Below are 72,089 nucleotides of genomic sequence, written 5' to 3'. Positions count from 1 at the left end.
TCATTTACCTTCCCACTGGAGCAGTACCTATTTATCTACTTGCACTTTGACGTGCTTTCAAACTGCTAGGTGGGCAGGAGCAGGGACCGAGCAACGGGAGCTCACCCCATCGCGAGGATTCAAACCGCCAACCTTCTGATCAGCAAGCCCTAGGGTGGCTCTGTGGTTTAGACATGTTAAAAGGATCTAGTAGACTAAAAACTTAACATGAGTCCACGGTGTGATGCAGCAACAAATACTAATGCTATTTGAGGCTGCATCAACTGAAGTCTAGTGTCCACATCAAGGGAAGTAATAGTGCCACTCTATTCTGCCTTGGTTCTGGGCACCGCAATTTAAGAAAGATGTGGACAAACTGGGTGGAACATGTGCAGAGGAGGGCAACCAAGATGATCAAGGGTCTGGAAACCAAGCCTTATGAGGAATGGTTGAGGGAGTTGGGTATGTTTAGCCTGGAAAAGAGGAGACTGAGAGGAGATATGATAGTGTTGTAAACAAAATCTGGCCCCTTTTCCCTTATGGGGTACAGAAGAGCCCTTGTAGAGTCCTCCATTGGTAGGAGAATATAACAGAGGCCAACCAGAGAAGATTGAGAAGCAATGTCTTTATTGAACTGTTGCAACAGGGTCCTTCCTCTCACACAGGAGAACAAAGAAGGAACCAAGAACAAAGGCGTGTCCGCTCTTATATAGACATTTGAAATTGCCCACGCTGGAGTTCAAGACCACCCCCAGAAGCATCATGCATAAGTCACAGAAAAGGGTGGTCTGCAACAGAAATCTGAGGACTTTGTTTATCCTCTACTTGCCAGCCTGCCAGGCTACCTGATAATGCCTTCTCTGATTGCCTTTCCTGGTATGTCTGGCCATTCCTTTGAAATGGTAATCATTTTAATTCCTGAGTCAATAGGAAGGTTTTCTCACCCCCTTCTTCCTTGCAGAGAAACAGTTTGGGAGTCAGAAATGGTTTCAGGGCTGTTTTCCTGTGCTGCTTCACACATTTGGCCTTGTTTGCTTGGCACACTTATGAACATTTATTATATATATGTAAAAGACCTTAATATTATTATTACAATAGCCATCTTCAAGTATCTAAAGGGCTGTCACATGGAAGATGGAGCAAGCTTGTTTTCTCCTGCTCCAAAGGGTAGGACCTGAACCTATGGCTTTCAGTTACAAGAAAGGAGATTCTGACTAAACACCAGGAGGCCCGGAGGCTGTATTTTTACTCATCTATGGGAGATGAGGTGGGCTCAGGAGCACACCCTGCTCTGGCGGAGCAGGGGGATTCGGAGGGGAAAGTGGGTTCAGTGGTGCCACCAAAGGAGAGCTGGCGCATCAAGAGGAAACTGGGAACTCAACCGCATAGGCAGAAAGCCTGTCTACAGTTCAGGAAATCCTGAAGGGGCAGGGATTCTTATGTGTACTGGGTATTCTCCACCTCTGATTAAACGTTTGGCATATAGGTGGGGAAACTTGTTGGAAGAACCTCACGGCTCCCATTCAGTCTTGGAACCCTTCTTACTAATCTCAGGTGCCTGAATGCTGGCCCTTGCTCCTGGGCTGGATTGTTTTATTGCTGTTCCCTTGCCATTTAATTGCTCCTAGACTAGATTCTTGTTTTTTCCTTGATGCCAAGTTTGTACTGTTACACTGCTATAATAAATGTTCACATTTTCCTTTCTTTATTTCAAGTAAGAGTAGGCCTACCTGTCATTGTTTTTTGGGCAGGAAATAGGACAATCAGTCCCACTAAAGCCATCCTAGTTCCATAACCAAGCCCAATACCTGACAGAAATGGGTCAAGGAAGGATGCATCATCTGTGTATGGCTTACCGGTAATTTGCCCTGCCACCACATGTTTGATTGATTTTCTTAGATTTTAAAAACAGGTTGGCTCCATCACCCTCATCTAAAGACAGTTTCTTCAGGAGCGGGCAGACAACCACCTCTTTTAACAGAGAACGGTCCCTCCCTCCCTCCCTACAGTGGAATGCTGACTGTTTCAGCCAGTAGGCTCCTAAGTTTCACTCAACTGGCCTTAACAAGCCAGAATGGGCAAGAATCTCACCGCATAATTGCCTTCCCAACCCCAAGCTCTCCGCTGACATCCTCAGGGCCACAATGCTGAAATGATCTAAGTCACTTCTAGTATTCATTGCACCAAGAAGGCCTCTAGATGACTGACACAACAATGCAGGAGGGAAAAAAGGAATAAACTGTCGCCCTCTTTCAGTTCCACATCTGTAAAAAAAAACCACCAGAGCAGGAGTGGCTGAGGGCTGATGTGCTGGCAAGCGTGATGAATGACACAACAGCATCCACATCTACTAAGCCAAAAGGATTTAACAAACTCCAGATGATGACAGACAAACAAAAGACCCAGCCAAGATTAGGCCAATGATTTTCTGAAAATGACATCAGGAACTTGTATCCTCAGCTCAGCATGCGAGACACACACATCTCCCATGATTCCTTTCAACCTAGGAGATGTTTCCTCAGGCCAGGCTGACACACTTCACAACACCACAGGGCTGAGCCGAGATATTTGCAACGGCAACAACAACAAAAGGCAAGCTAATCCTCGTGGCAATTTCTACATATCTGCTTCCACTTTAGGAAATGTAACTAAGGAATGGGTCCAATATATGCTGTCTTAGCAACAGGGTGACAGGAATTGCTGATTACTTACCCAAATTTGTTTCCAATGCAATTTTGGCTTTCTATACTATTGATGTTTAGGAGGGGAAAATGTAACCCATCCCTAAGCTGGGCTTTATGTATGTAGCACTGCATGTGACTGAACTGTACAAAAAAAAGGCAAGTGCTGAAACCTATATAAATGAGATATATTTGCATTTATACATTAAAGAAGCATAATAATGCATTTTAGTTCATGTAAAGGGGTAGCTGAGGGCACTTAAAGCATAGCTCTCTGAAGCTTGAAAATCCTTCTGAAGCATTCTGAGTTCAGAGGCATTATTACCAGGAAGTTATTACAGAATCATAAAATCATAGAATTGTAAATTTGGAAGATTTGGTCATCTAGTCCAACCCCTTGCAATGCAGAAAACATTTGCCCAACATGGGGCTTGAACCCATGACCCTGAGATTAAGAGTCTCATGCTCTGCCAACTAAGCTACTCCCTAGTCCTAAAGCCCATTTGCTTTTTCTTTTAAACAAGAAAATTCTGTGCTTGTGCAGAATAGCAGAGTAGCCCTAAGGTGTGTCCTGCACATACTAAGAGGCATCCAGGGACTCAGCTATACCGCTGCAAATAAAAGGTTTTAAATGTGTTGTAATGTGCAATATACAAGTGTGACACTAGATGGTAACAGTGAGCTATGCCAAATTCAATGTTTTTTTTTTAATTTAAACAGCATTTTCACAGCATTTTTTATATGTGTGTAGATTCTACCCATGTCTTATGCAGATTGCAAGGGAGTGAGGAGCTTCTACTTTGTCACCCACAGGAGGGTACTGTCAATATGACAAACCAAAGTTCCTTATTGGCTTTGCACTGTTTGGGAACCTAGAATCTAGAGGAAGGTATTTTGCCACCTAAAAACCAGACCTCCCTGGCAAAACATGCAGCATTACCGGTATATGGCAATAAAAGTTCCTTTTAATTGCTTAGCCTAAGAATGATCCCAACGTATGTCAACAGCTGCTGGGATTCAGGAGTGCCATAAATGGTTATTCATTAATGTAGGAAGTGTTGATACTTTCACACATCAGATACTGGCAAGAGCCAAACAGGTCTACCACCTCCTCATCCGAGATGAGTAAAAGTGACCTGTATGCCTTTGATTGTTGACTGGTGAAATTGGGAAAGTTGACCAGTGTTCATAAAGGCATGCTGTTCATCAGATTGCCAGGAGAACCAGTTAGTAGGAGGGAGGTTTCTCTCTGAAATATTAAATCCTTGCACTTTTAGGCTCTTCTTATTGGGCAAGGTTAATTTACTAGCCCTTCCAATCTGGGAGGACTGTCTCTGCATCCCTGCTAGCCTGAAATTCATTCAGAATCACCAGTACCTGAGATCTGTGATATATATGGAACTGTGCAAACTTTTGTTCTGCTTAGTGTGACTTTATCCCTGAAAGGGCCACGAGTGCAATGGGACTTGGAGGATGAGTCCAGCATATGCAACCCGGACAAGAAGCCCAATGAGCCTTAATGTTCTCCAGTCAGAACAACTCTTTCTGCATGGCAAGAGATGGATTTTTAGCTCTGCCTTCTTTATGATGTTCTTGTTTTCAGCAGGCTGCGGAGATTGGTGCCTTTGTTTATTTACACAGGAAGCATTCAAGCTGGTTCACTTCTCCAGCACAGAGGAGATCATAATGTCAGTGTTTATATAAAGGAGGCATGAGGAACCTTTGGCCCTCCTGATGTTGCTGAACTACAACTCCCAGCAGCCCCAGCAAGCAGGGCCAATGGCCAGAGATGATGGGAGCTGCAGTTCAGGAAGGCCAAAGGTTCCCCCCACCTTCTATAAAGGTGCTATGGGGTCCTATGCAAGTCCAGTCTCATTTTCCATGGCCTCAGCACCTTCTGAACTGCCCCATCTTTCCATCTCATCAGAGTCCCGTCCCGTCCCGTCCCCCGCTTCACATTTGTCCCTTCCCCTTTATATGCAGATTTAAAACCACTTTGCAACCAGACCTTACCAAAGTGGTGTACAATAAAGACTGGCCGTAGTCCAACCATGTAAGCTTTGTGCAAGCAGATCAGAACGTGTGCTCAATAAATAGATTATCGGGAGCAGCTCTTGGCACCATGGTACCGTAGTAAGAAAGCACATTTTTAATTTGTTTACCAATTTCCAATGCTCTCTGAAAACACAACCCTGCTTAGGCTTATTTGAGAATCTGCTCTCGATTTTCTGATTCCAAGAAAGTGCGTTGTGCTTAGGATTTGAGTGCCGATTCATTTCTTTTTGCATCTGTGCCTTACGGTCTGTATAATTAATCCTCAGAGGCAAGGCTTTCTTGGCTCCTTTTTGTTTTGACAGAGCAGCCTGGATTTTTTCCTCCCTAGGATGACCTGTCAAGTGGAACATAATAACAACTTGGGTTTCGTAACTGGGAGGTTCCGTACGAGAAACCTCAGGTCCCATTAGTTACCTCAGTTCCATTAAGAAGACCCAGGAGCCTCCCGCAGCCCTTTGCGGCTATACGGTTTCATGGGAGCTCTCAGCTTGCGAGGCTTGCGATGACGCTCGTGTTTCCCAAGAGACGTAAAAGGTCTAATGACCACCACAAAAGCCAGAGGCTATGACAGAAGGGGCACCACTTAGCCTCAAACACCACATCAAATTAAGGGAGAGTGAAACCCCAGCTCATCGATTCCCTCGCTGACATAACAAGCCAGGCCTTTTACTGAGGTAGCAACTCTGGCTTAAATGAGTTACATCAGAAGCAAACAAAGGCTGCGAATCTTGAAGTCCGTAACCTTCCAGGTCATAGGGAGCTGCCTGGTATCCAGTCAGAGAGGAATGTGTACTGTGATTCTGGGAGAGAAAGGTATACAGCACATGTGAAGTAGAATGAACCATATACTCCTCTTTGAGGAATATAACTATAGTCCCCAGTATAACTATACTTATATCATCCATAGATAGATAGATAGATAGATAGATACAGCGCTTTTATTCTGGGGGTACGCAGGGGTATGCATACCCCTAAACATTTTTGTAAATCTAAGTTTGGCCTCATTGAGGGACAGTAATTCAATATGAGTAGGAAAATGAGACTACACCTAAACATTTTTTTAAGGAAAAAAGCACTAGATAGACAGACAGACAGACAGACAGACAGACAATAATAATAATAATAATAATAATAATAATAATAATAATAATTTATTTGTACCCCGCCCATCTGGCTGGGTCTCCCCAGCCACTCTGGGGATAGATAGATAGCAGGCATGCCAAATGTCCCTATTTTCCAGGGACAGTCTCAGATACAGAAGCCAGCCCAGTTTCTGATTTGATCCTAGAATGTCCTGCTTTTCATTAGGATGTCCTTATTTTCATTGGAGAAATGTTGGAGGATATGAGATAATAGATGATAGATGGATAGCTAGATATAGAGGGCAGATCCACACAACACATTTAAAGGGCACCCAACACACATTTAAAGCTCACAACTCCCCCCCCCCCCGGAAACCTGGGAACTGTAGTTTCCCCCTCGCAGAGCTGCAATCCACAGCACCCTTAACAAACCACAGTTCCCAGGATTATTGGGGGGAAGCCATATACTGTACTTTAAATGTATGGTGCAGACCTGCCTGGAAGAAAGGAGGGGCAACTGTGGGCCTGCAGAGGTTGTTGGGACTCCAAACTACCGGGGATGGTGGCAGAGGTGTAGCTAGGAGGGGAGGGGGGAGTCAGGGCGCACTGGGCACCCGACTTACTAGCTAAGCCTCTGGATGGGAGGAGTTGTATTTCAACAACACCTGGAGAGCCAGAAGTTCCCCATCTCTCAGACAGGGGAGGGGAGAGAAAATGCAACGATGTTATGTTGCATTTGTTAGGTAAAACTGCAGTAGGTTGTAAAGGGGGAGGGGGCGTTGCTCAGTATTTGTGACCGGAAACAGAGAAATGGAGAAGTGAAATGAAGACAGTGCAACCTGCTTGTGTCTGGTTGGGGAGGAAGCATCCATGAGCACCATCACCTGGAAATCTGACATTTCTAATACTCTGGGCGGTGAAGATGGGCCGTGGGTGGTCTGGCCACAAGGGAAATCATTCTTCCATGGTCCTTCATGGTCTGTCTCCCTCCTGTGGCACAAAGGGAAAGGAAATCCAGCTTACATCAACTTTGTTATGTTGCAAAGAGAAAGGGACCTTCGCGTTTTCTGTTTTGTTTTCCTACTGAGCTGCTGGGGGAAGATTCTCCTCCGTCTGAGAGGGACTGCCGGGGAAGGAGAGTTGCTCACAAGCCAGCAGCTGCACAGGCTGCAGTTTCTGTTTCCTACAGCTGGAGCAGCTCTTGCCTCACGTGCCGCTGCCTGGAAAGCCACGAGCCGGCGCAGCTCCGCGCTTTCTTTCTCCCCCTCCCGTTTCCAAAGAGCGAAACTGCTGTACTCCTCCGCCTCGTGTCAGTTTCCAAACCCTCCTCAGCCCTTTCTGTCCCCTCTCCATCGTGTGTTTATCCCTCTCCTGGAGGGCCTACTCTGTGATTAGAGAAAGGTGTTGATTCAGCATCAAGGGAAACTGAATTACGAAAGCTGTAAGTCTCAAGTAAGCAACAACTTGCATATGTTTGCACATACTAAATCATTTACTTTGCTTTTGTCCATCCTGGGTGAAGTTAGCAGCATTGCAGTTTACTAGGAGGGATGGGCAAATCTTTATGTGCTGTTCCCCACCCACCCACACTCTGTTTCTTATTTTTCCAATCTTAAATTCCATTTGCCCCATCTCTTGACAGGATAGCTCAGTTGCTTAGAGTGTGGTGCTGATAATGCCAAAGTTTGATGCAAACAGTATGGGGCACCTGCATATTCCTGCATTGCAGGGGTTGGACTAGATGATACTCGAGGTCCCTTCCAACTCTATGATTTCTGCAAAAGTTTGCATTTTTAAAAAAGTCTCCTAGGACATGCATTTTTGCACACAAATTTGCCTAAGGCAATTTCTCCTACTATAACGCCTTTTGTACATGACTTTCGCAAATATACACATTTTTGCGCACACTTTCACCTGGTATGTACATTTTCCCTTGCATGTTTTAGCTGAAGAACTGCTTTGCAAAATTTGGGTGAAGTACGAATGTCATAGGATAACTATGTTTCAATTCACATCTTTGTCTGGGAAGTGCAGATTGGATAGGGTCGTGTGGAAATGCAAACGGAATGGTTTTCTCTTCCATCCTAGTTGCTGGAGCCCCCCACCCCACAACCACAGGAACCTCCTAGCCCATGTCCGCAACCTACCTGGAGATCTCATTCAATCAGTCCCTCTACATTCTTCTTCAGAAGTTTGGTGCGCAGGATCAAGTACCTCTTAATTTAAAGGAAGGCCTTTCTTTTTAGAACCTTACATCTCGGTGGCAGCAAAGGATTATCCTGCATAATTGCATCTCAGGCCTAAATCTCAAAGCCCCTTTAGTGCCATGTCAAGAAGGGAGGGTGGAGGGAAGAATAAGGGATATACCCCCCCCATCTGTTGCATTAAACCAACGAATGGCTCCTTCCTGCCCTCACCACCTCAGGTTATTCTTGTCTGTGTGTAGTCACCTGGCTGGACACTGGGCTGTGTTTAAATGCTGTCTTATTGCCAGATACTTTAAGACCTCAGAGGCTCTTCCTTGAGCTTCACAAAGTGTCCAAGGCAAAACCCAACAGAGAGGCGGATTACAGAGATACAGTTACATAAGGCTTATTTCTATTCCTTTCAGGGGAGTCGGCTTCAGCCAGCTGCTTATTAGCCCTGATCTCGGCTTTGTCCTCCTTTCTGTGCTGTTTTAAAGAGCCTCCTCCAGTCATAACACCACCTTCACAGTGTCTGTTGCTTGAAAAATATGCTTCCCATCACTTTCCCATCAACCTCAGCTCGCCAGGCAGCTAAGGTGATCATTTATGCATCAACCAAAAAGAGAAATACACTACCAAAATCCAGGAACAAAATAGTTGCTGATTTGAACCTGCTAATTTATGTGTATGGAATTTAGGAATGATTACTGACATTTAAATAGTGCTACATCTCATCATAGTGGTGAAGAGTGTGACTCGCTGACCTGTGTGCTGGCTCATTCTAATGTGCAGGTGTTGCCAACTGCTGGTGAACAAATTCAAGACCTCCATTCTCCCCTTTTGAGGTTCTTGATCCAGACTTGGGTCAAAGAGGCCTTCAAATGGAAGACAGAGCATTTGCTTCCTGGGAGCCCTTCAGAATAAAGATTGTCCTCTGTAAAGGAGGACACACAGTCACTCTACAAGAAACACAACAGCAAGGCTGTCACCGAACATGAAGCCAAAGGTGACAGCCTGGACCACCACTGTCCATTCAAGTCAAGTTAGAGAGAGAAGGACATCACTGTGGTTGTGGAGGCCTGCAGGAGCCTCATGAAGGACATAGAGACGGGGACCCTGAGTGGAGTTATCTGGAGAAAACAGGAACATAGCAAAGGATTGTCTACAGTGACTGGGCATCAGCTGTCCAGGGATTTTGATGGGAGTCTCTCCTAGCCCTTCCTAGAGATGCTGGAGCCTCAACATGGGACTTTCTGCATGCAAGGCAGCTGCTGTATCAGTGAACTGCAGCCCTTCCCCAGGGATGCTTCTTGAAGTAGTCCATAGAGGTGCACGTACGGTGACGGAAACAGCTTTGAAACCAGAACACCATAGAGCAGCTGGGCAGTGGTGGATCTTGGGTTCTCAAATGTCAGCAGCATCCTGTGCATTGCCAAAATTCACCCCCCCACTCACCCACACACCTCTCACCTTCCATTCTACATTATAGTTATTATTATTATCATTTATTAAATTTGTATGCCACCATAGTTACGGCATCCCCAAGGCTCTGTGCCCAGTGTGACTGAACCGGCCATGCTCCCCTAACTCCTCCTCTGGGCTGGGGCCCTCAGGATGCAGCTGAAGTTAGTTGACTTTAAAACATTTGATCCCTGAGCTGAATTCTTAGAATCAAATTGTAGGATTTTTCCTTGTATGTGAAATTTTAGCCATCACAGCACTAGGGGGCTGGGAGGCGACAGAGAGGTGGTCTTTAGAAGGGACAGGCACTCTCTCACTGTACTCCTTCAGAAAGCTTCACAATCCAGCTTTCATTCCCAATGACCTTGTAGGCTCTGAGATATTGCTCCCCTCACCAGGCCTTATCTTTATATCACATATAGCTGAGCACAGAGCAGTCGTAGGCGGTCAGGCTAGTACAACAGAACTCAATGCATCTTTTGTGATGGCAACATTTAAGCTCTTGCCATAAGACCTGACTCGTAAATAACTTGATTTTGAATGAGGTGACTGTGCAGCCCAGACATGCCCCCTCCATGTCTTTCTCCCCCCCCCCTGCCCTGTGGCCTTCCTGCCCTATTGGCTGCCTCCAGAGGGTGTCACATTAGGACAGGGCCATTGACAACAGCAGAGTATTCCAGATCATGACTTACGTTTATTTACAGGCAATTTCTTTAGAGTTTCCATAGGTGTGGTAAGGTACTGAGGTTACCTTATCAAATTGCCAAGGGGGGTATCTTTCTTCTTCTTCTTCCTCCTCTTCTTCTTTCTGTGAAACGTTTCTTTAGCACTCTGCAGCCTCCATGGCTGCCGATGCTTTCCGATCTGAAAAATCCCATGGGCCGAGTTAGCACTGGAGAGATGATTTGCAGAATAAAATAAAACAACCTGGACACCCTGAACATAAGGTAAAGGGAACAAAAACCCTGCATGCATCCATGAAAATTTCACCAAAATTGAAGGCAATTACTTTTCCTATTGGTTGATGGAGGGGAAAAACAGAAAAAAAAATTGGCATAGTACCAGCTTTCTCTTGCCATTACTGAGAATTAGTACGTCAAGATTGTGGAACAAAGATGCTGATGGCTGCATGAGGCAAAACAAGAACTACATTGGGGAAGAAAGAAGGCAAGGGAAAATGTCTTGCTAGGAAAGCAAGAACATTCAGAGACAAAAAGAGCCTGGTCTGCTCTTACACCTTTAGCTATTATCTGCCTCTGACCATTGTAGCCAGTTAAATGCACTGGCATGGGGCTGGCAGTGTCTGTATGAACTATAGGAATGAATATTTCTGTATTCTAAGGCCAAGCTAGAAAAGGCAGCAGAGACTCCCGGTCAGATCTCCTACCTATTTTCTTTTTTAAAAGCAGCCTGGGGTGGGTGGGTGGGTGGGTAGGATTGAATCAGGACTGCAGCCGCAGGAAAGGGAGGCCTCTGTCTTCTCCGTGTGCTGTTTTCCTGCGCATCAGCTCTGCATGCAACCCAAACAATGGGCCAGGACCAGATGCAGTCTCTCACGTTCCTGAGTTGGATTGCACTGCTAGCAAGGTGTGTCGAGGTGGACCAGGGAATTTTCAGCCTTCCGAGTAGGACTGTTGCTTCACTTCCCCCATAAAAGTTAAACATGCAAGCTATTTATTTATTTCCCTAGCATTTGATTTCACGTAGGCTGGAAAAACAGCAGAAAAATTGCAGCAAGAGGTTATGCAATGGGAGAGGAACATTTCCTCTTTCACTGGCAGGGAGTGTCCCAGCAGGAAGTGGGCAGACCATTCCCATCTCCCAAGCTACTGTAGGCACCTTCATGCCCCCTGGAACTCTCCAAATACAGACAGATGAACATGTACTAAAGGGTAGCACCAGTCACCTTAAATGAAGAGAGCAAAGATGGTCACAGTAATCTCCAGCGGGCCTTCTTTCCCTGGCCTCTTACTTTGCATCAGTTGTATCAGAGATAAGGCGCCTGGCCCTCTGCCATAGTCTCTGGCCCTCAGGGAAGGGTGTGCTGTGTTTGCAACCTTTCATCCAGAACTGTTGAATAACAGAACGAGGCAGCCAGTTACTTGTAGGCTCTGGGGAGGGTTGTGTTTTGTGTTCTGACATGCACTCTTTATAGCCACTAAAGGAGATAAATAGAGAAATAGCTAGATATTCTCCGGGCAAGGGCTACTAGATGCATTTTCTTCCACGCTCCTTAATAGTTAGTACGTGATTCCATGTCACTCTTTGGCACAGGCTTATGTTCTATAAAAAGAGCAGGTTCTGGGAAAACTCTACAGGCAGAAAGACTTCATCTAATGAAATATACTTAGGGCAGCGATATCCAACATGGCACTCGCCTGATGTTTGGGATTCAGCTCCCATCATCCCTGATCACTGGCTATGCTGGCTGGGCGTGATGGGAGTTATAGTCCACAGCTTATGGAGAATACTACACACTGACTACCCTGCCTTAGGGTTTCTGCTTCCTCCGCCACAGGCATCTCATTTCCTTGTGAGAGCCAGTGTGGTGTAGTGGTTAAGAGCGGTAGACTCGTAATCTGGGGAACCGGGTTCGCGTCTACACTCCTCCACATGCAGCTGCTGGGTGACCTTGGGCTAGTCCCACTTCTCTGAAGTCTCTCAGCCCCACTCACCTCACAGAGTGTTTGTTGTGGGAGAGGAAGGGGAAGGAGAATGTTAGCCGCTTTGAGACTCCTTCGGGTAGTGAAAAGCAGGATATCAAATCCAACTCTTCTTCTTCTTCTTCTTCTTCTTCTTCTTCTTCTTCTTCTTCTTCTTCTTCTTCTTCTGTTCAGCCATTCAGGCTTGTATTCTACAGAGTGCTAAGTCAGGGTCCCATAAGTGCAATGGGACTTCCACACCTCTCCTCCTACCTAAATCTGTTCCAGGGGTTCCCCCAACCTCCCAAAGCAGATTTGGGGAGCTCACAGGGCACACCTGGGGGAGGAGAGGGGGGAAAGATCCATAACGCTAGTGGTAATTTTTGCACTAATGGGATGAGTGAGTTGAATAGTGCCCTCAGTTACGTGCAAACGAAAAATTGTTACATAGCATAGGTAAAATAATTTGAGTGCATAAAATTATGTTATACAATGTATTGAATAGACAGCCAGAAAACAGAAACGAACAAATAAAACAACCCTTGAGCTCTGCTCCAAATTGCTTGGAAATAAATCTTCTTCCATTCAGCGGAGTTAAGCATGGCTAGGATCAAGCTGCCAACTTTTTTCTTTTTTTCAGTAACATGGTTACCACTCAAGCTTTTGGCTACTGGAGATGTGTTTGTGGGAAATTTCCTAGAAAAGAGAAGTAGGGGCAATAATCCAAAATTTAAAAATGAGCAGACAAGGTAAGAAAGGGGGAGAGAAAGATTGAAAGGAAGGACTGAAAGCAGCCGGAAGGGGGTGGCAGGTGCAACTGCATAGAAAGATATGATCACATCATTTCAGAGTCAGGTGTTCAAAATGCCCATAAAGGCTGATGCATCTAGAAACACTTGCCCTCCCCGCATTTCCCTCCCTTCTATCTGCATTCACTTCCAAGTGATCTTCTGAGAGCCAAGTGGGCAAGGCCAGAGGCAAAAGTAGGAGGAGCAATGTACGTTTTACCTTTGCACAGTGGGCTATTTTCTGCACCCTACTTAGGACACCCCTCAGAGTTCAAGGGCACATTCCAGCTGAGCACAAACACTCAGGGTGCGAATCAGAACCAGGGAGGAGCGTGGTGTGGGAAGAGCCATATGCAGATGAGTGGAGGGCCGCATTTGGCCCCCGTTGCCTATGGTTACCCACCCCTTTGTTAAGGTATTAGACTTGACTTTGCAATCTGCATCATTCCACTGTAGGTGGAGGTTACCACATCCCTCTCAAAAGCAGAAGTATGTTCCCTGCTCTGTTGCGTTGCCACTGGAATGCTTTGCCTCCATTGATTGGCTGCCGGTTTGTTTATTTTTCACGTGTGCTTCTAATCCTGGAGAGGATTCTGAGGCAGGAAGAAAACTTGGCAGGCTCTCCCTTGCCTGCAGCTCAGCTGCTTCAGATAGGACTGGTTCCTCCAAAAAGAGATTTTGCTGGTGCCTTCTCTTTCCCTTCTTGGCCAAATGCCACTCCTTCTGGCTCCCAGGCTGCTCTGTTGCTCTTCGCTGGGTCAGCAGAATAGTCGGCTACTTACTCTCCAGGCAGAGTAAAAAATAAAATAAAATGGCAGTGTTCCTCTGAGCAGGAGGAAAACACTGTGCTCAACCATCCACCAAGGTGGCATAGCTCTTCCCAGGCCCTACATACCGGTTGCCCACGCTAGTGACGCAGGCTGAGCTGAGCTACAATGCTGGGGTTTGTAAGACACATAATAGGGAGCAGAAACAGCCAAAGCCAAGAAGGCCTCCGTGGAACAAAGGGAATTGGACAGAGCCACTGAAGGAGATCAAGGGAGCAGCTGCTAGGAAGATTTTCTCTCCCTGTTTCCCCCTTGCTTGGCTTGCCACCCCCTACGCTATTTCATAGAATCATAGAATTGTCGAGTTGCACGGGATCCAAGGGTCACCTAGGCCAAGTCCCTGCAATGCAGGAACCTCTACTAAAGCAGCCATGACAGATATCTGGCCATCTGATGGTGGCAGCGGCAGTTGTGAACAGCAGCCAAACCTCCTGGTCTGCTTTGAGTTGTATTAAGCAAGACGCAGAACCGGTTCTCATTATAACTCCTGATAAGCGGGGGAGCAGGAACAAGGCTGAGAAGGGATGACTTGTGCAACCTTTGCCCTGATCATTTTGCCAGGGAGAAGGGGCAATGGGGTATGGTTGCAATCTATTATTAGGCACCACTTTCGTGTGAAGAACCCCGAAGGTGAAGCATGAATTGCAACATAATATGGTAATAAATACAGACCGTGAAAGCTGTTAGTGGTGTATTAACAGAACGCATGCCGTGACAATTGACCAGCACGGACACCCTGAGAATCAGAACCATCGATTTAATAGCTCTCGCTGCTCCCTCATACTTTTGCCGTGAGGTGTATTGCAAGGAGTCTGCGGGCAAGCAGCCTGTGATTTTGTGATCAAAGCCAAGCTGAGTTCATGGGAAAAAACATAATAACTTCCCAGGAATGTGTCTCATGCTTGGCCAGCTCCTGCAGGGCAACCTGTGGTGACTTACAGGGGCCTCCCTTCCTGTGCCAGTTTTCCTGAGAACCGACCCATTTACATGCATAAGTGAGCAAGTGAGAAGAAGGCAACACATCTGGCACATGGCAAAACAGGAGTGACAAGAGAGGCAGCTAAGCTGGCAAGCCAAGAGCCAGAGCGATGGTTCCTCACATCAGCAGCCAAGAGCAGAGAAAAGGCTGGCAAAGAAAACAACTGCTACAGGTTTCTTTCTTGTGGCCTACTGCATCCAAGGTAGATTATTCCTCAGAGATGACCATGTAATCCAGTTTGAGAAGAAGAGAAATGTTATTTATCAGCCACTGATCAGGTACGTTATTCCTCAGAAATGACCACGATCCAGTTTGAGAGCAAGAGAAAGGTTATTTATCAAGCACCAATCTTATGATACCAAGCTATTCTCATCTATACCTCTCATCACTTGTCTCCTGAAGAACTGTCCTCTCTTCCCCTCCATCCTCATCTCTCTCTGTTGTTGAAGGAAGAGAGCCAGTGTGGTGTAGTGGTTGAGAGCGGTAGACTCGTAATCTGGTGAACCGGGTTCACATCTCCACTCCTCCACATGCAGCTCCTGGGTGACCTTGAGCTAGTCACACTTCTCTGAAGTCTCTCAGCCCCACTCACCTCACAGAGTGTTTGTTGTGGGGGAGGAAGGGAAAGGAGAATGTTAGCCGCTTTGAGACTCCTTCGGGTAGTGATAAAGCGGGATATCAAATCCAAACTCCTCCTCCTCCTCCTCCTCCTCCTCCTCCTCTTCTTCTTCTTCTTCTTCTTCTTCTTCTCTCTCTTTCTCTCTCTCTCTCACACACACACTCACACACACACTATCATACTGGGACAGCTTTTATATTTGTAATGTTAAATGCCCTAAGCTCTGCACTTTGAGGCAACGGTGGGACATGCCTGGTGACAGCAGCCATGGCTTCTGTCCCTGTCCCTTTCTACCCGGCCCACAAGACCTCATCCTCCTCTTTGCTTCCTAGAGCAAGGCAGGAAAGGAGGAGGTAGAGGACACTATCTCTGGATTTATATCAAGGAATTAAGCTGTGCCTGTTTGTGTGAGACAGTTCACAGGCAGATAGTCTAGGCCATGCTCAGCAAGGAGTGTCACAAGACCTTAAATGATTCTGGTGTCCACCCTCCCTCCCCTGAGCACGAATGTTTCCTGTGTCTCGGCTACTAATTCAGCCAGTCTCTGAATGCTTCCAAAGCTGAGCTCATTACTGCCTTTGTTATGACTTCATTTGTTATGTCCCCTGACTGAAGAGGAGCCAGGGAATCTCTCTGCAGCCAAGGATTGTGATGCGGTCGCTGGTCTCCACTGTCCCTGTTCATGGAGTGTGCAATGGTGGCTAGTTAGGCGGCATGCACTTAAATCTACATTGTCTGGGTTATGTAAACCTGTCGGCTTTGACAGATCTATGCTTCCAGCCCATCTCCCAGCAATTACCACCTTACACTATGTTCCCCAGTATGCTGATCTCTGCAACTGAAGCAGGAACCTTTGTGCGCATGAAGTCTATCGTTACTTGTGCATGGAGACCACGTGATGTTCACTAGGGAGTGGGACAGGCCTTTGAGCCCTGCTCTTGACATCGCATCAGCTTCCTTCAACAATAGCGCATGGCCCACGGTTGTCTGGAAAGGTTTTCCAGCACCCAAACTCCTGTGTGGGTATAAGGGTTCTGTGCAAATAGAGCACCTCTTTATGCATTTATGTGTAGCTTGGCCTTAAATGAATGCAGAGCACCTCCTTATCTGAATATCTCATTTGATAGTATGTGTGTTATGTGTGTGTGAGAGACAGAAGATGAAAGGGGGGAGGGTTATGACATATTCTGCTTTTATACATTTCTCGTCTGCTATGAACTTTATTTGCTGCACACCACTTAAATGTTTTCTCTCTGTGTGTGTGTACACCCACACCCACACATCTGTATCTGTGTATCTGTATCTATATATCTAAGCACTGAAAAGGTTACTGATCAGGCCCAATGACTCACTGGAGTCAAAATATTATTCAAAAGAAGAAGTTTTATTATTATTATTTATTTGCTGCATTTATATCCCACCTTTTTCTCCACTGAGCTGAAGGTGGTGCTAATGTTTCTCCCCCCCCCTCCCCATTTAATCCCCACAACAACCCTGTGAGGTAGGTTAGGCTGAGAGGCACTGATTAGCCCAAAGTCACCCAGGGAGAGCTTCATAGCTGAGTGGGGATTCGAACCCCAGTCTCCCAAGTCCTAGTTTGATACCTTAACAGCTGCACCACACTGGCCCACTCGTTGTTCTTTATGCATGGCAAACAGTTCTGGGTGTCAGGCCACTCAAAAAACATGCATGCTCCATGGCAGCAGAAGTTGGCCCCATTAAAAAAAAATAACATTGTACGTTTCCCTCTCAACACTGCAGTTGTCACTGGAGAGGGTATATATCCTGCCGTGGTGAATGCAGTAGAGGGAATAGCAAAGCTAATAGGAATTTTCCATGCCTACTTCTTGAGTTTCTGCTGTTCTAACCCACGGCACGTTATGTGCTTTCATGTCACCAGAGGAGGCTAATTAAACCTTTTCACTGGGGGAAAAACCTTGATCCTTTTTTTATTATTAATTAAAGTGCCCTAATGCTCTTGAACCAGCTAGAGTCAGATGGTGTGCAGCCCGGCAGGATGTAAAGCTGATTGTGTGGGCTGCAAGCAGCACAAGGGCAGGCGAGGTTTGGGGGTAGCACGGTATCTTACCATCTGCAACAGCCTTTGCTAATCTCGAGGGATAAGGACCAGCCTGCATCTCCACATGTTCCCAACCAAAGCACAAGGTTCTTTGCTTGCACAGTGGCTCTTTCTTCAGAGCAATCTAGAAAGCCATGGAGGCAAGGGTGGATGCCAAGAAAGAGGGAACAAAAAGAAGGGGAAGTCACAGCTGACATCAAGGCTCCAAAAGCCATTCCTAAGGTATGCTCAGACAATCGCTTGCTCCCTAGGGGGGAGAATACCATTCACTCTTGAGTGTTTGAACAAGACAGATTAAAAAGCAAGAGCTAGACAGATTGGAGTACGACAAGGCTGTATATTGTCTCCCTGCTTATTTAACTTATATGCAGAATTCATCATGCGAAAGGCTGGACTGGATGAATCCCAAACCGGAATTAAGATTGCCGGGAAAAATATCAACAACCTCAGATATGCTGATGATACTACCTTGATGGCAGAAAGTGAGGAGGAATTAAAGAACCTTTTAATGAGGGTGAAAGAGGAGAGCGCAAAATATGGTCTGAAGCTCAACATCAAAAAAAACTAAGATCATGGCCACTGGTCCCATCACCTCCTGGCAAATAGAAGGGGAAGAAATGGAGGCAGTGAGAGATTTTACTTTCTTGGGTTCCATGATCACTGCAGATGGTGACAGCAGTCACGAAATTAGAAGACGCCTGCTTCTTGGGAGAAAAGCAATGACAAACCTAGACAACATCTTAAAAAGCAAAGACATCACCTTGCCGACAAAGGTCCGTATAGTTAAAGCTATGGTTTTCCCAGTAGTAATGTACGGAAGTGAGAGCTGGACCATAAAGAAGGCTGATCGCCGAAGAATTGATGCTTTTGAATTATGGTGCTGGAGGAGACTCTTGAGAGTCCCATGGACTGCAAGAAGATCAAACCTATCCATTCTCAAAGAAATCAGCCCTGAGTGCTCACTAGAAGGACAGATCCTGAAGTTGAGGCTCCAGTACTTTGGCCACCTCATGAGAAGAGAAGACTCCCAAGAAAAGACCCTGATGTTGGGAAAGATGGAGGGCACAAGGAGAAGGGGACGACAGAGGATGAGATGGTTGGACAGTGTTCTTGAAGCTACTAACATGAGTTTGGCCAAACTGCGAGAGGCAGTGAAGGATAGGCGTGCCTGGCGTGCTCTGGTCCATGGGGTCACGAAGAGTCGGACACGACTGAACGACTGAACAACAACAAGACAGATTTTCGATGCCCTGGACTGCAGCTGATCTCCTTTCCTTTCTGTCTCTATGTTGTGACTTTGCCCCCTGTTTCTTCTGTTAGAAGGAGAGGTTAGAACTATTTTTCTCCACATTGTCTTTAACTGAAGTTGTCGGGAATAGGACAACAATAAAACCACCAATGTCAGTGAAGTCAAAGAAACCAAACAGTGCAGGCCCAGTGCTCCCAGCAACTTTTCACTGTAGGTCTTGCCCCAATGAGGCAGCTGAGTGGACTGAAGATCCCCGCCTTCCCACGACTCTCTAAAGCTCCTCCCCTTGTTCCTTCCCCAGCAGTGGAAGGCTCTGTTGCCTTGTCTCTCATTGCTTCACCCTCTTCATTCCTCTTCATGTTCTGGGAGACCAGGGGGGAGGCAAGCTGGTTGCAGCAGGAGGGGGAGACTCCCTGGATTCTTCAACAGCTTGCCTCATCTCTGTTTTCTGTCCCCACTCCTCTCCAGCCTCTACTTCTGCCTCTCATTCTGGACTGCTCTTTGCCTCTTCCTGCTCACTAAACCCTGTTCCCACTTCAGCTTCCACCATCTCCTCTCCCAGTCTGCTTCCTCTTCTCCATCTGACCACTCATCATTGTCCCACTACCAATCCCCTGGCTCTGAGCCTTCTTCCCCTGGGGGTTCCCTTGGCAGTTCCCCAGCTAGTGCCTCTGCATCTAGCCAGTGCATGCCACATGCTAATGTTCAAACCACCATGTCATGGCAGCATATTGTTTTCCAGCTCAGAATCACAATCCTGAGAGCCAGTGTGGTGTAGTAGTTAAGAGCGGTAGGCTCGTAATCTGGTGAACTGGGTTTGCGTCTCCGCTCCTCCACATGCAGCTGCTGGGTGACCTGGCGCTAGTCACACTTCTTTGAAGTCTCTCAGCCCCACTCACCCCACAGAGTGTTTGTTATGGGGGAGGAAGGGAAAGGAGAATGTTAGCCGCTTTGAGACTCCTTCGGGTAGTGATTAAAGGGGGATATCAAATCCAAATTCCTCCTCCTCTTCTTCAAACTGTTGTTTCAACAACCCCACCCCTCACCCCTGTGTAGAAAAAGGGAAGGTAGAGCGAATCCTTCTCTTTTCTTGCATGGGCGACAAAGCAGATTGCAGAGGGGTATTCTAAGTAATAATAATAATAATAATAATAATAATAATAATAATAATAATAATAAGTTGATTTATGAAGTATTTATACCCCGCCCATCTGGCTGGGCTTCCCCTTCCACTCAAACAGAACCAGCAGGCAAAGCACCTCCACTTTACATGCTCTTCTCTTGCTTACTGCAGAGGCGGGCAACCTATGGCCCTCTAGATGTTGCTAGGCTGCAGGTGTTCATCATCCCTAACCATTGGTGGTGGTGACTGGGACTGATGGGAGCTCGAGTTCCATCATGTCTCTGGAGGGCTACAGATTCCTCATGCCTGCCTTAGGCATAGCCTGACCCAGGTTGCTTAGTTAGTGTTTAAAACAAAGGAGGAGAAAATAACAGAACCCTGTGCTCAAGGTGTAGTTTGAGCCTAACTGCTTCTAGCGATAAAGATGGAGGAGAAATTCGATTCAGTTCACACTTAAAGGCAAGTGTACCTGATTTGCACTTTCCAAAACAATGCCCAGCCATCCTTTGAAATTTGCACTTCTCTGAATTTTGCGATGCAGTTTTCCAAGCGAATAACACTTACAAGAATGCATATACTAGGCAGAGGAGTGTGCAGAAATGTGTATATTGCAGAAACTGACATGAAAATGCATTATATTAAGGGGTATGTTTGTCAAAACCGCATGCAAAATGTGTATATTGTGAGAAATAAGCACTAAAATGCTGACATTTCTTATCTCTGTGGTTTTGAAAACTCATGCAGATGTGGAGGAAGTAGGTTTGTCTGCCTCTTGCGTGGGGCAGGTTTCTTACACAGGAAATTGAACACACAGAGAGAACAGCCCACTGCCTGCCCCATATGCAAAAGGTGATTGGTTTCTCTAAGTGAGCCTCCTTCCCACTTAACTAGCTATTTTTAAAATGGCACATTATGTGTGTTTTCCGCTGTTCGGGGCACTTGCCACAATCACATTATTTCAGTGTGAAACACCCATGCAGCTATATGTTTCTTCACAGGAGTTTAAATTGATATTGGAGGCAGGTGGCTAAAGGCAAACATACAAGTCCTGTAAGCAATATGAGCCCAAGCAGCTTCACAGTACAGGGAACACCTGTACTCTGTGATGCTCCACCCAAAATTACACAAAGGGATACATTCATAGATCAAGTTACATAGAAAGCTGGCTTATTCTGAGCCAGACCTTTGGTCCTTCTAGATAAGTGCTATGTACACAGACCAGCAGTGGCTGTCCAGAATTTCAGAGTGGTGTCTCTGCCAGCTTTACCTGGAAATACTGGGGATTGAACCTGGGACCCTCTGCATGCCGAGCAGATGTTCTACCACCGGGCTGCAGCCTCTTTGTCCCTTTGCCCTTCCCTTAGGCCTTGGTATGGTCCACAACATGAAAGAGCCAGTGTGGTGTAGTGGTTAAGAGCGGTAGACTCGTTATCTGGGGAACCGGGTTCGCGTCTCCACTCCTCCACATGCAGCTGCTGGGTGACCTTGGGCTAGTCACACTTCTCTGAAGTCTCTCAGCCCCACTCACCTCACAGAGTGTTTGTTGTGGGGGAGGAAGGGAAAGGAGAATGTTAGCCGCTTTGAGACTCCTTCGGGTAGTGAAAAGCGGGATATCAAATCCAAACTCTTCTTCTTCTTCTTCTTCTTCTTCTTCTTCTTCTTCTTCTTCTTCTTCTTCTTCTTTGCTTGGCTGGCCCCCTTCTTCAGATTCCTCCGAGATCTCTTCTGCCATGCCTGACTAAATCCCTGGGTTTTGTTCTCACCACCTTGGCTTGCCACCAGCTGGCAAAACTTCACAAGAGAAAGCGTAATAAAAATAATTAACTGCTCTTCATGGTTCCAGCTCTTGAAGCACACGAGCCTCTGGGTCAGTTTGAGCAACATATCCTTTGGGCCAATAAGGCCTTCATGCTTTTACCATCTCTGCTCAGCACCTGTCATTCATGCCAGTCAGCCACACTCCCCATTCCTTATGGAATCTTGTCACCTGCCTTAAATCAGAACTAAGCCAAAACGGACTAGATGATTCTCGGGGTCCCTTTCAACTCTACAATTCTATTATTATTATTATTATTATTATTATTATTATTATTATTATTATAGGACAGAGGGTGAGAAATAGAAAGAAGGCCACTTTGTAGTATTTATTGGCCTTCTTATATTGCAGCGGGCCACATTTCCACCTCTACCCCCCATCCTGCAGTGCCCTGGAATGATTCTAGGTTCAGAGCATTGTGCATACCCACCAACTGCCCTGTTTTACCAGGACATCCCAGGTTCACAGAAACATTCCCAGCTTCCGTTTGGATCTGGGAACGTCCCGCTTTCCCCCTACAGAACCAGCACCACCAAGCTCCAGGAGGAGGAAGGGCCAGCCAAGACTCTCCATGGCCTCCTCACTTTGGCCTCCACACTTGTAGCAGGTGCTGGAGAGAGGGCAGAAGCGGAGAGGCTGCCGCTGCTGAAGCCCAGCCCCCAGTGACATGCTGGAACCAGCAGCTCCAGCCCATCTGCTTCAGAAGCTGCCGGTGTGGCTGGCACTATGAAGATGATCTTCCTGCAGGGGCTGTCCTTGCTTCATTTGTGTGCTGGAGCTCAGCAAAGGACAATGCTACCACCGCTCCTTCTCTCCTCCTCTCTGCTGCTTCTGCCCCTGGGTCAGGTCTGACCTGGGACTGGAGCTGTGGTCTGGTGACACACAGCTGTGGGCTGTTGCCGAGGAAGTGACCTCCACAGCTCCCTGGTGTGCCATAGACCAATGGAGGAGAGATGTGGCACTGCCGCTACCACTCCTCGTCACTTCCACCCTCAGCATTTTGGTGTCCCATAGGTAAGAATGTTGGATGGTGTGTATTGCATGAGATGTGAAATGGCGGCTAAGATGCCAATACAATGGCTGCTCTTGTTGCGTGCAACGGAAGCAAACAAATCTATGCTACTACTGCAGCTGCTAATTAATGCTGAATTTCTTCTCCCACTGAAGAAATTTGGCAAGATGGTGCTCTTAGTTTCTCTGCCCATAAATGGGGTGAAGGGTTTCAAGAGGGTCTTTGTGCATAGCTCTCCCTTAGCTCAGTGTTATGGGGCCACAGCTCCGTGGTAGGGCACATGCATTGCATGCAGAAGGCTGCACTTCAGTCTGTAGCCTTTATGTGTGCATATCAAGGGCCCTTCAGATCCCCACTCATAAGGAGTTGCTGGCTTATATTATGCTTCAAAAGCTTGGTGTTGTCTTTTGACAAGAAACAACAGGGCAGTGAAATAAACGAATACGAACGCACCATCGGAAGTGATGATTCTTTTAACCTCCCCCCCCCCCCCCGTGTTTAGCCACAGCTCTCGGTTCGGAGATAAGTCTCAACTACTTTCATTTCACCCCATGCTAACTGCAACATGCACAGGCCTCCAAGCATGTTTCAGTACGTCACTGTGCCTGTTCCTACATTTGCAGAAGCAAAACAATACCGTGTGTGATCTATTTTTAACTGTGGTCGGTGCATGCACATCCAAAGCTTTGTCTCATGTGTCACACTCCATATTTCCTTGAGTTTCAGGAGGTCCCGTTGAGAACATAGCAGCCTAATTCCCAATTACATTGCAGTTCTTAAATCTTAATTGTATGTGTGGAGGGGTGTGATGTTAATTAGAACTTCAGCATATGGGAAGGGGAGGTTGCCTCCACCCCCAAAGCAAGAGAAATCTGTTTCCTGTGCTTCCAGGGAGGAGAACTCCATTTGTTTGTGGCATTTCTGCAACACTAGCTCATTACATGTTATAAAGGTTGAGTCAATGGAAAGAAAGCATGCATGTGGACAGGTAGCCAGCAATGTTAGTTCCAAAGTAACATCCAAAGTGACATTGACTGAAGGGACAGCTCAGTCAGTAGAGCATGAGATTTTTCATCTCAGGGTTGTGGGTTTGAGCCCCACTTTGGGCAAAATATTTCTAGATGATCCTTGTGGTCCCTTCCAATTCTGTGATGGCTACTGCCACACAGGGCTGGTGCTAGGGTTTTTTGCGCCCTAGGCAAGACCACCTTCTGGCGCCCCCACCCCCACCCTCCGCCAAAGCCTGCTTTAGCGGGAGCCAGGGGGTGGTGTAGGGGCAAGCAGCACCTCTCCGCTACAGCGGAGAAGCTGCTGCTAGCCCATCCCGCCCCCCCATGCTTAGCCAGCGCCCCCTCCATTTTGGCGCCCTAGGCAACTGCCTAGTTTGCCTTAATGGACGCACCGGCCTAGTTTGCCTTAATGGACACATCATCATCTAACAGTGCCACTGCTTTTGTTATTCAGGAATGCTTTATTACAATTTTGTACTTATCCCGGAGTGGCTATTCATTGGGATTAGACCTTCTTCCAGCCTATTACAGTGCCGCCACCAGGTAAACCCACCTGCCTGATTACTCATTGTTTAGGGAAGGGGAAGCCAGGGGCTCAGGTGATGACAGGCAGCAGATGAGAAGGGTAGTGTTATATGGACAGTAAGACCACTTTGCCCAAGGCCCCCCAAAATCGGGAAATTGAACGCATGCTGGTGACATTTTGTTTTCTGTTTGGAAGGCTTATTGTGTTTTGTATGTGCAAGCCATCAGTTCCCTTAAGGTTCCCTTGGAGGAGCTGCTTGGACTTTCAAACAAACATGTTTTCTTCTTACAAAGGTAGGAGAAGGGCCTTGTGCCAGACAAACAGGTTAATATTTCACTCTTGCATGGAGTAATGAGAGAAGGCCTTTAATTCTAAAACAATACGGTCTACCAGTTCCTGCTGAATCCAGCAGTTTCCACAGGCCAAACATCAGAGGGCAAACACCAGACAGGCACCTGTAGCATTAGTTAGGTAACATTATCATCTCTTTGGGGCACAGAGTAAGTGACATGTAAGCCTCTGCACAGGGTTTTTCGGGGGGTTAGGGGTGGGTGGATTAAAGAGGTTTTGATTGCTGTCATGCCCAGAGGCCGAAGAAAATTAAAATAAACATGGGAAACTCCACAAGCCCTGTCGGTAACCTTGACAACTTGCCTTCAGCCACAGTAAAGGTTTTTAATGGCAAGCACTGTATAAAACCAAGTGATGTGACGCAGCACTCTGATGTGTCACAAGGAAGAGGAAATGGTGAGGCATAGCTTGCATTCGTAGGGAAGGTTAACCTATAAAAGAAATGAGGGATATTCAGCTACTGTGCAAAAGGCTCTGGCTAGAATCTGTTTCTCCATTAGAAAGATAGCACTTCCCCCTGGTTTGTTAACACTGTAAATACAGTGACCGGCGTTAGATGCTGCAGCAACAGAGAAATCCAGTTCAGTGGCGTCATCAGAAGAAAAACACTGAAAGGTCACTCCAATTCAACTTATGCACAAGTAGTGTGGGGGGGGGGATTCAATTCAGTTCTCATTTAGAGAGGAACCTACCAGGTTGTCATTTTTCAAAACAACAAGCAAGCCAAAACACAGCTACCTTTCAAAATTCAGACCTCTCCAAATTTGGCAATGCAGTTCTCAAGCCAAATAAATGTGTACAAAAGTGCATCTGGGTGATTTGCAGTACTTTACCAAGGACTTACAACTCCCAGCAACCTTCCCGCAAATTAAGCTGCAGAAATGAAAAAAGCTTCAGGAGAAATCAGGAATGGATATTTGTGTGAATGGACCAAGAAAGCCACCCTACAATAAAAAGCTGTTGGGTTGGGAGGTCTGGCCATGTAGCTCACGGCAATCCATGCGAGTTTCAGTGAGAATAAGGTCTTAACATGGAAGGACATTTGCACAAACACCTACAAAGCAGGTGGCCTTTGCATGCCTTGTTTACTGAGTACAGACTACACATGTGAAGAATCTCATTTTGCATCCTGAGCCAGAGAAGAACTCTTATGGGAATCAATGCTTGGTTCCTAATATAGCTGAGCATTAGGACAAATCTGAATTCCATACTGTGATATTTTGCAACATCACTATGGATAATATATGCAGATTGTCTTTCAATTGACACCCCTCTTTCCTCTGTATTGCCTGAACTGTATGCATATCCCCAGTGTTTTTCTATAAAAAAAATGCTTTGTGGGTGGCAAACACTTTGAACAATTCAGGGGCACATAAACAATAACTAATTCAGGAAAGTGTCACCATTTCTGGCATTTCAGAAGAAACCTGATGCCGTGTTTATAGTCTCTGGGCTGATTGATGGGAATCAGGGTTCCTACTTTAAAGGTCGCTGAGTCAATGGGTTATGTAGAGAGAGAGAGAGATTGTTAGGCAGAGACAATCAAGCAGGGGATATCTAATTGGTGAGTCAAGTTCACCTTATTTGGATATTAATGTGTTATTAACAAGGGGATAATTCCTTTGAAGGTAACATGAAATCACAGTATATTGTGGAACATAATTATTTCCAAAGTCTTTCCAAATGCACATCAGGCTGTTCCAGGAACCTCGTTTTAAGGGTTTTGTTAACATAATTACAGAATTACTGTGTTGGTGTGATGACTTACTCAGCAGTTTGTGACAGGGTAGCTGAAGCTGAGTTCAAAAGGAGGGCACAGAAAAGCTGGAAATCTTTTGGATATGCATTTGGGAACAAACTGTAAGGCACAGTTAAATATACAGAGATTTTGCAGTCAATATAGTTACAAATATTACCACAGCCTCATTAACATGGGACGAGCACCCTTTCTGTTTTTGCAGTTCAGTTTTACTCATTTATTTTATTTTGGAAGATTTACATGCCACTTAAGGGGGGAAATGGCTTATCTCCAGTGTTGGTCCTGCTTAGAGTAGATCCATTGAAAAGAATGGGCATGGCTAACTTAGCGGGAGATCCTTTAATTTCAGTGGGTCTGCTCTGGGTATAATTTTGTTGGATGCGACTCCATGAGTAGGATTCGGCTAATAAATCCCATCAGTCAAAGCCTTGCACAAGGACTTCTGCTTGAGCAATGTGGTTTCCCCCTGTATCCCCCTAAAATTGTCTCTGCAGGGTGTGTGTGCAGGGGGAGGAGGTAGGGCCAAGAGAGGGGGGACCATTCCATCTGGGAAGCTGAAATGCCTGTGTGTCAGTAATAGGCATGCATATTTGTAATATTGCACCTTTCAAAAACCCACAAGTCAGCTAAGTTCAAGACAAAATACTAAAACGACAATGAACAGCACAAACTAAAGATTGGCTAATCAAAACACCCATAAAGTGTAACACCTACAATTAGATAAAATCTAGATCAGAGCAATTATGCAGCCTCCCCAAACCCATTGGATCGATACAATACTGCCTTGTTGTTGTTGTTGTTCAGTCGTTCAGTCATGTCCGACTCTTCGTGACCTCATGGACCAGAGCACACCAGGCATGCCTATCCTTCACTGCCTCTCACAGTTTGGCCAAACTGCATTAGCCCATGGCTTAAAATGCAAGAAGATCTTAATATATTGGTTACAGGTAGGTAGCCTTGTTGGTCTGCCATAGTAAAAAAAAAAAAAAAATCCTTCCAGTAGCACCTTAGAGACCAACTAAGTTTGTTCTTGGTATGAGCTTTCATGAAGAAGTGTGCATGCACACGAAAGCTCATACCAAGAACAAACTTAGTTGGTCTCTAAGGTGCTACTGGAAGGATTTTTTTTTTTTTTGTCTTAATATACTGGTAGGTTTGCATGGGAGAGAGTAGGTCTTCACCAGTCCTTTAGGGCAGCCTTCTGCAAACTCACATCCTCACTTGTTTTGGACAACAGCCTCCCTGACCTCCAACCAGCATGGCCAGCAGTCAAGGGTGATGGGAGTTGTAGTCCAAATATGGGGAAGGCTAGTTTAGGGCTTTAAAGGCCCAGTGCCAGCACTCTGAATTGGGTCAGGAGACCAAGGGGGAAAGAGTCAACGTAGTAAAAACCAGCACACACTCCAAGTGGCCGACTCCAGCCAACAGCCCGGAAGCTACATTCAATACAGCAATAAACACATTCTGCTGGATTATAGGCAACCCAGTCCGGCTCCTGTTTCTGTCTGCTTCCTCTCTTCCAGCCATGTGCAGTGAAGGAGACATGGACTGGAAGGCATTCCCCATGGCAGTCAGCAAATCCTTCAGGCCTCTGGCATGACAGGGCTGCAGGCTGATTTCTGAAAGGAAGCCGATAGATTTAGATTGTCTGCTGCTGCTGTAGGCAGTTAATGCTGTTGCTGTTTTCAGCTCTCGCAGCAGGAGATACTTCCCAGCTCCAAGTCAGACTCTGAAAAGAATCATAGAATCATAGAGTTGGAAGAGACCACAAGGGCCATCCAGTCCAACCCCCTGCCAAGCAGGAAACACCATCAAAGCATTCCTGACAGATGGCTGTCAAGCCTCTGCTTAAAGACCTCCAAAGAAGGAGATTCCACCACACTCCTTGGTAGCAAATTCCACTGCCGAACATACTTCCAAAATTACCTTTATTGTTACTTTTGTCTGTGCGCTTTAGCTGGGCACTTTAGCTGGCTCTGTCAATTTTAGTTTCTGATTTTGCCAATTTAAAATTATTCCCCTCCCCCCCCCCATTAGTTTGAATATTTCTCTAAAAAATAAAAGTACTCATGAAAACCCACCAGCATTTTAGTGCAAATTTCTCCTAATAAATACATTTTTGTGTAAGCAATTTCCCCATCTTGGTGTCTTATTTTCACTATTTTTATGCATGCTTTACCCTAGTATCTGAATTTTGTCTGCATTAGTCGGCTGTGCAAAATTCAGAGAAGTGCAAATTTTAAGAAATCTTTCTGTTTCTGAAAGTGCAGACTAGGAAGGCTCTCCTTTCAATGGGAACTGATTTGAATTTCTCTCCCATTTCTAGCTGGAAACCCCCTCCCTTCACAGAAGGTTCCCAGTTATTAAATGACATAAATTCTTCCTGCCTGGAGAAAGCTCCCCGAGGCAATGCTCAAAACAGGGAAGAGGGAACCTAAGACCTCCAGGTGTTTCCTGCCTATTGACCACGCTGACTAGGCCTGATAGGAGTTGGAGTGCAACAACATCTGAAGTACCACAGATTCTCCATTGCTGGCTATCTGACACCAGGGCTTTAAAGGGGGAGTTTCCCTCATGCTGTCTCCTTTTGATTGTAGGAACCTGGTTGCTTCCATTTATGCCCCCCTCCCATCCACTCTGTAAATAAACAGTTGTGGGCAAGATGTTATTTATTTTGTACGTTGTTAAATCAGACACAACATTTGGTTTGTTAAGAATCTCAGCTTTCGGTTTTGAAAGTGAAGTTCTCGTCCCTTTGATTTTATTCAAAAAAAATCATGAGTGGTGTGGCTACTGAGGTTTGAGAATCCAGCCTGGGTGGGATCTGGGTCAGTGGCCCTTATTCCTCCGCCCTCCAGGCTGTGATCCCACTTCTTTTCTGTCCTTGCCACTCCGGACTTTGCTAAAACAATCCAGATTTTGCTGTTTGGAGGGGGGGGGAACCAACAAAAGTATCTTTCCAATTGGATAGGAACCTCTTCAGGGGGTTTTCTTGCCCTCAACTGTGGAGCTGAGAATTGTTCAAAGGGCAAACAACTGGCATTCCAGGAGTCTTCGGTTTAGGGGGAGTCCTCCTCTGCTTCATAAAATCTTATGGTGTTGCTTTCCCTGTCTTGTTCCACTTATAACCACCAGACAAATCCCCCTTTAAGCCCATCTGTCTTTTCCTTCGCATCTGCAGCCTTATTGGCTACATTTTTATTACTGTGACTCGTCAGAGTTCCAAACAGTTCGCAGCAACCGACAGTTAATTTTATCAATCACACTGTACGGTGGCATGACTGTTTTATACCTACTTGATCCGACATGTGGCTTGGTTTTTTTTTTTTTTTTTTTTTTGCAGATTAAGCCCAAGTACTTTTGTGTTTATGGCACTGTTTGTATTTGCTTCCACGCTCAAATTTGATAGCACGATAGTGAGAGACTTCCTCATAAGAGAACATTCTGTGACGAGAGTCTCAACCACAATTCCCACAGGCTATGCTGCTGTCTTTAAAAACAGAACAGAACAGAACACAAACTCTTCAAAATCTAGAGATCACAGTTCTGCTTTCAGGTGCCAATCAGACCTCTGCCTTACTCTCTTTTGCTCTATCTCTCATACACCACAGGCACTAACTCTATAGAGCTAAAGCATCTTCACACACACCCATCTGTTGGGACGAGGCTGAGCCCCCACAATCCTGAGGGGGCTAAGGAGGCCGAGCCCTTCCTTGCCCACCAGTCCTCTCCCTCCCCTCTCTCTTCTTCTACCTTTGTCCACTGTCCTCCACTGCCTTGGGAGATGCCGCATGGCCTAGCGCAGCCTGGCTGGAGGGCACCCTGGGTTGTGCGACTGATGTGGCCTGGTGGGAAGTCACAGATACTTAGGAAATCTGTGACAGTCGCACGATGTCACATGTTGTGCATGCAATGTCACACATGTGTGATGCCCCACCTTCCAATGTTGGGTGTAATTTGGCGCCTCTATCACACACACACACACACACACACACACACTGCATGTTTTCCAAATCTTGCCATTTGTTCATGTTAGCAAAGCTGCAGGTTCCAAATTCTACTGGCAAAAATCAAACAGCTCATGTTATATTGACCAACACAAACAAGACCTTCTTCCAGTTGCATGTCCTTTATCAAACTGACTTCTCTGAGGCTCAGCATGAGTAACTGAGTATAGGAGAGCATCCCCAAAAATTAAAGGTGGGAGGTATAGGTGCCCTGTCGGCAACAGCAGGAAACCAGCAACATAAAGCTCCACTATGAGGAGCCATCTGCTGCAGACATCAAGCTTGCAACCTTAGGTAGTACTGCCACAACCTTGTTTATGAGCCTCTAAACTAGTAGATTCCAGGGACATCCATGGCCTTCAGGCTCTCATTCTAGGAACTGGGAAATTGCAGTCTGGTTAATATGATGTGTTGCAGGTTCATTCTAAAGGAGACATATTCTAGGATGCAGAAGATCCCCATACCACTGCCAGACAAGTCTTTGACAGTATGTTTTGTTCAGAAAAGTGCTTAATTGAACTGGGGACTTCTGCAAAGCAAAACAGATCCTCTGCCACTGAGCTAGGGCCCTTCTGCAAGGACAGGCAGGGCATGGGCCAGCCATCGTGACATCACTTTGAAATCACTGGGGAAACAGGTGCTATCACAGAGTAAATGACTATAGCAGGCAGTGAAGAGATATCAACAATGCGTAACAAGAAAGGGAGTGCCATTCGGGAAGTGATCCTTACTACAAGAATGGGGATATTGGAAGCACACCCATATCTTCATCTACAGAATATTTGAGGGCATGAGATTTAGTTTTTGGCCCTAGCTGGTTTGCAAGGTGTGCCTTCAAAGAAAGAAAGAAATCTGCTTTTCTGTTGGAGGCAGTATGCTTTTGATTATCCATTGCTAGAAACTGTAGGTGTGGAGAATCCTGTTTCCTTCAGGTCCTGCTTGCAGGTTTCCCATAGGCATCTGGCTGGCTTCTGTGAGGACAGCACTCGATGGGCCCCTGGCCTGATCCACCAGGATTCTTCTTAGGAAACCAGAGCTTGTCGTGGTCATTCATGCCGTAGAATGGCAGGATATGAATGACTAAAAAGTTTTTAAAATGTGTGTGGTGGCAATAGCAGAAGTCTCAAGTTCATCTAGTTAAAAGACTTCAAGAGTCTGGAAACACCTCTGCCTGAGGCCTTGGAGAGATTTCATTAGGCACAGCAGCACTGGGCTGAATGATGTATAAAACAGCATCCTTATTTTTTATTTTTTATTTGGTCAGAATGCATAGAAAGCTCATAAAGTTTGGAGGCTTTGGACACAACAAACTAAAGCATTCTGGGAAATGATATATAATGAATTGAAAAAAATGTTTAAAATAACCCTTTAAAAAAAGTAGCTTTTTTATTAGGAATTGTATGTTTGATATCCCAAAGGAGCAGAAAAGACTTTTTAATGTATGTGACAACAGCCACACAGATGTTACTAGCCCACAGATGGAAAGAGGATAAAGCCCCAACCAGAGAGGAATGGCAAACCAAGCTGTTGGAATCTGCCAAAATGGCAAAATTGACTGGAAGGCTCAGGAACCAAGAAGACAAAAACTTCAATAAAGAATGGGAAAAAATTATAGTTTATTTAGGAGGCCACTATAAGCAGATGAAGATATTGGCAGGATTTTAACAACACTTGTAATGTAGCAAATATTATGGTTGATATGGAAATATATAAAATATGGATTATGAAATAATATGCAATTGAAAAGGTCAACAATAGGACCCATGGAGGGGATAGTGGGAAGTCCGGAGATTCAGAGAAATGTCTAAATATGGATATGTATTTTGTATTGTTGTATCTCTACACTTGTAAAATCAAATGAAAATTATTTCAAAGTGGATGCAAGAAACCTTCACAAGAGCCACCAGGCTGTACACGTGTAACTCTGTTATGGCTGTTGAATTCCAGGCAAAATCAGGTTTTTCTTTATTTTATTTTTTCCACTTTTCAGCTGTCCAAACTGGAATGAAGTGGCTACTTCCTTGGGACTCGCACAGCCACAAAGGATCGCACTGGGGAATTGCTGGGCTGCGATGTGTGGCTGTGCTTGCAGCTAGTCCTGACCTCTGTTAGCACTTTGGTCTGTCTCTCTGCTTCCTGTTCATGTTAGCTCTGCCTGAATTCTTCTCCCAGGGGGAATGTATGTTCCTTACCAAATGTCCTTCCTACAGCTGAGCCTGGACTGTTCAAATTAAATTATGACTCACCCGCAAAACCTCATCTGCAATACCAAGGGGAGAGGGGGAAGACTCCTTTGTGTGCAGATTCCCCTGCAGTATCTCTGACAGAATCCATGACGTTCGTGCATGTAGCAGCCACTCACCCATTGTAACATCTAAGCCCTGTTCAGGTGTGTGATACTCATGGGTACCAAATGTGTGAATCAGGTAGTGAGAACACCCGAAGTAGCCCTGCCCCTGGATGCTATAATGTGCATGCTAGCCAAGGGTCCTGGTGCCACATGTTCAGCCTAAGAACAGAAGATGAGCCTGCTGGAACAGGCCAGTGGTCCATCTAGCCCAGCATCCAGATGCCTGTGGGAAACCCGCAAGCAGGACTTGAGCACAAGAGCACATTTCCCTCCATCCTTCTGAAGGAAACCCATTTGAGTATGCATTGAATAGAATGAAAGTTTATGAGTCATGGCGGTGGGGAGACCATGTGTACAAATTCAACAGGGCTTTGTTTGTTTTGCTGCTATTTTGTTAATGTTGTTAAGATTGTTTTATAGATATGAATGCTATAGTGCTTTGTGACTCCTTATAATATGATTTTTGGTGTACCTGTGAGGTTTACCTTATTTTTTAAATTGTTTTGTTAATCGTGTTACATAGATGGCAATTGTTTTGTTTGTGATTTGTGATTGCTTTGCTGATGATTTGTTAAGTATTCTATACGATTTATGCTGTATTCTTGATGTTCCATTGTGTTATTTTCATCTTTTGTTTGTAAGCCAGTTCAGGATTTATTTGAATAAAAAGCGGCATAGAAATAGAATATATCAATCAATCAGATGTGGTTGGAGTCCAACTTCCATCAGCCCTAGCCAACAATGCCGATGGTCAGTAGTGACAGGAGCTGCAATCCAGCAACACCTGAAGGGAACCATGTTGGTCAGTCTGGGCCTAATTCGACAGCATGTTGGATTAGTTCAGTGGGCTACTGCTACTTCATGGTATTCTATGTAAACTGCTTAGAGCTATAGGGAGGAATTCCGAAGTTGTGCATCTCAGCCTATCAGATGGAACGATCCCTCCTCTCTTCTCCTGTGCCAATTTTGGAATGTGTGGGAGGAGCTACATTGCACAAGGCAGAAGTCCTTGTGTAAGAGTTCCACTGGCAGGATTTGTTCTGTGGTGGTTCCCCCATTTGTAGAATGGTCTCCCCAAGGAAGCTCGCCTGGTGCTATCATTATGTATCTTTAGATGCCAGGCAAAAGCTTTCCTCTATAACCATGCATTTGGCCTTTAACTATCTGTGAAGAGGTGGGTGGGATGTTTTTAATGTATTGTTTTCCCTCTTTGGTTTTAATGTATTGGGGGGGGGGGGGTTGTTTGTTTGTTTGTTTTAGTTGACCTGGGCAAGATAAAATAGCTAACAAATGTAATAAATAATACTAATAATATTATTTGTCTAATCTCATCCATGGGGTTGTAGCTAACTAAATTATACTTAGAGCAGACCCATTGAAATTAAAGGACAGAAGTGAGTCATGTCCATGCTTTTAAACAGATCTACTCTGAGCAGGACTTAAATTGGAGACAAGCCACACACCCTGCCTTAATTGGCATGTAAATCTTGCAAAATAAAATAAATAAAACTAAAACTGATCTGTGTTGAGCTCAAGAGTCCTTTCACTCCTGGTTAGCTTTCTTCATTCCAGCCGTCTAATTTAGGTGTGTGAGCAGGGAAGCTTTTTTACTCTTGCTATTGTTAAACAGTTGGGAGCATGCAACCCTTGCCGATCTATAACAAATCACCCAGAGATCTGCCTGTAGACCCTAATCTACCCTCTTGCCTAGTCCTGCTGCAAGGGACCATCTCAGCCTCCCTCTCTTTCCCTGGGAATCCAGCCATTTCTTATGGGAAACCATGGCCAGCTGAGACTAGACTTGCAGACGCTGGCTTTAGCAAGGTCAGGTGAGACAAAGCTGCACCAGAAAGGAAAGCTTGCCAGCTGTAAATGAGTGAGAAAAGGTGGATTGGGAGCCAAGAGGAACTTTCCACTCCTCCCCTCTGCTCAGAAGGTTAAATACCAAGAAGGGCTGGGAGACTGGGGCGCCTAGCCAGGCCTAGCCATTCCCAGGATCTTAGCACTAGCAGCAGTTGCCAAGCAGAAGCCCATATTAGCTCTCTCGGCATAGCAGCTTGCAGATAATTTATTAACATGCTTCCTCCCTCTGCTCAACCACACACTGTTTTAAGGGCCAGCTCTTGTCAGGGCAAGACCATGTACAAGCCCACATTTCGTCCTGGTCTGGACCAACCAAGTCAGGATTTTAAAGGAGCAATTTCAGTGGATGCAATAGAATACCCCAGCCATGGTCAGTTTGGGTGGACAACTCCCATCAGTCCAAGCTCGTAGAACCATGCCAACTGGGGACGGTGGCAGTGGTAGGCTGAAACCTCAGGAGGGCACCAGGTTGGTCAAGACAGAAATAGCCCCACACAAAAAATGAGTAAAAACTATTCCAAAGTTCTCTAAGTTTTGAGGCACAGAGTAGAGCGAGATGTCTAGTTTGGAGAAGGGAAGGCTAGGGTGGGGGACGTTGACAGGATAGTACTCTTCAAATACCTGAATATCTATGACACAGACTAGGGCAACGTTTTGTTCTCTGCTGCCCCAGAGGGCAGGACTAAATATATTGGGATTACGCTACAGGAGGGTGGATTTCAGTTGAACATTAGGAGAGACTGTATGATGGTGAAAGCAGTTTGACAATGTGCAACTATCCTATGGGAGGGGTGGGGGGGCTCTTATGCACTGGAGCTCCACAAGCAGCATTTGGGGGTGCTGTAGCCCTGGATTGTCTGCACTGAGCAAGAGGTTGGACTACGTTGCTTACAACACATACACACTCAGCTCTATGATTCATTTGGCAGTTGGTAATAAAGCTTTATTGACCCCACCCCCCGGATGACTCTTTGCTAACGAAAGGAACCAGGTCTTGGTTTCACAGACCAACTAGCCAACACAGGATTCAACATCCATGGGATTCTATTTAAAGTTTATCCACTTCTGCTTCCTTTTCACCTGTAAATGGGGCTTTGTATCAACAGGCCATTTGATATTATCCTGTTTCTTCTGATTTACATCATGCCTTTAACAGATCACTGCTCACCCTGCTGATGTGCACGTACTTGCCCTGATCCGAAGCCTGCTTATCTAGTCCCCAGTGTGACTCAGTGTGGATATTGGTCATGGTCTGGGCAGGGGGAACAGAGCGATCTCAGCTCAAATGCCTGCTCAAGCCATGAAACTTATTGGCTGGGCTTTGCTCTCGAGAAAACAACTCTCCCTCAAAGGACTCTACATCACATGATGGGTGCAAGAATAAAATTAAAAACCCTTCACATTTGCTGTCATATGATGTTTCATGGAAGAAGGGTGCAATAGGCAAGTAATGAGTAAGCAAGCCATTTTGATCACTGACCCATAAGCCAATTCTCCACAAATGCCTAGGAATCCCGCGATCCTCCAGATGTTGCCAGACTACATTCCCCATCATACCTGACCATTGATCATTCTGGCTGAGGCTGGTGGGAGTTGGGGGTCCAGCAACCTTTAGAGAGCCACCCCTTGCCTAGGTTGACTTCTGGGACCAAGCAATTCAGTAAGCAACCCTTATGAAACTCAACATGCTTCCAGAGGGGACGTTTCCTGGGTGTGCCAAATTGGTATGTCTCAGCTATACACAGGAATGGGAGCAGTCTCCATGCTGCTCACAGCTGCTCCAAACAGACTTGTAGGGTCAGCATGGGTGATGCAGCTGGTGTGGTACAAAAACCCTGATATTAGCTGCCTGGTATCTCTTTCATGGGTCAACATTCTCCTCCAATGCACAATTAGAGCCACTAATCAGTTACCTGGGACCAGCGTAGCGCATGGAGATCTGTCCTGCAGCACTCTGTGCCCTGCAGCCACCTGAGACAGCTGCCTCTCTCTGCCTAACAGGAGAGCTGGCCCTGCCTCAAAGCATCACCAGGCATTCTTGGAAACCTTGTCCTCTGTTATGTGCACTGAAAAAGGAGCCAGTGCCTCTTGGTCTGCACACAGCGACTGGAAGCCAAGTTTAGAGAGATCCTGATTATTTTTTTGATTTCCAGCATAATCACAGGCAGTCCTGTAAGCCAGGGGTCCCCAAACTAAGGCCCAGGGGCCGGATCCTGCCCAATCGCCTTCTCAATCCGACCCACGGACAGTCCAGGAATCAGCGTGTTTTTACATGAGTAGAATGTGTCCTTTTATTTAAAATGCATCTCTGGGTTATTTGTGGGGCATAGGAATTGGTTCAACCCCCCCCCCCCCGAAATATAGTCCAGCCCCCCACAAGGTCTGAGGGACAGTGGACTGGCCCCCTCCTGAAAAAGTCTGCTGACCCCTGGTGTAAACTCTGCTCCACCTATTCTGCACAAAGCTCTTTTCATGGGCCCGTTTCCACCCCTAAAAGATTTGTCTTTTGAAAAGCTGGAGCGCAACACACACAGAGACCTGTGTCAGCTTTGTCTTTCATGTTATTCTATCTCCTATGAAAACTAGGAGCACAAATGTTGCAACGCAGAGTATATTTGTGTACATAACCCCTTAGAGGAGACTCAAAGTGTCCTCAGAGCTGAATCTCATTTGCAGTTGGCTTGTCATCCTGCTCCCTGGCAGGCAGGAAAATGAGGACGTAACCCCAACACAAGGAGAGAGAGAGAGACAGACAGAGAGAGCATTTCGAATGGATTTGTTCATGGATTCTCCTGTTCTTGGACTGTCTGCATTTTTAAAAGGCATTTTAGACATGCTTAGCAGCTGAACAAAATGTAGGACATCAGAGTTTATAGTATGACCAAGACTTAAGAGGAGCAAGGGCAAGTCTCACATATACACATACAAGCTTCCAATGTCAGCAGCGACTGCAGGACGCAAGGACAAGTCCGATCTGCAAGTGTTAGCATTACCTTGCGATTCGCACTTCTGGAGTCACCTGAAAGGGCCCCTAGCTCAGTGGCAGAGCATCTGCTTTCCATGCAGATGGTCCCAGGTTCAGTTTCTGGCATCTCCAGCTAGAGCCCTGCCTGAAACCCTGGAGAGTCACTGCCAGGCAGAGCAAACAATATTAAATGGCCTGATGTAGTATAAGGCAGTTTCCTAGATTCCTATCCCTTGTCATAAAAGCAGGCTTTTGTTGTGGCTAAGTTAGAAAGGCCACCTCCACCTAACTCCACCCTGAGCCCGGGAGCTCAAGCATTTTGTGCTGTTTTAGTTCTCACAATGAAGGGACCAAGGAAACAAAGCCAAGCACAGAAGCTTAAGCTGACCATGGCCAAAGCCAAGCAAGGCAGGTAGCAGGGAGTCCAACACAGCAGGGAGGGATAGCACAATCATGCTAATCACACCCTTGTCAAAGAAAGCAGGAGTCGGGCAGGATGATTTCGAAGCACTCCATCTACAAGAGATGCTGCGCCATCAGCAGTTGTTTCTAAGCTTTGGGGAGCTGGCTACAGGCACCAGGCCTGTTGGCAGACCAACTCTGTGTTACAAAGATGTCTGGAAATGTGACATGAAGGTTGGCAACATCAGCACTGCCGGGTGGGAGTCCCTTGCAGATGACCACAGAGCCTGGAGACAGACATACAGACAGGTCGTGCATCCATAGCTGTGACTGGAGGAGGGATGACCACTGGGAGGAGTGCAGAGAGATGAAACTCCATGGTGCATCTGCAGTAGCACAACCAGACGCCTTCATCTGCCCCAGCTGCAACAAAACATGTCTCTCCTGCATTGGTCTCTGCAGCCACAGCAGATGATGTAACCTTACAACAACTTGACTTCAGCCCCAAAGATGCACTCCTCCCTTGTCTCCTGAGACAGACAGATTTTTGAAGGAGCTTGCTGGTTGGGATTGTCATGAAGTGAATTCGCCACTGTGCCACTGCTGTCCCAACATGATAGGGCTCTTATGACCCAGACCACTGACAGGAGCTGCTCTTGGCAGGCTAGCCAGCTTCATCCACACATAGATCACCTCTGCAAGGAATGTGACATTCACACGGTAGCTTCCCCTGGGATCCAAATCTTCTCAAAATGATATCTTCTGAGGTCCAGAATAGTGGGACGGGACGGGACACCTTGGGATATCTGTCCCTGCCAAAGAAGAGTTTCCTAGGATGAAGTGTTGACATTATCTAGAAAGGGTAGCAGGGGATTCTGCATGTTTATTTATTTGCCTTAAGTATTTACTTTGCCACCAGCACCACCTCGGAAAAATCCTTGCAGACGCCGCCCAGCCTTGTGCTCAGCATTTCAAAGTCCCTGTGCAAACTTTCCGTCTCCCAGACAGCCTTATCGATGGGCACTTCTGCCTGTTGTTGTCGTCGAGGCGGTTGCCTGACTTCACCTCTACCCAGATAATGAGCCTCTTTTTGCAGCGTTTCTTCTTTCTTTCTTTTGCAACTGATATGCGCCTTACACAGCAGTTTTAGGCTCTTTCTCACAGTACAACTGACCTCTCAGAGAGAGAGAAAAACTCTGTATGGATGTCAGAAATGTGAGGATTGCAAAACTGCAGGCAGGGGCGAACTTTGTTAATATGGTGTCCTAAGCAAGGACAAAATTTTGGCACCCCCTGCTTTAAATATTTCTAATTTTCCCAATAATTCCTTTTGGTACAGTTGTTTTTTTTATAGATCTTCTCAGTAGGTCACCGTATAAATATAAGCATCATCATCACTATTATTTTCTGGCCCCTCAGCTTGGTGCCCTGTACAGTGGAACTTCCTGCACCACTGTCATGGACTGGTTGGACGCAGAGGAATGGTGGGAGGAACCAGCTGGGGAACTGCAAGGGAAGAAGGCTCAGAGCCCAGGGAGTGGTGGTGGGACAACAATGAGTGGTCAGAGGGAGAAGAGAGAGAAAATTGGGAAGAGGAGGTGTTGGAAGACGAAACAGGGCTTAGTGAGCTGGGAGAGTCTATGGCAGTCCAGAATCAGAGGCAGAAGCTGAAGCAGGAGATTAGGGAGGCCAAGGGGCAGAGGTGGATCTGGCTAGTGACAAGCTCCCCTCCCCGCTGGTCTCCCAGAACCAGGAGAGGCATGAAAAGGGCAGAGGAGAGGTTGGGTTCATGCAGGGGCAATCTCAGATTGCTTGGGGGAAACTGGAGAGGAGAGGACTTAGGCCAGGGGTCAGCAAACTTTTTCAGCACGGGGCCAGTCCACTGTCCCTCAGACCTTGTGGGGAGCCAGACTATATTTTGAAGGGGAAAAAATGAACGAATTCCTATTCCCCACAAATAACCCAGAGATGCATTTTAAATAAAAGGACACATTCTACTCATGTAAAAACACGCTGTTTCCCGGACCATCTGCGGGTTGCATTTAGAAGGCGATTGGGCCACATCCGGCCCCTGAGCCTTAGTTTGGGGACCCCTGACTTAGGCAGCTGTGGGAAGGCAGGGATCTCAGCCTCCACAACTGCCTCATGGGGGCAAGACCTGCCAGAGGTGAGTTGCTGTGCTCATTAGGCCAGACACTCCGGTGCAGATCCTGATTTTGCTAATAAAGAGTTTACTCCAACTTCCTTGGTATGATTTATGGCTGGCTCCTTGGTATGATTTATTGCTGTCAATCACCCTAAATCCAGCACTCCTGCCAGGAGGGAAATATTCTGAATTCTTCTCCCCACTCTGTCCCAATCTATCAGTTAAGAAAACAGGAACACTAACCCAACTTTTCCCAATCTGTTTCTCCCCCCCCCACCCCCAATATGTGGTTGGACTATAGCTCCTTATCCCTGACTATAGACCATTGTTGGTTGCGGCTGATGGAACTGGAGTGAATACGTCAATTTCAGTTTCTCTCGGGTTCTCCCTTTTGCAGTCTTCAGTTTACCACATCAGTTTGCATTTTTTTTAAAGTCCTAATGAAAACTGAGCAACATTTTAGTGTGAATATCTTCTGATATGCACATCTGTGTATGCAAATTTGCCTAAGATACACATTTTTGCAAGGCAATTTCCCCTAACATAATGAATTTTTGTACGCCATTTCCAGAAATACATGCATTTTTAGGGTCACTTTACCCCAGCATGTGTATTTTTGTACCCTTCACTGTGCCAGAGAACTGCAACACAACTGTGAAAGCTGAAGGATGGCTGTGTTTTGGCCTGTGCATTGTTTCACAAAGCGCCCATCATTTAGTTCACTATTTAAATGCGAACTGAATCTATGTTCTCCCTATCCTTAGTTGGATTCCAAAATACCCAAAAGACAGCAGGTTTGGGGGAGCTGTTTGACCCTCTTGTGGGCTATGGCTGCGTCTCATGACTTCCTTTGTTCACAGTCATGCTTTGATATGAGTTGCTGCTCTCTGTGGTGGAATTTCCCATCGTAGCCACCCACGTGCTGACAGCTGATCCTCACTCACGGCAGGCTCAAGTGTCTCATGAATTATCCAACGAAGGGCAGTAATTTTAAACCTGCATTTGAGGATGACATACGGAGGACGGAGATGCAAATCGGATGGGGGTGCTTGTCAGCAGAAGGACACCAAGGACTAAAATAGGATGTCTCTTTCTATCATGCATTCCTCCAATGTTCCCTTTTCCAGCCTGGCTTTCTGTGCTGGCACACAACTCGGGCTGTTGCTGCTGCTGCTGCCACAATCGCATTTCCCGATGCTCTCAGAAGATGATGGTGCATCTTTGGCACAAAACGTGACTGGCGCATCTGCAGGAGAAGCATCGCCGCTGCAGCCTCTGCGCTTGAATATGGATGAGAGACAGCAAGAGGCAGTGAAGCAGAAATCAACCTCAGGAAACAAAATCTGCTCCTGCCACCTGCAAACCAAGTACTAATTTTGATCCTACACAGCAATTCGGATTAAAATAATTTAAAGCAAATTGCACCCGCTCCTTGGCATTCTTCCGATGCAAACCCTCTGAGAGGCTCTCAAATGAGGCTCTCTTTTTAAGCTTTAGAGAGGCTCTTTTTAAAACCACAGTGCCATTTCCCAGAACTGCAGGGCGCTCACGCTGTCTGCTCTGAAGCCAGATTCTTGAGGTGGTGGGAAGGGAACTGGCTTCCATGGTTCAGACCAACCTCCATCCCTCCTACCAAAGCTTTCCAATAGCTAGTGCCGGCCCTAGAGACAATCTGTGCCACCTGGATACTTGTGCAATAAAAGCCAGACTTTGTTTAAACAATCACACTCTGTACTTCCACCCACAGACTAATGGTGCTCAGCACTGGCAAACTCAGAAGAAGCAGTTATGTAACTGGCATTCTGCAAACACAGGAGCCGCTCAAAAGAATTCCGGGACAAGAAGCAAGGAAGGAAAACAAGTCTTGCTCTCACAATAGCCACTCCATTAACGTCATTCAACTCTCTCCAAGTTTTGGGTGGAGATGGCTCCCCTCCCCCTTTCTTTCTATTTAAGACTCCAGAGTGAGGATGTTCTGACATTAAGCAGCAATTCTCAGCCTCAGATATGAATCACATTGTTAAGTTACATCTTAATTTGGCATGTTTAAAAGAAAACTGGGCTTGCATCAAATCTGGATATGCAGGAAACCTGCCCTTCCCTTTCAGCTGTGCTGTTATCCGAACATGTTGCTCAAAATAAGGAAGCAGCACTAGTGAGTATTTCACAGGAAAATGTGACATACGGTACTTTTCCTGCAGCAACCCCGGCACCTCTTTTTTTGCATACTATGATTCTAGGAGTGAAGGCGGATCAAATGATAGAGATGGATATGTGAAATCAGTCGGTGTATCACTTAACTGCATGGTTCCCATCATTAATACTGATTTCACTGGGTCATGTTTACTGTAATGTACAAGGAAAGAACAAGAAGTATCCCGTTTAGAAATTTAGGTGCTGTTTCCTGGAATTTTCAAGGTCCCACACAGGTCATTTTGGAAGTATTTATGTGCACCTGGATTTACTTTGGCAGCCCACCTGTATGCAAAGGAATCATAAATTTGCTTATGGCTGATAATAAACCACAACCAGATTCTATCAGAAGTTGAAGGAGCAGACTATCTCAGAAGGTGGCAGTCTCTCCTTAGTTGGACTGGATGGCCCTTGTGGTCTCTTCCAACTCTATGATTCTTGCTTGTGTCCTGGGGATGTGTTCAGCTTCAGTGGTCAGCCAGTTGGTGTGAGCTGGGATGAAACTATAGAGCGCCAGATCAAGAACTACCCTTTCTGCCAGTCGTGTGATTGCCGTTCGTCAAAATGTGTTGGAACTGAGACAATTGGAAGAGTGCCCAGCATGAAAAGTTGGAGTAAAAATTAACAACACACTGTTGAGCATTAGGTGAATACCTTTAAAAAGTCATGGATGGATTCCACACATAGCATTCTTCATTGTGGGTCTGCTCCCTACCCTGGTATTCCTAGCCCCGTTGAACAAACCAGCAACTGCTAGCACAGCACTCAACCACACACACACACACACACACACTTGTTGACTCTTGCACAATCGCTCTTGGCACATGCTCACCATGTGCACACAGCTTCACTGGTCCTGAGCTCGCCCTGTCTGGAGGAATGAAGTTGTAGCTGCCCTTTCCACCTCCAGTGGAAAGCAAAATTCAGATGGCCAGCTACGTAGGTCAAGCTTGCCTTAGTTCTCTCTTATCTGCTTTTTAATGGATGCAGCTGCTGAAAAGAGGTGGATGCTTAGAAATGTGCCTTCTGTTTATCTGAACATGTGGACATCTGAACATGTGGCTGCTGGATGAGTGCATCTTTGCTGCTTCAGCACTCAGTAAAATACACTATAATAGTATCAGCATTGTAAGACCTGCAAATGTTGGCTTTCCAGGGATGAGACAAGTAGGGTGAAAGGTGATTCCCCACCCCCATGACCTTATAAAAAAATGTAAGCAGTAACTTTTTTGCTCAAGCTGTACTGTGGTCCTATTCAAACAGTGCATCATTGAGCTATCTCTGATGCCTTCAGGTATCCTCTTTGTTCATCCACATCATCTTTGCCCTTCAAATGGTTTTAAAATTATTAATACATATTTGGGAAATCTGTTCTAGCATAGTACTGCAAGCATATAATAATTGAAAAGCTATTAAACATTCAAATTGTGAAAGCTCAATTTTTAAAAAGAAATCACAATTCATAAAAACGGTTTACTGGAAACAGGGGGGGGGAGAGATGTTGATAATAGCAAAAGAGAGAAGTCCCTTTCAGTTAACACAGAATAATAATTTATAATAATAATTTATTATTTGTACTCTGCCCATCTGGCTAGGTTTACCCAGCCACTCTGGGCAGCTTCCAACAAAGATTAAAAAATTAATTATGTAATTGCCAATTGATTGTGCCAAACTCTTTGTCCGGCACCATTTTGTAGCTGGCTGTGTCCCTTACACTCCCACTTGGTGACTGGTGGGCCCACATAAATTTGGGCCCTGGTAGTAGAAAGTTTGAGAATCCCTGGTTTAAAGCTTTATAGGTAAGCATCAGTACTCTGAATTGGGCCTGGATACAAGCCATAAACCAGGGCAATTGATATAAGGGAAGCATAATATGGCCTGGAAAATATACAACAGAAAGTAATCATAGAATCATAGAGTTGGAAGAGACCACAAGGGCCATCCAGTCCAACCCCCTGCCAAGAGGAAACACCATCAAAGCATTCCTGACAGATGGCTGTCAAGCCTCTGCTTAAAGACCTCCAAAGAAGGAGACTCCACCACACTCCTTGGTAGCAAATTCCACTGTTGAACAGCTCTAACTGTCAGGAAGTTCTTCCTAATGTTTAGGTGGAATCTTCTTTCTTGTAGTTTGAATCCATTGCTCCGTGTCTGCTTCTCTGGAGCAGCAGAAAACAACCTTTCACCCTCCTCTATATGACATCCTTTTATATATTTGAACATGGCTAGCATATCACCCCTTAACCTTCTCTTCTCCAGGCTAAACATACCCAGATCCCTAAGCCGTTCCTCATAAGGCATCGTTTCCAGGCCTTTGACCATTTTGGTTGCCCTCTTCTGGACATGTTCCAGCTTGTCAGTATCCTTCTTGAACTGTGGTGTCCAGAACTGGACACAGTATTCCAGGTGAGGTCTGACCAGAGCGGAATACAGTGGTACTATTACTTCCCTTGATCTAGATGCTATACTCCTATTGATGCAGCCCAGAATTGCATTGGCTTTTTTAGCTGCTGCATCACACTGTTGACTCATGTCAAGTTTGTGGTCTACCAAGACTCCTAGATCTTTTTCAAGTTTGTGGTCTACCAAGACTCCTAGATCTTTTTCACATGTACTGCTCTCAAGCAAGGTGTCACCCATCCTGTATTTGTGCCTTTCATTTTTATTTTTTTCCAAGTGTAGCACTTTTACATTTCTCCCTGTTAAAATTCATCGTTTGCTTTGGCCCAGTTCTCTAATCTGTTAAGGTCATTTTGAAGTGTGATCCTGTCCTCTGGGGCATTAGATCTCTATTATTAGAGATCCCACACAGTACAATTTATGTGAATTCGCAGCAAGCACAACTTAAATGCCATACCATACAGCTCTAAGGGGAAGTTAAAATGCTTACATTTAAGAGTCGACCCCCAGCTTGGCTCTGGGGCAGACAAGAAGCAGATAACGCAATAGTCAAAGAGGAAAAACAACAAATGCCCTGCTACACAACATGATTAGAAAGACCAAGAAATGAGGATAGGTAAGAGCTGGGAATAACCATAGCTGCCAAGGACAGTGTGTTTGGTATCTTAAAGCAGGCATGAGACATCTCATGTATTTGTTGATTGTTGGGATCAACTGGGTGCTTTTAATTAGTTTATTAAGGTTCCGCAAAAGGCTCCACCATTTGCAGGCAAGACTTATGGCAAGGCTTTTGGAGAGAGTAGTGCAGACTCCAGCAACATGGGCTTCGTGATGTGTTCCTCCAACACCTACTACTCTCCACCTAGGAAATCCTACTTGTAGGTAGTTCCAACTTGTTCTGGTTCTACTGTTTGTGGGTGAGTCTAATACTAGGAATACATTAGGAAAGCATCCCAAAAATAAATATTTCACTGTATGAAAAAGATGTGAAGGGAAGGTCTGTTCACCTTAACCAAGGGACAATAGTCTGCTTGTTGTAACTAAATGACCAAAAAACATCCCAGGTCCTTGGAAAGACAACATTATCACTTACAATGAACAAAAAGAATTTTATTGGTATATATACACACAGGAATAACAGAGGTATTTGAATAATCAAATATGGAATGTTCACGAGAGTTAAAATAAATAATAAAGATACCCAGATGTGTCAGTGCTAACTCTAGCACCACTAAAAGGAAATGCCCGAACAGCTTTGACTCTGATGGGGCCATCCCAACAGAGTCTGTACAGGTTGCTACCACCAGAAAGTGGTCAATATTTCTGGAATACAAAGAGTCACTATAGTGCTTTCTACTGCTTTGCATTCTAAATGTTTATTCACTGCTTTCATCCCTTATTTCTTTAATAATAACTATTAAGTTTTGAAGTCCAAAAACATAACCCGTATCTTGGCCCTCATGCACCACGCTATCTTCTCCGTAATACCTGCAAGTTGTATGGGCAAAGTCTATCATTCGAACATCAACTGAGCTAGCAGTAGGCTTATAGGCATATGCGCCTGCTGATTCATCTGAAGACTCCTCTGAAAGGCCTTCAATGTCTTCTGGATCAGAGTCCACAGCTACCTCTTGTAATTCCTTTCCATCATAAATGATGAGCAAAGAACTGGAGTAAAAGCGGTAAGATTCCTGTTTCTCCAAGACTGATTTTAATTCAGTCAGTTTCTTTAGAACAGGTTCAAAGAGTTCTCTTCGCAGGTATTTCCCATTATGGAAGAACTGGTAAAGTGCTTCTTTAAATCCTTGGACCGACAGCTTCCTTCCATGGTATTTATTCATAAACATTAACTGGCCAGAACCTGGCTGATAAACCTGTAGAAAATACAAGGCAAGAACTGAATGAAACAGTAACTTTGAATTAAAACCCTCAAGAAATTATATGCTTCAGAAGAGAAGGAAAACTTTTCAAAAGTCTTCTGATATAGCTGAAAGAAGTCAGAGGTGGAATATTCTAATAGCCGAATCATTCATATAGAACATGTTTTAACTCCAAAGCAGATTCTTAAGTTGTATATTATTGTTTTTCCATTGATGAAATAAGACCATGGAATTTAAGGAGGATTAGAAATTTACTTGGCCACTATTTCAAAAGTCAAGTTACAACATGCATAATGGCATTTGGTAACTCAGCCCAATAACAGCAGTATCATGCCTATGCTTGTTAACTGATTTTGAAAAGCTACTGGTGGCAATCTCATGAAGGGGAAAATGGCCCTTTAAATAAAATTATTGTGTATGTCTACATCACAGAAGAAATCAATAGCTTGAAGCATATAACTGAGACAATGAAATTATCTTTTAACACACCATAACAAATCATATTAGTATCTGCTAAAATGGTAGCAAAGATTAATGAGTCAGTCCTTGAAGACTAAACTGAAATGACGGTACCAGCTGGCCCTCAGATGGATAAAAATTAAGCATGCTGACTAAAACTAGGAGCAATATCCTGCAGCCTGAAATAAGGAAAGGGGCTATGAACACCATGTTTATACCTTCCAAGCATCATTTGCAAAGGAGATGCTGCTGTTAAAGGGAAAACACAGAGATGTTTCCCACTAAAAGTAACAAAGGAAAGGAAAAGTGGAATAGATGACCTCTTCTAGTTGTACAGGAAGGTGAAAAGTTCCTCTCATAGTAGCCATTCCATTCAAACCAAGCTTGCATGAACACATGCAAAGAGCCAGCAGAGAAGCAAGGAGCCCCATTTTTATTGTCCATATTGCCCCATTCACTTGCATCTTTCACTTACAGGGAATAACTAAACAGCCAGGCAGCAGAACAGCTAACTGCTATCACCTACTCTTGCCTCTGGACAATGAAAACGCCTGCAGTGAAGGGAATAAAAGTGCACACGGCTAGGCAACTTCAGCCCAGCTGTCAGTCCTTTTGAGCAATATGCTGCGATCAAAGTCAATGTGAACAGCCACAATGATTCAAAGGGAAAAGAAGCAGCCTCAATGTAATTTTATTTATTTACTTTTAAATTGCAAGGTGTCTTAGGAATCTTTCCAGAATGAAAGGTGAAAAAAAACACCCAAATAACTAGTAACAGCTTGCCTTACAGTTACAATCATGTTATTTGTGAAAGGAGCCTTCCTTTGGCTGTTTTTATGAAGTGGGCACACTATGAAGACTTAGTGGAGACTAACACAAAAAATCCTAAATAAAAACTATTTTTAAAAAAAGCAAGGGTGCAGCCTATTAGTATTGTTAATAATTTGCAGTTTATCTGCATTCAAATTTAGTCTTCCAGGACTCCAGGACAAGCTAGTATGGGAGGGAAGAGAATGCATTGCTAGAGTGGATTTTTGAGTGCATGCTTCACTCCATGCAAATGCATGTGGAAAAGAACTCTCTGTGATCATCTCCCATATTGGATTTCTTAATCAAATTAAGGACAGCCTGATGGTTAAATAGCAAATTCCATGCATGGTGAGAGAAAGGCACAGCGGCTCACTTTCTCCGCTCTTGATAAGGAAGAGCATTGCTCTCAAGTGGCCCATCCGCCTGATTACAGTGATACTGCCACGTTCTGGAGCTTTCTTCAGCATGATGGTGAATAAAATGTAAAATCTCTCAGCTAGAAAAGTAGGAAGTGGGAAAGTTACAAAATTGGCTAAAATGAGTTACACCACTGAATTATTTTGAATTAGAGAAAATAAGGAGGACACCATTCTTAAATAGCCTGAAATATGTAATGAAAAACGTACAGCGCCACTGCACTTAATTCTACTATTTGATGATAACTGTAATCAGTAGCTCACAAAATTCCGAACAGTGCAATGCTTGCCTAAGGAAAGCCAGAATTTTTCCACTTGAAGAAATCACAAATAGAAATTGGTTTCACTCAAAAGCCTAATAAGCAGAAACTATTCATTCCAAACACCTCATTCTGCTCCTGCTCTTTCTGAAACTCACCTGCATACCACAAACTCGGACTCCTATAACTGCTGAAGTGCTCTGCTGACACTTCCGGATCTGATTAGCCTTCTTTTCTTCAGATGCATCATCTCCATGCTGTCGGGTTCCCATCTTGAGGTCTAACACACAAGGCACCTCATAACGCGAGGTTAGGTTTTCCAGTAAAATAAATTCTGTTTAGTTAAGGAAAGCTCAGAAGAACTGTGACCAAAATTCCTCTTATACTTGAAGCCAAAATAAAGAAATGTTCCAACCAATAATTAAAATTCTCAATGTTGCCCCTAGTATTAGAACTTGTACAACTTAACTTCACTATTAATAACTGGCATTTTAAACTTATTGTTATCCACCTTTCACTACAATGTCTCGGGGCAGGATGCGCACATTCAATAAACCATATTAAATAGCTTACTTGGAACACAGATTGCTATAGTGCAAAGGAGGGGGCACAACCCAATCTAAAATTACTCATCTGCTCCCAGATGACCAATGAAAAGTCTGATGATGGTGCCAGGCAGAGTGATGGCCCCTTTGCCATGGGGAAGGAGTTCCATAACTAGGCAAATTGGGGGGGGGGGTAACTACAGAGAAGGTCCCCACAATACAACTGCCTGTCTGGCCTCAAATAGCAGTAATCCCCCAGCAAGGCCTCCCCTGCTGATTTTAACAGGCAGGTCTGTATCATAAAATGCCTTGTTTTCCACAAACCAAATAAAAGCATTGTTCTCTGAGATGATGGAGATTTAGGACAGAGCCTATGAAACAATCAATTTGGCTTCAGCAAGCTTTTGGTGTGACACATAACTCTGGTATATCCTTGGATAAACTATTCAGCCGCTCTTCTCAACTGTATAAAAACATTATAAACTATCTCAATCAGGTATTGATGATAAGTTATCAATATTTCAGACAACTCCATCAGAAAATTTCATTACAAGGCTTGTGCGGAGAACCCACATATTTTCACTGAACATTTTTCAGTGTTCTAAGGGTTTAATGTCCCCCTAAAAAAACCCATTAGCAGTTCTTATACAGTCATACCTTGGGTTGCGAATGCTTTGGGTTACGTACTTTCAGGTTGTGTACTCCGCAAACCTGGAAGTAAAGATCAGAGCATTCTGTGCGGTCTGCACATGCGCAGAAGCATCCTGTGCATTCGCGCATGCGCAAAATGGACACTCGGGTTGCGTACTTTTCAGGGTGTGAACGGCACCCTGGAACGGATCAGGTACGTAACCCGAGGTACCACTGTACATTCATTTTCAGAAGAATACACTAAATAGGCTACTTAAAGGCAAAATACAGCTAAACATCATATTTGTGCCACATCAGAGAACCAGCCGCACATTTATTATTTTTTGTACACAGACCCCTTTATCTATTTGCCTCCGATGGCAATCGCAGAATGTCAGGGTGTCTACAAGCTGCTCCCTGTAGACTGTATCTATATGATTTAGGAAAGTGGGTTTACATGTAGCTCATGAGCTCTTTATATACACAAAGAATATGTGTTAAACGTGATCTCCCTGTATCAGATATTCTACCGGAAATACAAAATAGAGAAGAATAGACAGTAAGCAGCTGGCTCTGTCACTTAAGATAGCATTATTTTTCTCCATACAACTGAACAAAAAAACCTACATACTTCTTTGCACCGAATAAAAAAGCAAACCAAGACACATTTGAACTTGTGATCACGAGAGGTAGAGATTAAGCCCTCTGGTGCCATTTGAGGAAAGAATGCTGGTGGTTCCAACATAAAGAAACAGCAGAACTTTACTTCACTGGGTCTATCCACTAATTAAAGCATGAGGTTCCATTTATAAAAATTAGATGTGCACTAAGGCATATATTGGTTTAAATGCACATCTGTACTCATACCACTGTCAGCACAGATCACTCCTCAACAGAATGTACTGCCTTAGAGGTAAGATTGGCATGGACTGCAGCATGACCAACATGGTTCCTTACATAATGCAGACAACAGCACTACCATCAATATCCTCCACCAACTGCAGAGATTACACATCAATTGTGGGCTACTGTAAAGGTAAATGGTCTGCAGATTTACGTAGCATCAGCCTAAGAACTATGTAAGGGCCTGAATTCCAACAGCAGAAAATAGTACATTGTAGTCACTTCCATCAGCCAATGCTGAGAAACTAAAATTTAGTCTAAAAGTTCCCCCGTTTGAGTGACTTGTCACATTTGATATTTAACTATTCAGTTCCTATCATAATGTGGTTCTTGTTCAGTTGTCATACATTTATTTGCACAAAGGATACTATATTGATTCCGATGTTTTGCATTTTCCTTCATTCGCTTTAACTGCTGCTGATGACATTTCATACTCCAAGGATTATGGTGTTTAAACTGAGAACTGACATTTCCTTTTTTCTCCACGCTGTAATACAGCACTTCAGATTTCTTCAGCAATTCGAATTCTTCCTCTAACTTATGGCTGAAAAATAAGAACCAAACCTTAATATTAGTGGTCAAGTGGAAGTATCCTAGCCTTTCAAAAATAATTTGAAAATATTTGTGCTCTGCTAGCCTTCACTCGTGCACTGCTTACAACTAGCCTATTTCACAATGATTTTAAAACTAATTTGTCCCATGGCTTCTCAGTCAAGCCTTCACCCATGTTTTTAAAAGAGTATTGGCATCCGATGAGCACTGATTCTAGTCCACAAAAGCTAAATAAATAAGTGCCTTGTTTTTAAGGTGCCACAATATTTTTGATTGCTTTTGAAGCATCAGCCTAACATGGCCTCTTATATATTTTCTGGAAGAGCATTATTTAACAGTTTCCACAATTTGTAACTTTCAAGATTCAAATGACACCATGTTCCAGATATTCTTCTCCTACTCAAAATGCCTCAATCTAATCCTGAAATCAATAAAATTAAATATGTTGTAGAAGGCTTGAAAAACTAGAATTTCAGAGCTCCTTACTTAAATTAGAAAAATGACTTTCTAGGCACAAAAATGTACAGTATGCAACCCTATCTAGTTTTACCACACTAGGGCTGTAGTTTTATACAGTTATCTATAAGGAAACCCCATTAAATACAATGGTAACTACTTCCAAGTAAAAACGCTTAGGATTGCACTGCATTTTTTTGTAATCCATGAGATTTGAGTGTACACAGAAGAATCATGATAGTAGCTTTTGCTTTGCTTACTCTTTTTTTAGTTACCTTTTCATTTTCTCTTCTTTTCGGTGCTGTCGAACCCACTCCTTGGTTAACTTTTCATTTTCTAGTAATACAGTCTTTTTATTAGTCCACCGTAACAATTTATTTTTAGGTTCACATTCAGAATTATCTAGGCTTTCCAAGTTATCATGGTCTCCATTTAATGGATATGCTATTAGACACAGGTTTCCGTCTTCATCCTCTTCAAAGCTTACCGATACCACACCTTCAGAGGAAAAATAAGATATACAGTTAAAATTAAAGGAATGAGAAGCATATACAGCTTACAACACAACATAATTTTGCACTAAGAATATAGCAACTTTGGTTTTTCTCTTACCCCAGTCCTTAGTTTTTTATCTTGCCACAGGCCAAAACTCATCTGTCAACCTAACAAATATCAAAACATCTAGACAAAGTGACACCTCACAGAGAAGACAATTTATCATGAAGACAACACATTAATGATACAGGATTCTTCTCGTGAGCAGAATCACATAGGAATCAAATAATAACAGGAGACGTTTTCAATTATTGAAAATTTTTATTATTTTCTTTTTTTAAAAAAAAATCTGACTTATCTGTCCCTAGAAGAGATGTAAAACATTGTATATTTACATCTTGCAGTGAAATGTGCCCTGCACAGAAACACCAAAAGCTTTAAGTTTTGCTTAACAGCAAAGCTAAAAGCACTTATCTGAACAAACGGCTTTCAGGAGGGTTAATAGATTCCAGGGGAAAGGAAAGGCTTGCAAGAGCAGATCAAAACAAGAACAACATCACACATTACAACAGACAACTAATTCAAAGGGTTCCACTTAGAATCACCACGTTTAATTTTACAATTTTTATTTTCCTTGGGGGAATATATTTTATTGATTTCAGTTATGTAGCAGTCTTGCAAAGGAAATAACAAAATGAAGTACAAAACAAATTTGACTGAGATACATCAAAACATGGTGAACTTTGAAAGCATTTTTGCTTCCTCATCTCAGAGTCTCTAGAGCATTGTCTTATATTTTGAGAGTCTTAGAGGAAAGTTCTGACAGTGCCATATAGGAATGCTATGGCAGAAGTTGTAACAACTGGCTGAATGGGGCTTTTTTTCCTCAGTCCTCTCTCTTTATCCTGAAATCAATCAATCTGTACATTCTTGCCGCTCATCACTAGAGTTCTTGGCGAGAGACTGGCACTTCTGAGCAGGGCAGGCAGCTCTGGGACCTACAGTAGCAAGGGTAGGGAGTGCGGAAGCTCTGACTGACAGTCCTGCTGCCCACACAGGAAAGAGCTACAGGAAAGGGGGGGAAGCCAGCTAGAAAATGGCCTTTGACTTTATCCTGGAAAAAACAACAGAGATGGACCAAATGAGGGCCCCCCTTACCCCTAAATCCCTCCCACACATCTCCAAAAGAGAAAAACCACATATGCTAGTACAATTTATTACATTCTATCAAACATTTATCAAGTACATTTTCATCTATTCATTCCAAAAGCTTGTAATGAGAAGTTTTCAAATGTTTCAGTAAGCGTGCACATCATATAGCAATACAACTAAGAGACATCTCTTAGTCTTTTAATTGGTGAAATAGTGGTTGCTTTATTCAGTGAATAAATATAATACAATGTAAAAAGGTAATCAGATTTTTAAAATTCGGGTATCTTTAATTAAATTCCAGTAGTACCTCATTCAAAGTTAAAAGTTTTGGTCAACTAATGCAATGCTAAGAACTGGAATATCTACTCCCACATACCATCTGAGACAGTCTCTTCAACGGTATTTCACCTTTTGCCTACCTAATGACCGCATTTTTCCCCATCTCCTTAAGTGCAAAAACAAGCTGAATATGTTTTAACAGTAAATTTTAACTTCCCTGCTATGCTGACCAAATTGTTAGAGGTAGAAAAGAATCCAAAGAGCCACAATAAACTTCTGTAAGACAAGCAAATCTTATCCAGTTTATTTTTTTTTTTTAGTTTTAAAAAGTGCACACACACATACAAATCAGAAAGAAGCAGCACATTATTACTGAAAACATTTACAAGCTGTTATCAATATACTTACCTACCTGTGCCTAAGGCCGATCTATAGGCTATCATCAGCAGAGTTGTTCTACTCTAATGCTGTTAGTCAGCCCAAAGACCCACTGGCAAGCATCTCCACCCTGTATCTCCACAGCCTGGCTCAGACAATATCAAAATGCATGAAAATAAACCCCCTAAAATCTCTTCAGCATAAGAGACTTTAGAGACAAAACAGCACATTTGGATTTACAAACAGAATAAAAAAGCCCAACCCCCTTCTAAGGTTGGTAACATACCTTCATACTGAGGAGTGAATTTACGCATTTCTGTAGGAAGGGTCTCATAGAACAGGTGTTCTCGTTGGATAAGGGGCTTACAGATGGTCTTGTCATTAAACCGGAGGACACAGGAGTGACCCCCAACCTGATGAACAAAAGGCTCTAGCAGGACGCCTTTGGAATAGTGCTCCACTTCCATAGCTCCAAATGCCGGGCTCATCCTTGTAGCACATTAGACACACCAATGTGGCAGTTGTGAAGGCAGCTCACACAGAGATTGCTTCTCCAGTATATGTTTATTCCCGCTAGAAAGTCTATGGAAACAGAAGAAAATCCCTTTTCGTTTAGCAACGTTGTCTGAAAGAGCACAACTAACAGATTCTTCTGTAACTGAGAGCGAGAGAAAGAGAAGTGAAACTCTCCGCTCTGAAGCAGAAACTGAAAAGAGCCAACAAGCTCTAAGCACTGAGACAAACAGGAGTGAGGTCATACCATAATCTGCATACCACGCCTCTCACAATTTTAGCCAATTGGGGTTAGCACACAGCTACTAGGTGTGCCTATTACGAAGGAGCAGGGAGAATGTCAATGCAGAAAGTGGAAGGGGGAGAAGCACTCGCAGTTTCTCTTGGCTGTTCAAATCTGCTAACTCTTGCAGCATTTTATTATCAACACAATAGTCCACAGGGCAAAGCTGTAGATAAATGACGCATTTCCACTCTTTTCTCTGTATCATATTACGGATACCAATCTAGCTTTCTAAAGCCTGTTGTAGATAGAACATGCAAATGACACTGTAAACCAGTGTTTCCATTTGATGCTTACTTTCTTTTAGTTTGCATGCATACATACACACACTATTTATTATTATTCATTTTAAAAAGCAAGAGCCTGGCCACAAGCTAAACTAGCCTTTGAAAAGAGTTCCTAAACACCACTTTGAACTCCCCAGGTAATAAAGGAGTTTGCAATTTGGCTTTTTGAGCTTTTAAAAGAGGGGTCCCTGAAGAATATACACAAACATTTTCCATTTAATTATTATTTAGTGAGTTTGTATTTTGCACTTTAATTCAAAGGTTCTCAGGATGGTACTTAACAATACTGTATATTAAAATATACAAATCCATTTAAAAACATATAAACAGCAAATATAAAATGAATCAGAATGTCAAATTAGCTTTTAAAAGCTCTTGGGCCAACCACAACCTGCTTTTTGAACTCAAGAGTTTAAAGAAAAGCTTTAGACTTCTGTGAGTGCAGCTTCCAAAAAGAGAACTGAAAAGAATTCATGTTCAGAAAATTGTGCATACATAGATGACACAAACTGACAGAAATTAACAATCCCCCTAATTTTTAAAACACATCAATACCTATTGTGCATATTTCCATAAAAGTAGTATGTTCAGCATTGCTTGTTTTATTCTTAGCAACCTTATCTCCAACTTAAACAGGAAGATAATCTTAAAAGTTTACTCTGTATCTACCGGTACGTGTTTTTCTCCTTATAAGATGACAAACATTATACTGTACAGAACTTTAGTGGTCTTCAAGACTAAGGATCACACATTTAGAAGCTCAATGGTCTATTTTGATCATCTTGAGAAAGTAAAGCAGAGATGAGCTAAATCCTATTCGCAAATATAGCAAAGGTCTAATATAGTTTAATCTTTTAAGATTTGTAGCTAAAAATAATGTGACCACTGGTTCTCCCATAAAGAGTGTTACATGAACAATCATGCAGCTAATTCTGAGAGACCACAAAGTGTTCTAGGTCGCAGACCTATTTTTAGATACACCTACGTATAGGATCACAGTGCAAAGCTGTGCAAAGCATGTAATCTTAGAAATAAATCCCAGAATTCAAAGATGCTGGTTTCCAAGTAGGTGTGCACAAAATTTATCTTAACAATTAAATGGCAATGTATTGCAGAAACAAACAACTCTTTTCTATAAAAATTGATAAATTTTGAGAAGTGTGTGCGTGCACATGCACGAACATACACAGACACACAGAAGGATTTTAAACAATAGATGTGTATGTGATACTGATAATATTGAACTTATTAGCACTGAGGATACTTAATTCTTTTTAAGAAACATTTTAGATTGATTTCAAATTTTGTGCATTGTTTTGTTGTTTGCTGCCCTCCGTAGGGTGAACAGAAATTTAACTAATACTTGCTGGACCATAACAACATTATGATCTGGAACACTACCCAGTGAAAATACAATGTAATCCACGCTTAACAAAATATTTTTAGCTCAATAACTGTGATACTGCAGAAGATAAGCAATGAGTATACCTAATGTTTACTCTTAATGGCTTACTGGTGTGAAGCACATTCTGACTACCTAACTACTATTGCATCCAGTCCATTTGTGCAATACACTTCTATCCAGAAGATGGCACTATTTTTCCAGTTCCAATGAATTACTCTACAATAGCAATACCCTCAGATAAAAGATGCAGCCAATGATCACCTACTCGGGGTAAGATGCATTGGGTTGTGTTCCTACTCAGAATAGACTCTGAGTCTATTTTTGAAATATGGCAACCCTAGCTTACTTCCAAATAAACAAGCTATTGAAATCATGACAATACGTTCAAGAAATTTTGCTCTGTCATTGTAACAGAAAATGCATGCATGTGCAAACACATAAAGACTTTGCCAAAATAATCTCTATAACCTCTGATCCTCACAAAAAATGTATTTGCTACAAATTTCACCAGACAGGCAAACGTATGCCACTCTCCACTCTTCCCCAGCGAGCTCATTAATTTTTCAAGCACTTTCACAACTTGTTTTCTTTCGTGTATGTTCAGAGCAGTCCACAGAGGATGCTGAACTGTGTGTATTTACAAAACTGCATTCTCTTGGGTATCACCCAGGACATGATTCAACAGGCCCCACCTTCAAACATGAGCATAAAAGCTGTCTCTCATACATGGGCATGCATAATATTCCAGTATTATGCAACAGAATCTTGCTTTTGTTCTTCATGCATTGGTAACCACCTGCTTACGCTACAGAAAAACATTTCCTATTAACATGCCCTTGGAAATGGATTTGAAAAGCATCACAATTAGTCCAGATGTTGCAGTCCCTTATTGACTGATGTGCATTACGGCAGTTGTGACTTCATTGGTTGTCTTTTTACTTCAAAGCACAACTCATATGTGCTGCTGTTGTTGCTTTTTAACTTTAAAGTCCTAAACAGCCTGTGTCTTGCATACCAGACCACAGAGCATCTTCTCATACATACTTCCTCACATAATATCTGGCATGGGCTCTACACCTTTTCATGTGCCGTCAACATCTAGAAGTGGAGCTGGCCCTTCTCTGGCATCTACTCTTTCGAATAGTCTTCTCTGGGAGAGCACACATCACCATCACCATCACCTCTCTTCCTTGAATCCTTCCCATTGGGTAGATGACAGTAGATCACACACACCTGGGAAGCAGAGGGGAAAAGCAGCTGGAGCAGGCCCTGAAGTAGTCTTTGCCTCCCTTCCCTGGAATTTTACTTGTGATTACATTATTGTTCCCATACCAGAGCATGATGCCTCATAGTGAGCATATGGTGAAGCAAAGATCTAAATCACAGGCTTCACAATTCATAACTTGTGTGTTTAACCACTTCACTAAGTTTTCATGGTTCATGGTTTTATTTACTGCACATTTTCAGTCTAGAGACTGTGTTGCCTATACTGATCTTGCTGGTCAGAAGTCCATGTGTAAGCTAAGAGGGATTAAAAACAGTCCCTGTGGAGCTTGCAGCATACTTGACATTTAAAAAACCTGTCTGAATGCAGTTCAAGACAATCCTAAGCTACTAGATGTCCCCAGGCAAAGTTTTGTTATGTACAGCTTTCCAATGATCCATTCCTGCTTTAGATCAAGGTAACAACAGCATCTTTATTCTTCACACTTCCACCCCTAACAAGATTTTATATATTTTCCCTCATAATACCATTTATATAACTCTAAAGGAAAAGCGTTTTAACTCCTGCTAAATCTTCTGAGTATAAAACATAAAGTATTTTAATTATGAACAATCTTCCCCAAGAACATAATATCCTACTTAAATATTGAGATGTAGAAAATGACCCATGTGCCTGAGAACATGGAGTTCATTTACTGAAATACAACAAATGCTTTTGCTTTGGCAATAGCCTTTCTAAAAGCCTTCCCCTTTCCCCCCCAAAATGGCTAACTCTCTCTACTTCATTTTCGTTATTTCTGCTCTCTCATTTCTGCCTAACTACAAGTTATCCCCTTAATGAAAAAAATCTCAAGTATTTATTAAACTATCTAGAAAATTATCCAAAATAATGGCTATGCACAGCCTCGAGCATTCAGAATTTAACTAAATGCATCCTTGAAATACAAAACCTAGAATAAACACTGGGTGTTGATATAAATGGAGCCATTAATAGTCACTACTTTAAAAAGAGTAAAGGTAATCTGAATTGAGGTGGGAATTTTTAAAGTTTAAAATCTGCAAAACTCTTGCTTTCCCAATGAGCAAGCCACGTGAGTGAAACTCCCTTACATGAAGTCTCCTTCCGTCCCTCTCTTTGTTGGCAGAATCTTCACAATACCCAATTTCCTATCTCCCCTCCCCCACTCAATTATTTTGCTTAAATGAACAGACTACCTACTTCTCATCAAGAAAGAGACTGCATGTTGAGGATCAGAAAGTTCCTTTGTACTTGGGACACCTACAATAAACATTTTCCAGCTACTTCTTACAATGTTTTTCTTGCCCTACTAGACTACTATGTTCTGGTTTTTCTCTACACATGGAAGTTCCTCCTGAGAAGCTGAGAATGCAGTTTATTCCCAAAGTCATTCCCTTTCATTTCATATGAACCAGGAATAATCCTCTGGCTTTACACTCACAATTGCTAGAATTACCATTCCACACAAAAACCTGCTTTGGGAGAAGCGAGAAATCCATCCATAATACTTTTATCTATCCTTTTGTCCAAAAGATCAGGGCAGTAGAAGTGAATAGCCTCAAAGCCGCCCCAGTCCCCGGAACACATCTCTAGTCACCTTCACGGGATACTAAGAACAGGAGAACATTTCAGTGTCTCCATTCCTAGCTTCACAAGGAACAAAAAGTCAATACTGTACTGACTTAACAGGGAGCCCACATTATCTAGATATATTTTGTTTCAGAAAGTTTAGTTTTTCTAGTTTTAGAGATCAAAATCTATGCTAAATGCCAACAGACTTCCAACACTGGCTTTCATAACTAGATGGTAATCCTACTTCAAGTCATATTACTGCCTTCATCACGTCAGTTTGGTGACTTGCAAGTCAAAAGAAGAAGATCAGCAGAAATGTACCGTAAGTCTATTTTTTGCATAATATTAATCAAAATAAAAGTCATAGTAGATAAGAGCTGATTGCCTCTGAAAGTATGGTAGAAATAAAACCTACACTGGGGTTAATAATTAGGCTTCATGCATCATTAGCTGTACAAATGGAGGGGCAAAAAGAGGAAGGGCTTCGTCATGCTGATTGCTGGACTCATAATTGGGGCAAGGGAGGGGGAGAAATCAGCTCCTTAACTTCTTCAACAACCAAATGGCACATAAGCTTTAATACACTATCGTTTTAATTACAAAACGATCCCCTCTTATATAAAGAAAGATGAATTATTAAAAATAACACTGACAAAAGCAGTCAAATATTTTCCTTGTTAAAACTTTTAAAAGTAATTTCAGGAGATCTATGACCATATCATGATTACGCTGCTCAACTTTTATTTCCATTGTACTCTCACAGGACACCTGCAGTCAGCAACGGACATGCAAACAACATAGTTAAGTAAATGCAAGGTGAAACCTTTAAACTTAAAGAACAGTGTATCAAGTCTAGAAAACTGCAAGATCACATTAAAGGCAAGAGGGCAATGTCTCCTCTAATATCTAATTTATAAACCTTACATGTACATATTACAAGAACTGACCATTTTTGGTAAATGCAAACAAACATGTGAATTCTGACAAGACAATCACAGATGAATTTTGTGAAAATGTGAGAACAGATAAATAGTATTTCACATTTCTGACATACACAGGTAATGTCAGAATTCTGTGACATTTGTTAGGGTTGTGATGCAGCTTTAACTATTGCACACGAATCCATGCATGCAGAGAGCCATTAAATGAACAACAATACAGCACGGAAGGGGGGAGCTCTGGCCTTCCAGATATTGTTGGATTGCAACCTTCAGTCAGCATGGCTAATTGTCAGGGTTGATGGGACATAGTCCAACAACTATTTGAATGGGGTGCAGATTTCCCATGCACCTGTTGTACAAGATCAGGAGAATATAAAGTAAAAGCTCCTCTATGATATAGCTGATTTCTTAATTGCATTGCAAGTGAATGCACATTGTGTAGCTGACCAAAATAATAATAATAATAATTTGTAGAAGAACCAGTTTAGCATCTCTGTATATTGCATGAGAGATCAAAATTTTCCATTGCAGGGTAAGTTTTTTTCCACTGTTCCCAAGTTCTCTTTCACTTCTCCTCTTTAAAGGTTAGTGGATTAGGAAACAATGCAGGAGTAGGGCGTGGACTCCATGTCTGAGCTGAATGTCAGTAGTTTGTTACTGAATAAATTATATATTTTAAAACATACCATACTGGGCTTTATTTAGTAACATCTACTGGTAATCAATTTCGATTTCTCTAGTATTTCTTCAAAAAATTAATTTCCTCTTCTATCTAAATACCAACACACAAAATGACTTGGTTAAAATTGTCCACAATTTGCTTAAACAACACAGCTTGGACACACTTTTAAAATACAGTGGACGCTCGGGTTGCGGACGTAATCCCTGACAGAGGCATATCCGCAACCCACAGTGTTTGTATCATGCAGCAGCAATGTCCAGATTCTTTCTATTATGAGAGCTGCCATAATGAGTGTACACCTACTTGCATTAGGAAGAATGCAGTACAGTGGTACCTTGGTTCCTGAACAGCTTAGTTGTTGAACTAATCGGCTCCTGAACGCCGCAAACCCAGAAGTAACTTCCGATTTGCTAATGTTTTTGGGAAGCCAAACATCCGACACAGCTTCCGCTTGAGTGCAGGAAGCTCCTGCAGCCAATCGGAAGCCACACCTTGGTTTCTGAACGGTTTCGGGAGTTGAACAGACTCCCGGAATGGATTAAGTTCAAGAACCAAGGTACCACTGTATATGTCAGACGTTGGCAAGGTTATCCGGCAATGGGCCGGATCAAGCCCACGGAGAGTGTCCGTGGGCCGGACATGCGCAGACACGATTTCTGGTGCTCTTGGCAAGTCACCGCGGCACACTGGTTCAGCGCGGCATGTGGGGGGCTTGCCGAGCAGGCAGCTCAGTTGGCGGGGGGCTTGTGGGCCGGTAAAACGGCCTTTGTGGGCAGCATCCGGCAATTGGGCCGGACGTTGCCGACCTCTGATATATGTGAAAACAACAGCATACATTCAGTTAGCATTATTGTTTGTGAATCTAACTGATGGCCCATCATCCCTGTTGCAATCAATACATATTGAAATTAATCAATTTCCTGTTTTATCCATCTAACAGGGACATGATCCAAAGTGGCAAACAGCAGGTATTCCACAGGGGAGGGGGGATAGAAATACATGTGCTGTTGCCCAGCCTATTACTACTACGTCTCAGGCCATGCTTAGCAAGGAGAAAATAGCTCCCATGTACACCTAGGGGAAGGGGGAAACAAAGCACGAAAGAAGTATGGACAAATCCAGGTAGGCATAGTTAAATCCATCCTGAATTACTTGTAGATAAATATTAAACAGTTGTCACAAATAAATTATTTTTAATTAAAAATAAGGCTCTATTAAGACTGGTACAGAAAGTAATCAGACAGAACTGGCAAATCTGAAAAACAAGGTAATGATTAAGGTAGCTATTGTTTTCACTACTCTTGTTAGAATGACGTTCCTGTACCTGCCAGGCATTTCACCAGAATGTAGTTATTTTGTGAGATTTTATAATATGTATATTTTTTTCAAAGGTAGGACCACACCCTTATTCTTACTTACACTAATTGAAATTGTTCCAATATATGGCACCTTACAGTTTTACTCATTTACAGGTCTACTGTGACTCATTTCCTGTTAACTAGTGATTGCTTCTACTAGTCACAGTAGTTTGCTACTGATTTAAATGCTATACAATGGGCCCGCAAATAACACAAAATATACTTATGTGATTGGGACCTGAAGCACGCAGCCGAAAAGTAATTACAGTGGAACCTCAGTTTTTTAACGTAATCCACTCTAGAAGTCCGTTCAACTTCCGAAACGTTTGAAAACCCGGGATCAAAGGGCTATCAGCAAGTTCAATGGGGAAAATTGAGAAACACGCCTCAGAAGCCATTCGACTTCTGAGATGCGTTTGAAAACGGAAGCATTCACTTCTGGGTTTTTGGTGTTCAGCTTCTGAAATGTTCGGCAGCCGAGATGTTCGAAAACTGAGATTTGACTGAACTGTATTTTTCCATGTAAAAGATGCCCCCATGTATAAGAAGATCTCTATTTTTTGTACCCAAAATTAAGAAATCAGTATTTAAAACATCAAAACGGGTAACTTTTTTTTCCATTTAGAGTGCCAGGGAGAGCTTTTTTGGGGAGACTGCCTTCAAGCCCAGGCAGAAAGCACACAGGATCAAAACAGGCAGGCAGGTGGAAGAGAGGGGGCCCGTCCATTGCCCTCCCACTCTTTGCAGCCTAAGCTACAACCTGCCAGATCCTGCTCTGCATGAAGACCACGGCAGCAGCGCCCAGGTCCCAGATTCAGAGCCACCAGAGCTGGGAGCAATCCAGGAGTGCTCGCAGCCAACCACATCTCCATGGACAGGGCAAGGTGAAGCAGGCAGACACTGGAGCCAGAGCAGCCACCCCCTCCCCTCCCCAAAATAACACCTTCAGTGCAGATTGGCAGCTGCACTGCTTAAGTCACCAAACTTCGGAACTTTGGAAGGTCAGGTGAAAGATTAGGAAGGCGGGCAGAGTAGAACCTTCCACACAGGGTGACAAGGCATCCTCTTCAGTGTTGTACTAGAGGGGCTTCTACAGGATACCTCGTGAAGCTTGAGCTCCATGCACCAGGCTCACTCTCGGCTGAGGGGGAAATAGTGCCTTTATGCATGAGCAAAGCGCCTTTTCCCACAGTGTAGCCTGAAAGCAGTCAAGTTTTCCAGCCCTGCCCCACATTCACATTCTGTGTATAAGACGACCCCCAATTCTTGACTGAAAAAATCAGCAAAAACATTCTTATACATGGAAAAATACAGTAAATGGGGAGCAGGAGAAACCCATTATGGAAATAGCTTTTTTAGCCCTCCAGTCTCTAGGAAGGAGGCAGGAAGGCTCTTGAAGCATCCCAGTGCCCGGTTAGCAAAGCAGAGGGCAAGGTCTGCTCCAGACAGGTAGGGATGGTCACACAGGAGGGTAGTTCCAGGGGTTGCTGGCTTTATGTGATTTTGCCTTTGCATATGGACCCCTGGAACCAAACCCTCATGTAAGTGGCAGGCCTACTATATAGAGATTTGCAACTAATGGAAAGCAGTACAAAAAGCGGCTTGTATCACCAGTTAGAGCCATCTGCTTAAGAAAAAATGTTCTAATTTGCCTGAAAAAATAATGACACTGTCAGATCTCCTTATAAAGAGAACAGCAAAGGACTCTAATATAACTCTATTTTGTGCTCCAGCCTATCTTCACAGCCCTAGTTGGGTGATTCCCTCTCTGCCATCATGCCACCTACTCTTTGCCATATGCATATTGAGAGGGAACATCTGTAGAGGAGATCCTATGTGTGTAGGTTTTCCCCCTCCTGCCCTGCAGCCAGGGGGCCCTGGCTTAATAGACTACAGTATAATGTACGCATAACTTATATATGCACTGCGAAACAAAAAGCATTGTGTGTCTTGCTTTGTTGTGATATTCACTTTATTGTGGTGGTCTGGAACCAAACCCACAATTCTCTGTGGTATGTAGTTCTTAAATTGACTAGCTGGAAAAAGGGACAGAAGCTTGATGAAGCTGGTCCTTTCAGCAGAGCTGGCAGAAAGACACAGTCTTTTCTCTTGCTGCTGGAATGGCTGCTGCCAGTTAAAGGAGAGCAGGTCTGGTGGAGTTGGGTTTTTCAGGCCTAACTGATGGACTGCCCCTGCTTCCTATTATCTCTCACTGTTGCAGCCTGCTGGAATGGAATGTGTGTGCATCATCTTTTAAAACTACTCTGCATGGGCGTAACACATAAGCTCAAGGTCTCGTTTCCCAAAAAGTTGCCACTGCTGTAATTTGTGACCAGCCATAGTACTGCCAGGTCTTCCCACCAACATCAAATACAAGCTCTTGAATTTCCTGCTTCTTGGGATGGGGCTGCAGAACAAGGAATACTTATAAGTTTTGCGGGGCACCAGTGCTTTATTTTTCCACAGGAAAAAAGTTCATTAATAAATTCTTATGGATGCCAATTGAAAATACAATATAATGCAAACTTGGCAGTTTCATTTCCAAGTTTTTAGCTTTCTTTACTAAACACAAACATGGAATATTTTATCTTTCTCTAGGGCAAGTGTGGGGAACTCTTTTCAGTCTGAGAGCTGCATTCCCCTCTGGACAAGCTAGTGGGGTAGGGTCAGAGGCCAAAGTAGGCAGAGCTATTAAAAGTTAGTTTCACATTCAAATCATGCAACTAGAAAGTCACTTGGATGCCTTAGACAAGCCTCCATTTTACACATGAAATATGGAACAAATAATACTGATCAATCTTAGAGAGCTGTAGTTGTTAGGATTACCAAAATAATATATATGGTGTGTTTTAAGATGAATACAAATGTAGAGTGTAGTAGCCATGATATGAATGCCCATTCAAGGACAGTCTCACATAGTAAACAATCCTTATTGGAGGAGGAACTGTAGCTCAGGGCACATACTTTTGATGAAAAGGATGCCATATTCAAACTCTGATATCATTAGTGTAAAAACAATTCAAGGAGCAACTAGGGAACCACTGCCAGACAAAGTAGTAGGCAGTACTGGCCTCAACTGATAAATTGTCTGACCCAGCTTAATGTCCCTATTACCAAAGCACTTACACTGATCAAAATGCCTTTGATTTCCAAAAGGGATGGAAGATGGCATGCTGAATATTAACTGAGAAAAAACTTAAGTGTCTATAACCAATATCAGTTGGGCATCCAGAAGTTAGGATGGTTCCAGTATCCTAGGCTATGTACCTCACCTTTCACAGCATGTATAATTTCATCCATCATGTTATATACATGCTACTTCAGCAGGTCCACTACAATAACGACTTCAATGCTTTCTAATTCAGCATTGTTTATTCTATAAATGGCACCACAGGAAGACATAATCTGGAGTTCTAAAATGTAGTGCAATTGGTATGCTGATGACACACAGCTCTATCTCTCAGTTCCATCCTCTAGCCACAGAGAAGTTGTGAAAACTCTGAATTGGTATCTGGAGTCAGTCTTGGCATGGATGGGAGCAAACAAAATGATCCTTAATCCAGGCAATGACAGAACTCCATCTGAAGGACTAAGTATGCAGTCTGGGGGTACTCCTGGAACTAATCAGATTATGTGAGGAGGCAAGAGTGCCCTTTACCAGTTTTGTCTAGTTCATCAGCTGTGGTCTTGCTTCGAAAGCATGGATTTGACTCATTACTCATGTACTAGTCACATCCATAAATCGCAGTAATCATCTGGACTGGTGCAAAGTTGTCTATGTGTGGCTGTTTTCAAAGTTTTAAAAGTGCAATTGGTACAAAGTGTATTTGCCAGAATGTTAGTTAGCGTGTGGGACATAACACATTGATATTATATCAACTACAATTTTTTCTGGCCTCAAATTAAAGTGTTGCATTAAAGTGTTGCTTTTAGTCTTTATCTTTAAAACCCTCAGTGGCATGGGACCACTTCCATCTACATGAATGCGCTCATGCCTTAAGAATGGTTTCAGTGGCTCTACTCTCCAGTCCATCTTCATTGGAAATATGGCTGGTGGGTATCAGGTACAGGGGGTGCCAGTTCCAAAATACCCTCCTGGGGAGATTGGACAGGCTCTACTTCATCTCACTTTGGATTCTGTGAAACTTTTTATACAGGCATCTATACTACCACCTTGCCCATTCCAAATAAATGTACAGTCATACCTCGTGAGTGTTCTGGTTTCCAAATGCTCTTTTGGAAGCCGAACGTCCAACAGGGCTTCCGACTGGCTGCAGGAGCTTCCTGCAGAGAATCAGAAGCCGTGTTTTGGTTTCCGAACGTTTTGGAAGTTGAACAGACTTCTGGAACAGATTCTGTTTGACTTCCGAGGTACAACTGTAAGGGGTGCTAAAGTTATCTCTATGTAATTGAAATATGGCATCCTAGTCAAAACAGATATGCATCATTTTATTTATAAAATACTTAGCAAGCTTGTTACAATGGATAGCAGAGGCATTAGTCTCTCCAATCCAAATAATTCAGCTAAATGGATTATGAAAATGCAAGGGGGGGTCATACAGCCATCTGTGTCATCACCACCACCTCTAATGGGCTCTATGCTGTGTGAGGGGGATGAGGGATTCCCTTCATTGGCCATCAGTGTTCAAAATCAGCCAGGTGCGTTTTGTGACAGGCGTAGGTCCAGTTGCAACTACATATAAATCTCTGGATACCAGGCTCACAACTGACATCTCCATCTGGCTGGCCCCTCCAGCTTTCTTAAGAAGGTAAGCAGAAAAGCTTATTTATTGCATTTTTATCCCACCTTTTCCTCCAGGGTGTACATGGTTTACTCCCCTCCTCAGTTAATACCCACAAACACTTTGTGAGATGGGTAAAGAGGCTATGACTGGCCCAAGATCACCCAGGAAGCTTCATGACTGAGTGGAGATTTGGACCCCGATCTCCCAAGCCCTATTCCTACACTCTAATCACTACACCACACTGGCTTCCTAGAGTACTTCTGCTATGGGGAAGCTATATAAATTAAGTAGGTAAATAAATATGGGGAAAACAATCTGAAATATTTTCATTGAAGCTTGAATTTGTTTTGTTCTGGATTATATTATTTGATGTTTTAATGTGTTGTTTTAACCACTTTGAGATTTTCTCTTTAAAATATAAAGCAGTTTAGAAATTAAATGAATAAAAATTATAATAAAAAACCACATTGGGGGAAAAGGCATCTAGACATTCCATTTTGACAACAGTAACCTAGGTTTAAGGTGCCATTTGGTGATTAGTTTATATATCTGAGTTTCCTAACACTCCCCAAATCCCACTTTTAATAATATCCCTATTTGTAGAAACTACTACTTTTTGCTTCCTAGTGAAGACAACAGTTAGAAGATGGTGGGACGTCTTGTAGTTTCACCCCATCCATCAACAAGATCGCTACCTTCACTCCCCTAAACATGCAAGGGAAGGATCACTGGTGGCTGTGAAGTGACTGGCAGACTGCTATAAGATCTTGGCTCTCACATGCCAAACATCCCCAATGACTGTGGGGAAGACTCACATAAGTAAATTTGGATTATGTAAATACTTTACCTCAAGCAACAGAGTACTGCCCCTTACTGGCAAAGGGGGTGTAAACAACCAAAATAATACAGTTTAACTAAGTTGTCAATAGCATTTATTGTAAACTGACTACATGCAAAGTATTTCCGTTAATTTCATTTATAAATCCTAAATCTGGGACTGAGAACCTGTGGCCCTCCAGATGTTGGAACTTCAGCTTCCATCAACCCAGCCAGCGCAGTAAATAGTTCGGGATGACAGGAGTTGTAGTACAACATCTGGAAGGCTACAGGTTACCTACCCCTATCCTAAATAAGCCAATTTATGCCCAGCTTGTCCTTCTATATCATACCTTATCACATATCAGAAGAATGTGGAAAATATGATGGTGACAAGACCAATGTAATGATGGTTGACAGTCTGTTGTCTAGAAACTGAAGGATCAGACTCATAACTGATGGGAAATAACCACTCCTGCTCACTGCACAATTGAGCCTTGAAGTACAGTACTCACTGGTGACTTAAGCTGTTTTCACTGTAACCATCTGGCGAGAAGGCCGACATCTTTTGTCGGTGATTAAGATATGATAGCCATCTTCGTGTATTTTGTATAATTCTGTACCAGGCTGTAAACTGGGATGCTTTTGAAAGCTATTAAGGTGGATGTGGTACAGATAATAATCCACATCCCTTCAAGAGGCCATGGACCACCATATGCATTGGTTACAACTTTGTTCACATAACATTTCAACTAACTTTCAATATGACTGCTAGCAATCACTGAACTTCTTCCATGTTGTTTATTTTCTTTTACCTACATTTTTGCACACTTTTGAGCAATTTACTCTGAAAAAGCATTCTAATTAAATGTTAAGAACTGTTGCAGAAAGTTTTTTGGGTAGATACTGACTTATTTTTTGCCATGTTTATGCCAGCCACAGCAAGTCGGTAGGGCATGGTGTGCTATAAAGCAGGCCGAAACAGAAGAAAATTACATCAGAAATATAGAACACCAAGATTGTGTTATCATGTGCATGTCAAAACAACCACAGTACCTTAGACTGCTGCTAATATTTTTTTCAGGGCAATAAAAGGTCTTTCAACACACAGTGTACTGCCTGGGAAGAAGTCAATTAGACATTCAATTAAATAACTAATAGTTTACTACAATGTAAGATCAAGATGTTCCAAATTCATGATACAAATCTCATACAAATACACCAGGCAGGTGCAACATGTTGAGAAAGAAAGGGGGGAGGGCATATACAAGTACCTGGTTAGTCATCCAGCCTTATTTCAAAATTGCAGAGTAACAATGAGTCATGCATTTCCCATCACAATAAAAGCTTTAAACCACACCCACCCAGAAGTTCAAAGTTCCTCACCATTTTATGACCTCCTGGCCCTATGCACAAGGTTTTCTAACCCTGCGTAGACCTTCCGATAAGGGAAAGATAAAGGAAAGAGAAATCTCACCCAACGAGAGAAGGATGACGATTCAAGTGTTAAAACAAACCAAACATAAAAGTGCATGTATAGTAAAAACGCAATAAAGGGTGTGTGTGTGAGAGAGAGTGAGAGAGATGCTCGCAATAATTTTCTCCTCCTCTCCACCCCCGCCCGACCATTTTCAGTTAGGAATGGATGCCCGTTGATGCGCGCCCACAGCACAAGCCAAACGCAACACAGAGCTCGAGAGGCAAACCAATTCCTGCCGGGTAGAAAGGGGAGGGGGGTGCAGAAAGACAAACGAGTGGGGTACCCACATCATATGCACTGATACCTGGCTGGTACTGGGGTGTGTGGGGGTTTTTGTGGGAGGTAGGGGGCACATCAAAGGCTTCGTTTCCTAATACTACCCCCCTCTCCTAAAAGCATCCCTTGAAAACAGCAACCCTCCCTCTAAGTCTGCTGCCTCCACGGCGCGGCTATTGGGGTTTCACCGGCTACAGGAGGCGCAGGAGCCGGTTACCTCAGCCTGAGGACGACGCGAGAAAGTGCGGATGTGGCAACCGGCTCCACCCGCAGGGAGAAGGGAAGGAAGATGGTGGCCCTGGAGCGACCCAGCCGCCGGCTCCTCTCAAGCCGGCATGGAAGGGACCTTTGGGCTCCTATCCGGAGACGGGATGAGACTCCTCGTTTCCTCCTCACACCTTGAGACACCCAGGGGTGGGAACGATAATGTTGGTGGTGGTGATGATGATGATGATAATAGTAGTAATACAGTAATAAAAACCGAGAGATGCGGTTACCTGCCAAACAGCTCCCCGCCAGCAGCGGCTTCGACTCTTTTGTTTCTCAGAGGCCAAAATGGCGGCGCCGAGCGGGGCGGCCCTTCCCCCGCTGGCAGAGGGTAGGCTCCGCCCCGTGCATCTCCATTGGCTCTGACGGAGCAAGCCTCCGCTGATTGGGGGAGTTAAGGGAGCCAGGCTCTGTTGCTAGGGGAGCCGAGGCGGGCGGCAAGGCATCGTGCGCCGCGTGATGATGGAGACTCGTGGGGGGGGGGGAGAGACGGGACGGGGAACTGTTAGGATGGGGACAAGGATGGGGAGGGAGGAAGAGCGCGGACTGGGCAGCAAGCGGGGAGCCAAATGTGGGCAGAGACTACTAAAAGGCCGCGAGTGGCGGGGAGCTCTTCCTTATAAATAGGCGGAAAACCTCGCTTAAGCTCAGCTTATGTGGCAGCTTTGCTCGGGGTCCCTTGAGTTGTGGAAGGCGCTTCCCAAGCCGCTCCAGAACATCAAGGCGTCACAGAACTTAGCACGCGCCTTTCGCCCGCGCGGTTTTGATCCGGCAACATGCCCAGCTTTGGGCGACGGCCGTCCAGGTTGTCGTGCGTTAAAGGACTTTCTCTACAACAAGCTTGTGGTGGGTCTTTAGTCTTCCCTCAGCAACACGGGAGGAGGAGCAGCAGCAGCAGCAGCATGGACTGCCATGGGCCGGTTTTGGTCTGCCCGCCCCCATATGCCTTTGTTGCTGGTTAGGAATCACACCGTCTGTGCAGCACAGACCTCAGTATCTTTACACAGAAGTAAAGGCCGAGGGTCCCCGAGCAACAAGGGTTTGTGGGGTCGGGTGGAGATTGGACACTGGTTCAACCCACCTAACAAGGTTATGAAAAGCAGCATATTTGATTTGCGACGTCATCGCTTCCATTTAACAAAATAGATTGTTTCCACAGTAAGAAAACCAGTTCTTTAAAAAAAAAAAAATGACCATAGACAAGAACCGCCTGTCTCATTTGCCCACCTGAGGCAAAATGTGAAGGTGCTGCACTGCATGTGTGCCACCCATCTACCCACCCCTTGATGCCTCTGCTGAAGCCTCACTGGGGTCGCAAGGCTGTGGTTTTGGGGTTCCAGCGAGATTTCACAAGGCAGCCAACAGAGGTGCCCCTTGGATTCTGCCACTTGAGGCAGCTTTCTCAGTCTGGCTTATGGATGGGCTAGCCCTGAAAGCTAGTTCCCAACAAAAAAATAACCACACTTATAAACTCCACTTGCTTATGGGATGTTCCCGTTGGAGGAAAGGGATAGGGAAGCAATTTGTTTTGTGGATGCCTCCTGTGCCCCTTGAAAATCAGGTGGAAGATGGTGCGGGGAACCGTGGAGAGAACTGGTGAAAAATCCATCTGGTGTCTGCACTGGATTGTGTTTCCTTCCACAAATGGAAGAAGCATTTCTGTTTGCAGAAGAGCAACGCTAGATTTGACCCAAAATGTCATCCCACTCCTGACCCTCTTTAAGCATCCCTGCCTAGTTCAACTGATGACTGAGTGGCTAAAAGGTTGGGCAAGGGTTAAAGCTTGTTTAAGAATGACAGTGATTACTCGAGGTAATTACTAATAACTTCCTTAATTCTTATGTAACAAGAATAACCATGTAATTTAATTCATTACGTTGATCATAAATTTCCCATTACACTTGACCTTCATACAGCTTGCATAAGCTCATCTGCAAATCTAGCCTTTTGCCTAAAGGGTTTGCTTATTTAAGGAAAGTGTTCATTTTAAGTGGCCAAAGCTTCTGAAAGCAAAATCATTGCTCTTATCCATCTTGTGCATTTCATAGGTGCATACACCTAGGCCTTTGAATTAGTAGCACAAAGAGCTTCCACGTGGGTGATTAGTGTGGAATTCTTATGCCCTCCTTCAGTTATTTTTCATGGGGCATGCACACAACACCATCACCCAGCTATTGGCATTCTGTATTTTCCTGGTGACCCTTCTGCCTTTTGTTGAGACACTTCCAGGCTGTCACTTTTTTGTGAGATTTAATCACATACTGGTTTGATGCTGGTTATGCAGCACACCTGCAAACCGTACCCCCCCCGTTGTTTTTTAATAAGGTAAACAACAGGAAAACGCACTGGAAATTGTGGGATAACAGTTGTTTGATGCAACCTTCTCACAAACAAATCAGAAAGAATGTTCAGTAAATAGTCAATATCACCTAACCTCCCCACAAACTCTGTGCAA

At 43.9% G+C, this 72,089-nt stretch overlaps 1 protein-coding gene across 2 annotated transcripts; it reads right to left on the bottom strand.

The window, feature by feature from the left end:
* Nucleotides 1–45,640: 45,640 nt before the first annotated feature.
* Nucleotides 45,641–69,986, bottom strand: IP6K2 (inositol hexakisphosphate kinase 2). Of its 2 annotated transcripts, XM_033141006.1 has the most exons (6): nt 69,865–69,986; nt 54,053–54,348; nt 51,738–51,960; nt 50,823–50,998; nt 48,535–48,710; nt 45,641–46,425 (listed from the first exon to the last, which is right to left on the bottom strand). In XM_033141006.1, the coding sequence occupies exons 2-6, from the start codon at nt 54,252–54,254 to the stop codon at nt 45,928–45,930; spliced, it is 1,275 nt and encodes a 424-aa protein (XP_032996897.1). In that variant the 5' UTR covers nt 54,255–54,348; nt 69,865–69,986; the 3' UTR covers nt 45,641–45,927. The 2 variants fall into 2 exon arrangements, with proteins under 2 accessions (XP_032996897.1, XP_032996899.1); XM_033141008.1 differs by lacking the exon at nt 69,865–69,986 and having other exon boundaries at nt 54,053–54,485.
* Between the last annotated feature and the right edge of the window lie 2,103 nt (nt 69,987–72,089).

Source organism: Lacerta agilis, chromosome 2 (genome assembly GCF_009819535.1).
Source record: "Lacerta agilis isolate rLacAgi1 chromosome 2, rLacAgi1.pri, whole genome shotgun sequence".
NCBI classification, from domain to species: Eukaryota; Metazoa; Chordata; class Lepidosauria; order Squamata; family Lacertidae; genus Lacerta; species Lacerta agilis.
This window is presented reverse-complemented; position numbering and strand designations above follow the sequence as displayed.

Coding starts and splice junctions, on each gene's coding strand:
- IP6K2 (XM_033141006.1), bottom strand. CDS start 54,254: ATGAGCCCGGCATTTGGAGCTATGGAAGTGGAGCACTATTCCAAAGGC. Junction 51,961..54,052: donor ATTCACTCCTCAGTATGAAG/GTATGTTACCAA, acceptor TTTCCTCTGAAG/GTGTGGTATCGGTAAGCTTT. Junction 46,426..48,534: donor TCCGAGTTTGTGGTATGCAG/GTGAGTTTCAGA, acceptor TATTTTCTACAG/GTTTATCAGCCAGGTTCTGG.